The following is a 51,274-nucleotide window of genomic DNA, read 5'->3' on the forward strand; positions in this document are numbered from 1 at the left end:
GGGTCCCTCACGGGACCCTTCTGGCAAACTCTTAGGCTCCTCCAGCAACCCTGGATGTCCCCTGGCCCCCTCCCTTCTCCTCCCGAGGGCACCCCCCTACTCCCCCCCCCCCCCCCGCCGCCTTTGTCCCTCAGATATCCCCTTTCCTTGGCTGCCCTGGCAGGCCCTGCTGGAGGGGCAGTTGAGGGGAGAAGCGAATCAGCAGCTCCCACCCCTGCCCCCCTTCCTCTTGTCAAATGCCAGACAAGGTTTTTTCCCTTTCCTTCCTGGCTCTGAATGGGTTCATTCTATTTGGGAAACTCAGCCCCGCTGGAGCCTCCTCCAGGGGCGTGAGTTCTGACCCCCGCTCCTCCCCCATCCCCACTCCAGCCCCCACTCCCACTGGCTCCGCCTCCCTAAGCAGCCATCTAGGACTGAGCATTGTCTCCAGACCAAGTTGCCTGCTGGGATCTGGGATGCGGGAGAGGGTGGGCTTGTCTGGCCAAGGCAGGAGTAGGGGGTGGGGAGGCGGGATCTTTGTGGAGGGAGGGACCAGTAGTTGCCCGGATTTCTTGGAGGACCCCCCTCTGACTCCTGTGCAGGGACCCACAGGGAGGGTGGGTTCATGCACCCTTGATTCCGGGCTCTGGAGCCGAATGGATAAAGCCAAAGTCTCATGGCTCAGTTACCTCGGGATCCAAGGGGTTCCTCTTCTGCAAGATGGGGAAAGATAACACCCCGCCAGAGGACTCAGTGAGATGAGGAGTGTGGCTCTAGGACAGATGGTGGCACCGAGTAGGGGACTCAGGAAAGGATGCCATCACAGCAGCTTTCCCGACAGGACAAGCCCTCCCAACACAATGGCAGGGAGCATGGGGCCCAGGGGAGACAGGACATCTCTAACCCTGACTCTAAGACCCTGATGGTCTCTTGAAGCCTCAAGCTTGGGCGCCCAGTGCAAGTCCTTCAGTGTGCGACCAGCAAGTGACTCTTGGAGCCAGAGCGTGTCTCCTCTCCCTGAAGGGCTGAGAGGCTGTGTGTCTGAGCAGCACCTTGACTAGGTCCTGGGCTGGGTATTGGGGTGAGGGTGAGGGGCTGGCTTTGCTGGCTGTTCACCTTTTCCCTCATTAGCCCTGAGAATGTCTTGGGCAAATTGTTTAACGTGTTTGAGCCTCCGTTTCCTTGCCCCTCACCCTCATCCTAACTCTAACTCTAACCCTAGAGAAAATAGGGATATTGATGCCCATCCCAAAGGGCCACTGTGTCCCCATACACAGCACTATTTCTTGAACATTCATGACTATAATCCAAAGAATAAATCCATTGTACCTCATCACCCAGGACACACATGTCCTTACCCCACTTACCTGTAGTCAATCTTCTATTCCATTCTATTTCTCAAAAACTAACTAACTGGGACTTCCCTGGTGGCACAGTGGTTAAGAATCCGCCTGCCAATGCAGGGAACACGGGTTCGAGCCCTGGGCAGGGAAGATCCCACATACCGCGGAGCAACTAACCCATGTGCCATACTACTGAGAGCCACAACTACTGAAGCCCACGCGCCTAGAGCCCATGCACTGCAACAAAGAGTAGCCCCTGCTTGCCGCAACTAGAAAAAGCCCGCGTGCAGCAATGAAGACCCAACACAGCCAAAAATTAAAAAATAAAATAAAATAAAAAAATAAATTTATTTTTTTTAAAAACTAAATAAATAAATAAAATAGGGCTTCCCTGGTGGCGCAGTGGTTGAGAGTCCGCCTGCCGATGCAGGGGATACGGGCTCGTGCCCCGGTCCGGGAAGATCCCACATGCCGCGGAGCGGCTAGGCCCGTGAGCCATGGCCGCTGAGCCTGCGCGTCCAGAGCCTGTGCTCCGCAACGGGAGAGGCCACAACAGTGAGAGGCCCGCGTACCACAAAAAAAAAATAAAAATAAATAAATAAATAAATAAATAAATAAAATAAAAAAGAAAGAAAGAAAGACTTGTCCTGATCATTGAAATTGGTTTCACAACCAACCTTCTAATGGATACTGACCTGCAGTTTGATCATCACTGATTAGAGCCAGAGGTGGACTTACCATGGTGTTAAAGAGGGGTAAGCTTCAGGCCCCTCATTTGCATTTATGTGTCTAATTTTGTATTTATAACTTTGCTTTCCTTTTCTTAAAGAGAGTCCTCCAAATTTCATAAGCTTCAGGTCCCACAAAACCTGGATCTGTCCCAGTATAACTAAACCTGAGACCACTTTTCGAGCAATTACTATGTGCTAAGTACAGCTTCAGGAGTATTATCTCCTTTAACCCCTAGCACAGTGTGCCAGATGCTATTTTACAAGTGAGCCAACTGAGACCCAGAGAAGCTCAGTCGCTTGTGTAAGGTCACACAGCTAACCCGTGGTGGAATTGAGATTTGAACCGAGGTCATTCTGATCCCAGAGTGCCGTGTTCTCAAGTCCCCTACTGTGAAAGTGCCTTCCTAGAATCACGCTAAGAATAAGGAAGCAGTTTAAGAGATGCTAATGTCCTTCATTCTGCAGCTCCCAGTAGGTGCCTCTGATCCCCTCTTGACCAGCACAGGCATGCTCAAGTCTGAGCATTCCAACTAGAGTTGTCAGCTTTAGCAAATAAAAATAAGGATGCCCAGTTAAATTTGAATTTCAGATAAACAACAAATAATTTGTTAGGATAAGTGTATCTCGGGCAATATTTTGTTGGCATTTCCAACAAAAACACGCCTTCCTTCCATCCCCACCCCCATGAGACCCCCGACCGGGTCTTAGTAACTGGGTCAGGGGCTCCAGGTGGAATGCAGGGTGGGGAGGTGGAATTAAGCAGACTAATAAAAGGCAAGGGACAAAGGAGGAACCTTGGATGAATTGGGTGCTGAGTGCCCCGTAAAGAAACAAGGATGTTCTTTGAAGGATTGAGATGTAGGTTTCTCCAAATTGACTCTCTCCCCAAACTTGCAGACCCCCTTAAAAGCATGCTTTTCAGACTGGAAAAGATATCTAGAAGATTCGAGAAGGCATGCCAGGGAGTCCTGGAAGCCACAGGTTAAACGCAACACATCCCCCTCCTTGACTAACATTTTTACCTGAGGATGCGGTAGGAAAACCATTATTTGATATTAAAACAAATAGGCATGGGATGGAGCAGGATGCAAACGGCCAGGAATGTTTAAGATAAAACCTGCAACTTAAAAGAAAGTTAAGAATGGCAGGCTAAAGCGTTTGCCCCGGACTCCGGGGGAGGGGCGCCATCACCCTCCTCTGCTTTGGGGGGTTCTCCATGGAAACGGGTGAGAACTGCTGCGGGCAACCCTGGAGTCCGGGCGCTGGCAGCAACGTCACCCAGGCCCGCGCGGAGAGAGGGAGAAAGTGAAGCCGGGAGTTGCCACTCCCAGGGACTTGCTGGAATGCGGTTGGAGGGGGTGGGGGGTGGGGGGTGGACCTGCGAGCGCGCTGGCTCCCAATCACGGGAGGAGGAGGAGGTGGAGGAGGAGGGCTGCGTCGAGGAAGTACAGGAATGAAGTTGTGGAGCTGAGGTTCCCTCCATCGTGCGCACAGAGCCGAGAAGACCCCCCGAGGCCGCCGGCCGCCCCTGCGCTGGGTGCTGTTTCCGGCGCGAGCGCCCGGCCCCCTCCCCTCGCCCGCCCGGCGCCCTCGCCGCCTGGTCTAGCCGGAGCCATGGGGACGGAGCCGCAGTGAGCACCATGGAGCTGGCGGCCTGGTGCCGCTGGGGGCTCCTCCTCGCCCTCCTGCCCCCCGGAGCCGCGGGCACCCGAGGTGGGTCTGGGGTGGGGAGGGCAGGGAGCGGCGACGGGCCCGTGCAGCCTGGGACCCCCGTCTAAATCCCTGGTCAGACGGGAACAGAGGGGCCATCGGAGCTTCCCGACCCGAAGTTTCGGACAGTCCGGGGGCTCAGAGCCGCCGGCCCTCGGGCTCGGAGGGGCCAGAGAAGGTGGGGCAGGGGGGCGATTACACCGGAGCGGCTCTAGACGTCCCATTCGAGGGACTTGTGCTTTGCAGACCCTGCGACGGCTCCGGAACTTGTCAAACAAGGTCTCTGAAATTGTTCAGAAAGTTTCCCTCAAAGGGTGTATTGCAGGGTGTGTGTGTGTGTGTGTGTGTGTGTGTGTGTGTGTGTGTTTTCCCTTCTTGAGCCCCCTCAGGCTCCTCTCTCAAAGCCTTTCCAGTTGGCAGCCTCCGCCTCCAGACTGGACTGGGCTGGATTCCTGGGGGTCCCTTCTGCCCGGCCCCCTCCCCGCCCCCTTTCGGCCGACTGGGTTGAGTTACTCCAGCTTCTGGCACGATCGGGGTGTGGAGGGGGGAGGTGGGGAAAGCAACCTGTCCAGCCAGAGCCGGGGAGCAGAGGGTGGCCAGTCCGACTGCAGACTTGCCTCACGCCGGAGACGGGCGTGGGGGAAGGGGGAGACGTTTGTTTTGAACGTCTCGTTAGGGCCGACTTAGGGACTCTGTGCTTTGTGACTTGGAGAGCGTGGGTCACGGAGGGGTGGCGGTGGGCTTCCTGGTCTGGGGCATAAAGTGGGAGGGTTCTGAGGGAGGGATTCCTGGGCACTTGGAGGGAGGGGGAGGGTAAGGAACGGGGCCAGATGCGGGTATGTCGAGGGCCGGGTTGTCCTGCCTTTTCCTTTGTGCTGTGTATGGGGAAGGGTGCTGGGGTGGGGTGCAGTGTGTGTCTTGCCCCATCTGTCCGTCTGGGTGCGATAACGGTGAAGGCTCACGCGTACCGGAACTACACTGTGTGCCAGGTGCTGTGCGTGTTTTGTCTGGGTTCCCCTGCTTTCATCCTCAGAACCACCCTATAAGAGAAGTCCTAACTAGTGTGCCCATTTTCCAGGCTTGAAGACCCGGGCTTCAAGAGGTGAAGTAGCAGCAAATAATTGGTGGATCCCAGATTGGACCCCAGGCAGTGCAACCCCCAACCACAGCTTCAAAATCACTATATTCTTCTACCCTGAACACTGGGGGGACGCTGCTCCCTACATGGCCTGGTTGTGGAGAAGGCAGACTGAGAATGTTCTAGGAGTAGTGGGTGGTCTTCACGGATCAGGGAGTCTGCAGAAGGGGTGGGTGTCGGGCTGTCTGTGTGTTGCCCGAGGGCCCCTCTGTCAGAGCTCTGCTGTGTTATCTGAGGGATGTCTATACTAGGGTGTTCTTGAGTTGTGTGGTCTGTGTGTTTGTGTGTCTGGGCTTTGTGTGGCCAAACAGCAGTCTCCCTGCTGAACTCTGCCCTCTCAAGGAACTCCCTCAAGAGCTGCTGTAAATAGCGGAGGTGCCCCCGCGCAGCCTTCTCTCTGAAGGAAGGAGGCTTCTCTTTCCCAGGAACCTCCCCTTCCCCTCCCTGCTTCCCAGACAGGCGTCTTCACCCCTGACCTTCTGAGAAGCGTGAGGCAGGCAAGGCAAGGCTGGGCTGTCAGCCTGAGCCGCTGCACTCCTCACCTGGGCCTGGAGGTCGAGCAGGGGGAGGGTGGCTGGGTTGGTGCAGTGCTGGCATCTGAGCGGTCGGTTCTCCCGCCATTGACAGGGAGCTTCTCAGGTCTTCCTCACCCCTCGGCCTGCAGTGCTGGGTGCAGAGAGAGGTGTTGGGTGTGTTGTGCAGGGGGATGGCTGAAATGGCAGAGCCCCACTCAGCTGCCTCTAGCACGCCTGGTATATGCCAGGGCTGAGGGCTGGCGCAGGCATGTGGGGGAAAGGGAGATGGGGAGGGCCCGGAGGGTTGGGATTTTCTTTTCTTAGAGGCCAAGGTTTTGCAAAGTGCAGCAAACACATCTTGCAGAGCTCATAGTTTAATTCCTGAATGATTCTCCCAACAGCCTCTTTCTTCTTGCTATACTCAGGGCAAGTAACCTCATTTTAATATTCAAAAAAAAATAATTGAAAGATAGGATCAAATGCCGAAAGAGAAAATACATTGTATTACAAAGTCAGATACGGAGCACCGTTGATTTTCTCTTGGTTTGGAATTGCCCACACCTCTGCTATATGAACTTCTCTTGCCTTGCCTTTTAGAAAAGTACAGCGTGCTTCCTATTTGCCTGGTTCTCATCCATTACAGTTTCATTTCATCTCTGCAACAATCCTGTGAAGTAGGTGCACAGATGAGAAAACTGAAGTTCAAAGAAACGAAGTGACTTAGCCAAGGCTTCCCAGCCACCCAGTAATGTCCAGGGCATTTTTAGACTCCGATGAGGAGGCATTAAGCGTTGATCAAAGTCTTATTCCCTTCGACAGGAATGGGTTAAGCAAAGCCTCAGGGGCAGTCAGGTGGCCAGACTCGGGCAGAGGTGCTGTTTTGTTATTCAGGTGAAGGACCTCCCTTATCTGGGCTTTAGAAAATGAGGGTGAGCTGCTCCTTGCCCCCCACCAGGTTCCCTCTTGGCTTTGGAGTCCTCTCCTTCCCTGTACCAGCCCATGTCTGCCTTCCTCTTGGGCCCTCCGGGCATGGCAGGGGACTGAGGGCAGGAGCAGGCCAGAGGCCAGTGGGACCTACAGGGCTACGGGTGAGGGAGGGACCAGTGTCGGGCTGGGGCTGGGGAGCTGGTGTAGGGCCAGGCTGGTTGTGCCTGGCCCTGGGTGCTGGGATGACCTGGAAAAAGATCCCCCTCCCTGCCCTGTGGGAAGCCCCTCCGGGGTGACACCCCCATCTCTTAGTAGGCCACCTTTCCTCCCCACCCCTGGGAAGAGAGCTGAGACAGGGTGAGGGGTGCGTGCTCTCTTAAGGAGTGGGAGAATTATTATCGCCAATGTTGTGTTGCCCCAGCTCTGTTTACAAAGCCTTGTCACGTTTACAGACTGTTTCTTGATTCATTACCTCATTTAACTCTCATGTAATTTCTCTGCAGAGAGCAAGAGTTGTCATAATCCCCCCCTCACAGTCAAGGTCAGGTCAGTAAATATTCACTGAGTGCCTACTAAGTCACAGGCACTGCTGGACATCGAGGTGAATCTGATTTGGCCTCTGCCCTCGAGAGCCAGGGACTTGATCAAGGTCACACCGTGAGTGGCCCAGCTAGGGTTGTGGCCTAATGACCTGAGCCCCGGCCCCAGGCGTGGGTGGTGGGTGAGTCCTGGTGTCACTGGAATGGGCTCTGGCCCCACGGGGTCTGGGAGAGGTGAGCTTTGGGGGTGCAGGTATTGTTCATGGAAACCAAAGGAAGTGTTGGCTTTCATGCTGGTGAGCAAGAGAGGCAGCTGGGGCTGAAGGCTGGTGGGGAAGAAAGAACCCACTTGAGAACGTCCCAGAGCTGGGACCTGACCACTAACATCCAGCTAGAGGGACATGGGGGCCGTGACCAGCCTCTGAAGAGAGGGCTGGACACGGTGACCTCAACTGGTCCCTTTTGGTTTGGAGACTCTTGATTGAAGCTCATTCATTCATTCATCCCGCGAACACTTGTTCAGGGCTCACTGTGTCCCTGGCTCCGGGTCGCTCCTGCCTCACACTGACTGCCCCAGAGATCTGGAGGTCGAGGCTCCTGAGGGACAGGTGCTCTGGAGACAAAACGCTCCCCTGTGTGGAACAGGACCTCCTACCCCGGCCCCAGAAAATCAGCCGGGGGCAGAGTGGATATGGGGACCATGGCGAGGACTGGGGAGGGGGAGGGAGGTGTGGAGGTAGAGGAGGTGTCAGGTTGGAGGGTGTTAGCCCCCAAGCCTCCAGCTCCCTGGGAGTAGGTCTCAGGGTCCCAACTTTACCACCTGTTGCAAACATTTAGTCTGAATCAGACTCAAAAACGGACACAAACAAACTCGTGGGGCGGGGCTCCTGCTCTTTCTGGTCCTCCCACCCAGCTCAGCCACTCGGCCCTGCCCGAAGCCTATAATGTAATCGGTGGCATCAACAGAGCTGGTGTGTATTTACCTTTGAACAGGGTGTGGGGAGGGGTGTGTGTGCAGTTAGGTCTAGTGGAAGGAATGTGGGGTTTGAAGTCGGCGCAGACTCGAGTTCAAATCCTCCCTCTATTGCTCACAAACTTTCTGATCTTGGGAGAATAACCCCCGGCAACCTCAGTTTCCTTCTCTGCAAAACCGACGCCGTCATCCCAGCCTCTGGAGGATGAGGCTCCGCCCAGAGTGCCTGCCTAGTGTTCCCTGTAGTTTTCCTATTGCCTGGCTACTGCAGCTGGTGTCGCTTCGAGGCGGCAGAGGGCACAGGGGGTGGAGACGGGCCCCTGCCCCAGCTCTGCCAGTCCCTGTCCCGAGCTTGGGCCAGGGCCTTGGGGTCTAGGCCTGGAGACAGCTGTGCCTACAAAGCAGCTGAAGCTGCTGAGGCTGGAGGAGGTCCTGGCAGCGGGCGTTATTTTTGGGCCTGGCCTGCCATCCCCGGCTCCTGTTTCTCTTGGGAGTCTGGGGGGAGGGACCCTTGAGTTCTATTTCTGGGTCCTCCCATTCCTCCCTCTTTGCTTCCTTCCCTATCTGGCCAGAGGGGTGGGAACAGAGACCACTCTAGGTGCTCCTGGGAGGCTGCCAGCTAGTGGCCATTGGCCCAGACCAGAACCCTGGGGGCTTGTCCCACCAGCCTTTCCCCTGATTTCTGGAGGCAGGGGGTATCTCTTATTACCCCCCAGGATTTGACCTTAGGCTCCAAGCTGCTGGGAGAGCAGGAGCCCTGGGGTCAGACCTCAAAGTCAGCCACTGTGCTGTCCCCCTGAATCTGCACGTAGTCCGTGGGAGGTGGAGTGGGGACCAACAGGAATTCAGGGCCGCTCAGGCACCTGTGGATATGTGGATCTGGGGGTGCACCCCACCCACCTCCCCCTGGCACACCCTCCTGGGCAAGATGTGCCAGGTGATTCATCTTCTCACCAGAGCAGAAAAACGGGTTTAACTGGGCACTTTAATCTCCCCCACTGCTGGCAGGCATGGTGCCAGCTGTTGCCCAGAGCGCCCCCTTACCCGGGGTAGTTTACCCTTTCTAGTATCCCTGGGCTTAGTGAGTACTTCTGGTCTCAGGGACACTGGGCTGGGGTCCGGGTGGACTGGGCGGCAGTTCATCCTGATGCCCCTTGGCTGGTGGTTGGCACCAGTCAGGTACACAGGGCTGACGTAATGCCCTTGTGGCAGGAGTTTCGTGGCATAGATTCTGCCAGCTGGTTCTGGAGTCTTGCCCTGAGGAGGTGGCAAGGGTGAGGTACCAGTGTAGGAGCCTTTGGAGTAGGCAGCACTCTGGCTCAGCATCTGCAGCTCGGGTCCGGATGCCCATAGTTGGGATCTGATGTTCCTTTTCTCTGCCTGGGGGAATTCCAGAAGTCCCTGCAGTGACCAGGACCCTGGTGGTCCCCATGCCCCAGCTATGACTCCAGCTGACTTTCCTTCCCCACTTTCTGGGTGGCATTGCAGGGGTGGGTATCCCTTGCCAGGAGGTTGGCATGTGGGTGGCGTTGTTTGCTCGGGAGAGGGTCAAGGGGTATCCAGAGGATTCATGATTCATCATCGCCTCTCTTGGGGGATTTTTACCCGTTGGCCCTGAGTTGTGCCTTTGGGACAAAGGGAGGCTTTCTTTGCCAGCCAACACCCTGGATCGAACAGGCAAGCTCCCTAAGGCTGGCACAGTGAGGCCCCCTCTGGATGCTCAGGATGGGCCAAGTCAGGGGAGCTTCTCCCCTGATGTGCCTCCTCTTCCCAAGTTTGCGAACTTTCTTTTACTGTTGCACGTTCTGTGGGTACAAGGGACACGGGAGGAGGGATCCTTCTGTTGTGCTTTCTCGCTGTCTGCGGTGGCATGACTCTGGGGAGTAGGTTGGCAGAGGTGGCCAGGTTGGCAAAGCTCACTGGGCAGTGCCCTCTGACCCATCTCCTCTCTCCTGCCAGTGTGCACCGGCACAGACATGAAGCTGCGGCTGCCGACCAGTCCCGAGACCCACCTGGACATGCTCCGCCACCTCTACCAGGGCTGTCAGGTGGTGCAGGGTAACCTGGAGCTCACCTACCTGCCCGCTAATGCCAGCCTCTCCTTCCTGCAGGTGAGGCCCATGGGCAGAACCCAGCCAGGCCCTGTTTCCTGCTGGGCTGAGCCCTCTGCTTGCAGATGGGTGGTAGAAGAGCTTTCCCCACCCTGTATTTCCTCTTTTGTGGTGGCTCCTCAACTGGGAAGTCCTTTCTGTTGTCTAACCCCCGTCCATCCTACTGCAAGACCAGTTGACTCCTTCTCTACAATGTGGCTGGCTGTGGACATCTCTGGGTGGTCTTGCCAGCATGATCACCTTCCGTTGTCCAAATGCCCCAGCCACTGTCCCCCTCCTACCCGGAGTAATGAAAGGGCTGGCGGGTTCCCGGTCCAGTTCTGCCACTGACAAGCCATGTGAATGTGGTCTAGGCCCTTGGCTTCCCTGGATCTCAGTTTCCCTATCTGTATATTGGGAGCAACAGACATGCTTGAACTCCCTGGGGGGCCCATTTTGAAGATCACATGGAAAATGGATGTGAAAGGGTCAGGAGCAGGAGAGAGAATGGAAACCAGCCTCTGGGTTGCGTCCATGGTGCCCTGGAGCGGGGCCTCAGGTGCGATGCTTAGTCTGTCAAATCACAAACATCATCTCGTCCGGGCCTTTCCTTTACAGATGAAGAAACTGAGATGCAGAGAGGGTGGGGCGCTTGCTTACAGAGTGTTCCCCTGCCATTTTCTTTCTTTTTTTCTTTTTTTTTTTTTTGAAGATGTTGGGGGTAGGAGTTTATTAATTTATTTTATTTATTTTTGCTGTGTTGGGTCTTCGTTTCCTTGCAAGGGCTTTCTCTAGTTGTGGCAAGCGGGGTCCACTTTTCATCGCGGTGCGCGGGCCTCTCACTGTCACGGCCTCTCTTGTTGCGGAGCACAGGCTCCAGACGTGCAGGCTCAGTAGTTGTGGCTCATGGGCCTAGTTGCTCCGCGGCATGTGGTATCCTCCAAGACCAGGGCTCGAACCCGTGTCCCCTGCGTTAGCAGCCATATTCTCAACCACTGCGCCACCAGGGAAGCCCCAACCATTTTCTTTCTTGATCATACTAGAATCTGGTTCGGGGAGGTGGGGAGTGGCCTTGATCTGCATTTTATGCCTGAGGGAGCAGGACTGCTCAGTGGCTGGGGGCCTTGCCCAAGATCCCCAAGCACAGGGTAACCTTGAGGAGGCCTTGGGGTGGGGGGTGGTAAGGTCCAGGGCCTGGACCTGCCTCAGCCCTACCCTACCCTGTCTCCTCCCAGGAGATCCAGGAGGTGCAGGGCTACGTGCTCATTGCTCACACCCGAGTGAGTCAGGTCCCCCTGCAGAGGCTGAGGATCGTGCGAGGCACCCAGCTGTTTGAGGACAACTATGCCCTGGCCGTGCTGGACAACGGAGACCTTCTGGAAAGCGCCACCCCTGCTGCACGCGCTGCTCCGGGAGGGCTGCGGGAGCTGCAGCTGCGAAGCCTCACAGGTGGTCATCTTTATGATTGAAACTTTCTGCTGGTTATGGAGAGCTGCCCGGGGCCCCTGTTAGCCATGGGGACGCTTCGTGTGACTAAGAACTGGGCTCCCTTCCGGATGGATGCAGGTGGAGCTAGGGGAGGCGCCCTTGTGCGGATTCGAAAAAGATTTCCCTTCTTCCCAGGAAGTCACAGCTTGTGCCAGCCCACATAGCTTGATAGTCAGGATGCAGGCTGGGTTTTTGCCCACTTCTTGGCTGAATGCACATGTACGGTGAACAACCTATGTAACTGTACGCGGCAGCCTTGGAGCTGACAGTGTCCCAGACTCTGAGCGCCAGGTGCTTTACCTGCATAACCCCATTTCAGTCGTGCTTTAATCTTGCAAGGGAAGCATCAGTGTTATGCTCGTTTTACAGATGGGAAAACTGAGGTTTACAGAGGATACGTGACTTGCTTGAGGTCCCACAGCTAGTTAGTGGCGGTGAGGCTGGATTTCACTCTCTTAACTGCTAAGCAACGTGCCCAGCGTAGAGGTGGAGGAGAGGAGACTGTGACACGGACAACTCACTCCGCCCCGGATCTCCGTTTGTTCACGTGTGGGGTGGTGTTGGTAGGGCTTAAAGATGCTGAAGGAGTCTTCTCTGCTCCCCGAGGAACCTGGGGCGTGTGTAAGAGCCCCACTCCCCTTTTAGAAGGCAGGCAGGCCCCAAGGGAGGTCAGAAGATGACAGATGGGGGAAGAAGCACCTGATTATTGCCCGCCCCACAGAGATCCTGAAGGGAGGGGTCTTGATCCAGCGGAACCCCCAGCTCTGCCACCAGGACACTATTTTGTGGAAGGACATCTTCCACAAGAACAACCAGCTGGCCCTCATGCTGATAGACACCAACCGCTCACGGGCCTGTAAGCCACGCTCCTCCCCGCCTGCAGCCGCCTGTCTTTCTCACGCAGCCCACCGACCCCAAACTCCTGGCTTACTCCATGCCCCCGCTGCCGCCGCCGCACTAACACCACCCAGTTCCTTTTCCTCTGGGTCTCCTCCTCTCTGTGGTTCTCTGTCCTGTCTCCCTCTGCTTCCAGATCGCGCCTCCGGTTTTGGAGTTCTCCTCCTGCCTGCGTCTCTCCGTCACTGTGCATTCTGTCTCCTGGTCTCTGTCTCTCTCACTGCCGTTCTGTTTCTCTCCCCAGGCCCACCCTGTTCTCCAGCTTGTAAAGCTCCCCACTGCTGGGGAGAAAGTTCCAAGGACTGTCAGAGCTGTGAGTTAGAGGGAGGCCCGGAATCTGGGCGCAGGGGCTGGGTGGGAATAAAGGTGACATGGCGGGTGGGTGCTGGGCCTCGGCATCTTCCCTGAGGCAGGAAGTCTCCCCAGAAGGTGATGCTGGTGAGGGGCCCGGTGCCTAGGCTGCCGCCCAGCCCTCATCCTGCCCTTTGCCCAACAGTGACGCGAACCGTCTGTGCCAGCGGCTGTGCCCGCTGTAAGGGCCCGCAGCCCACTGACTGCTGCCATGAGCAGTGCGCTGCCGGCTGCACGGGCCCCAAGCACTCTGACTGTCTGGTATGTGCCCCCGGCGCCCCAGCCCTCGGGGTGCAAGGGGAGGGGCATCCCGCCTGGTGCTGCCCTAACCCTCTGGCACACCAGGGCAAAACAACCCAGTGCCCACCAGCTGCCTGTCCCCCAGGCCTGCCTCCACTTCAACCACAGTGGCATCTGTGAGCTGCACTGCCCAGCTCTGGTCACCTACAACACGGACACCTTCGAGTCCATGCCCAACCCTGAGGGCCGTTATACCTTCGGCGCCAGCTGCGTGACCGCCTGTCCTTGTGAGTGCCGGGGAGAGACGTACTTTTAGTAGTTTTGCTGGGGGCTTTGGTTTATGGAAATGGAAGCATGTTCTGAGTACTGTCCGCCCCTGGCTTTGGAGAGCTGGTCACGGCAGTTCGTATTGAGCTGCCTTGTTCTTTCAACAGCAGTGGAGCAGGTGGCAGCAAAGAATAGCAGCTAAGAGCCCATGCACAGAAGCCAGACTGCCTGGGCCTGAGCCCCTTATTAGTCATGTGACCTTCTTGCTGTGTCTCGGTTTCCTTATGTGTGAAGCGGGGGCCAAAATAGTCCCATCCTCACCAGGTGGTTATGAAGTTTGAATGAGTTAATATTTGCAAAGCTCTTAGAACTGTGCCCAGCCAATACTGAGCCCCCCTAGATGTTGATTTTTACTCTAGGGTCTAGATAGATCAGAGTTTTATTTACTAGCTCCCCTACTTACTGACGGGCATTTAGGGACTGGCCTCAGACCTGGGGACCTCTTTCCTCCTGTCACAGGAGACAGCAGTGGGCTCTTGGGTCCTGGTCGTACCCTCCCCATGGCGGGTGAGAGTACGGAGTGTAGAGCTAGATCATTTGGGTTCACTTCCCGGCTCCTCCACTTACTAGCACAGGGACCTTGAGGAACTTACAGAAAACTCTGCGCTTTGGTTTCCCTTTTGGCAAAATGGGATCTAACAGTGCCTATTGCACAGGGTTGTCGTGAGGAGTGGACGAGTGTCCAGGGCTCAGATATGGTGTAAGGACATTTCGGTATCGGTTGATATCATTCTTACTGTACTACCTGGGCAGGGTCACACAGCTCATGGTGGTGGGGGGCGGTGCTGAAAGGCCAGGGCACGTGGACAGACGATCTTGATCTCCTCAGACAACTACCTGTCTACGGACGTGGGATCCTGCACCCTGGTTTGTCCCCTGAACAACCAAGAGGTGACCGCTGAGGATGGAACCCAGCGGTGTGAGAAATGCAGCAAGCCCTGTGCCCGAGGTACCCAGTGGCCGCCCCCTGCACACCCAGCCTGGCCTAGTCCGCTGTGCCACCCTCCCTCAGACCCTCCTGGGACCCAGTCCTAGTCTCCCACTGACTCTGCCCCTGGCCCTCCCCTGAGCACTCCCACAAGCTCCCCCATGTCTCTGCCAATGTGGGGAGGGGGCACGTGGCCCCAGGAGGGGACTGTGGACAGGACCCAGGAGGTTGAATTCCTGGTGCTCCATGTGGAGGCTGAGGTGCCCCCCTGCCCCCCTCCCCACAGTGTGCTATGGTCTGGGCATGGAACACCTGCGGGAGGTGAGGGCGGTCACCAGTGCCAACATCCAGGAGTTTGCTGGCTGCAAGAAGATCTTTGGGAGCCTGGCGTTTCTGCCGGAAAGCTTTGAGGGGTAAGGAGACTCAGAGTTAAGGGTGGGCACATGGTCTGAGGCAGCGTCAGGGCAGTCACTGAATCCTGAGGCCCCAGAAGTGGAAGCGTTTCTTGGGGATGGTGGGAGACAGAGATGGGAGGCCAGGGGTGCAAAGGAAGCAGGTGGAAGACCAGCAGGGACTTTGCAGGGGGGAGTTTTTCTTTTTGTTTGTTTGTTTGTCTTTGGCCGCGCCGCACGACTTGCTGGGTCTTAGTTCACCAACCAGGGATTGAACCCAGGCCCTTGACAATGAGAGCGAGGAGTCCTAACTACTGGACTGCCAAGGAATTCCTGGGATTTTTCTCATAAATGACATGTTATCTATGAATATGCACTTGTATGGAGGTCACACCATCCAGATAAAGTAAAATTCTCTTTGAGTTCATAGTAGCTTTATTCATAATGGCCCCAAACTGGAAATAATGCAAATGTATATCAATAGCTGAAGGAATCAATAAAGCTGACCCTTGGACATCATGGGTTTGAACTGAAGTGGGTCCACTTAAATGTGAACTTTTTTCAATAAATCCGTACTGCAGTACTACACAGTCTGGGGTTGCTTGAATCTGGAACCATGGATGCAGAGGGCTGACTGTAAAGTTGTACTTGGATTTTCGACTTTGTGGGGGGTTGGTGCTGTAACCTAGGCGTTGTTCAAGGGTCAACTGTAAAAGGTGGTATATCCATACAGTGAAATTCTCAGCAGTAAAAGAAATGGCCTACTGATACATAAAACAACATGAATGTGTCTCAAAAACATTATGTTAAGCGAAATAAGTCAGACAAGAGAGAGTCCACACTGTATGATTCCCTTTGCTCTAGAATAGGCAAAACCACTGTGTGGTGAGAGAAATCAGAACAGTGATTGCGCCAGGGTGAGGGCCTGGAAAGGGCACAAAGGAAATTTCTGGGGTGATGGAAATGTTCTGTATACCAGTTGGGGTGGTGGATAGGTGTGTGAATGCATTTGACAAAACTCATTAAACTGCACACTAAACATCTGCAATTTATTGTATGTGAATTATACTTCAATAAAAATATGTATTAAAAAAGGAGAAGGGCTTCCCTGGTGGCGCAGTGGTTGAGAGTCCGCCTGCCGATGCAGGGGACGCGGGTTCATGCCCTGGTCCGGGAAGATCCCACATGCCACGGAGCGGCTGGGCCCGTGAGCCATGGCCGCTGAGCCTGCGCGTCCGGAGCCTGTGCTCCGCAGCGGGAGAGGCCACAACAGTGAGAGGCCTGCGTACCGCAAAAAAAAAAAAAAAAGGAGAAAAGTCCCTTCAACACGTTCTCCACCTTTACTCCCCTTTCTAGAGGAGACCACTGTTAACAGTTTGTGTGTGTTCTTCTAGACCATTCACACATATATGGATACACACGCACAGAGAAACGTAGTTTTAGTAATTTGGGGGAAAGGGTTAATTTAAAATGGGAGCCTGTTGTGAATATTGTCTGCCCCTGGCTTTGGAGAGCTGGTTACGACAGTTAGTTCATGTCCAGCTGCCTTGTTCTTTGCACAGCTGTGGAAGAGGTGGCAGCAAAGAGTAGCAGCTAAGAGCCCAGGCTGCCTGGGTTTGAGACCTGGCTTCTATCACTTACTAATCATGTGACCTTCTTGCTGGGTCTCAGTTTCCTCATCTGTTAAATGGGGGCAAAAATAGTCCCGCCCTCATAAGGTGTTATAAAGTTTAAATGAGTTAATATTTGTAAAGCTCCTAAAACCGTGCCCAGCAGATACTACATGCTCCTGAATGTGAGTTTTTCGTGTGTAGTCTGGATAGATCAGGATTATATTTAATAGCTCCCCAGTTACTGATGGGTGTTTAGGTATTTAATTTAAAATTTTTTAAGTTTAAATTTAAAAAATTTTTAAATGTTTAATTTCCTTAGGTTTTTTATTTTCCCTCTAACAAACAGTTCTCCCTTGCACATGCCTTTGGGAACAGGGGCCAGTGTCTCTCTAGGCCACATTCCTAGAAGTAGAATTTCTAGATCAAAGGATATAAACATTGTTTTGATATTTGCCAAACCAGGGCCTGGGCTTTGAAGTTCAGGATGGGAACAGCCGGGCTCGATGGGCAACGGGTTTAAGTGGAGGGGAGGTTGGGGAGGATGGCAGGGCCAGCTCGTGGAGGGAGGTCTTACCCACCCCCTTCTTGGCCCTCTCCTAATCCTCCTTCTAGGGACCAAGCCTCTAACACTGCCCCCCTACAGCCTGAGCAGCTCAGAGTATTTGAGTCTCTGGAGGAGATCACAGGTGAGCTGTTTCTCTGAATCCTGCTCCGATGGGGCTGGGAGGTCTTCGTCCTGTCCCCGCGCTCCTAGCCTCACCCTGTGCCTGCAGGTTACCTGTACATCTCAGCGTGGCCAGACAGCCTGCCGGACCTCCATGTCTTCCAGAATCTGCGAGTAATCCGGGGACGAATTCTGCATGAGTGAGCACCAGGGGAGGGAGGCCTGACGGGGGAGGAGCTGCCCCGGGAGGCCCGGGAGAAGCTCTGAGTGTGTAGGGGGGGAATGGGGGTTCTTATTCCCTGGGGACTCCAGCAGCAGCACTCCCGTGGAAGTTTGCAGAGTGTGCTGGGGACAGGAGGAAGGCGAGGGCAGCCCTTGCTGACGGGGAGGGGTCAGTGGTGCGTTGCCCCCCTGCATTTGAGCACTCCCTCTCCCACAGTGGTGCCTACTCACTGACCCTGCAAGGGCTGGGCATCCGCTGGCTGGGGCTGCGCTCGCTGCGGGAACTGGGCAGTGGGCTGGTCCTCATCCACCGCAACGCCCGCCTCTGCTTTGTACACACGGTGCCCTGGGACCAGCTCTTCCGGAACCCCCACCAGGCCCTGCTCCACAGTGCCAACCGGCCAGAGGTCGAGTGCGGTAAGACAGGGAGCCCAGCACTGCTGCGCGGGCGTGCCCACGGGCCTCTGGCAGCAGTAGTCTGGGACTTACTTGTGCGTGTGCACTGCCTGTCCCTGGTGCACCATCCTTGACATAGCTCTGGTTGGCCTGGCCTCTTGGCATGGCTTCTAGCAGGGTCCTGCCACACTGCCTTGGCATCCCTCCCTTCCCTTTCCTCTCTGTTCCTGGAACCTCAGACCTCTTTCTCTCCCTGCTTTGCGTGGCACCTATCCCCACCTCTCCAGCTCAGAGCCATGCCCACAGACTCTTCCCCCAGCTCCCTTGGACCTGGAGTCTCCGCTGAGAGTCCCCTCTGACCCCTTCCTCCTCACTGCAGTGGGCGAGGGCCTGGCCTGCTACCCGCTGTGTGCCCACGGGCACTGTTGGGGTCCAGGGCCCACCCAGTGCGTCAACTGCAGCCAGTTCCTTCGGGGCCAGCAGTGCGTGGAAGAATGCCGAGTACTGCAGGGGTATGCGGGGCAGAGGAGGGGGCGGCCGGGCTGGGGGGTGCACAGGGGCTCCTTCCAGACCCCTGCACTGGCCGTCCTCTCCTCAGGCTCCCCCGGGAGTACGTGAAGGACAGGTACTGTCTGCCATGCCACCCCGAGTGTCAGCCCCAGAATGGCTCAGTGACCTGCTTTGGCTCGGTGAGGTGCTGGTGCGCTCAGAGCTGGGGGGAGGGGAGCAGGGCAGGGTTGGGGGTGCTGCCAGGGACCTGGCCACGTCCAGTAAAATACCCCTGGGGAGGGCTCCTAGCCCAGACCTGAACAGTAGGAGGGTGGTAGGAGGCTGGAAGGTGGCTGGGATGCTGGGGACAGCCCAGGGAAGCCTGTGCCCTTGGCCGTGGCTGTGCTAAGGTGGTTAGACCTGGGGGCTTAGACATCAGGTGACCTGGATTCAAATCCAGGCCCCACTTGCACTGGATCATTGGTAAAATGAACGTTATACTAGTACCCACCCCATTGGGATGCAGTGAGAATGAACTCAAAATAGGGTTTGGCACAGTGCCCGAGCACAGGAAAAGGTCTTCACAAGTTAGTTACCATTATTACTTGCTGTTATACCTTAGGTAATACACTGCCCCCACCCCAGCAGGCCTGGGGATCAAGCTTTGAAGGTGGGGAGCTGGGTGCAGGACAGGGGCAGCAGACACAGCAGGTTTGGGGCTGTCCCAGGAGCAAGGTGAACAGTGCTGCTGAGCGACCGAGGGAAGCACAAAGGGGACCCAAGGGCCTGGTCCTGCTGCCCTGGGGGCGTCGGTGCCAGCCCCCCGCAAACCCTTCCTCCCCTCCCAGGAGGCTGACCAGTGTGTGGCTTGCGCCCACTACAAGGATCCTCCCTTCTGCGTGGCTCGCTGCCCCAGTGGTGTGAAGCCTGACCTCTCCTTCATGCCCATCTGGAAGTTCCCAGATGAGGAGGGCATGTGCCAGCCATGCCCCATCAACTGCACCCACTCGTGAGTCTGAGGGCCTTTTCCACGGAAAGAAAGGCTTCGTTCCAGGACCCTCTCTGGGGCTCTTATTCTAAAAGTGGGACAACTCTGCCTTTGCTTACCCCGAGACCCTTAATTTTTCATATCTTTTTTTTCTGATCACAAAAGTAACACATTGTTAAAAAATTTTTAACTAAAGCATGAAAGTGAATAGTATTAGCAATTCTATCCCACTGTTAATAACTTGCAATATTTTTCCTCTAGTTTTTTTAATCTATGCACACACTAACATACGTATTATAACATATAAAGTATATGTTTATATATTATTATTATTATTCTCCAGTTTTTATCTGTGTACATTCTAGTATATACTTCTTTTTCCCAAAGTGGGATCACAGACCATAGGTATTGTTTGGAAATTACTTTTTCTCACTCAGCATTGCAATTTTTCTTGCAGTGTTTTCCATGTCCTAACAGTGATCTGCCCTGTTCTTTTTCTGTTTTTCACTTAATTGTTTTTAATTACACATGGAATACATGCATACATTCTTGTGATACACATTTTCAGCAGTATCAAAGTATAAACACTGTAAAGCAGAAGTGCCCTTTCGTCCACTCCCCCACCCACCCAGTCCCCCACCCTCCCCTCCCTGGGGAGAACCACCAGGTCACTCTGGTGTGCTCCACACATTTACAAAAATGCATTTTACGTTTATGTTAGGTTGAAGATTGCTGTTTTGGGAAGTCAAAAATGATCAAGAAACAGCAATTTCATCTAGCTCATCTATTTCTCAGCAATTTCATCTGACTCACATATCATCAGTCTTGGTTTTTGTGTGTGTGCATTTTTTTTTTTTTTTTTTTTGCAGTACGCGGGCCTCTCACTGTTGTGGCCTCTCCCGTTGCGGAGCACAGGCTCCGGACACGCAGGCTCAGCGGCCATGGCTCACGGGCCCAGCCGCTCCACGGCATGTGGGATCTTCCCGGACCGGGGCACGAACCCGCGTCCCCTACATCGGCAGGCGGACTCTCAACCACTGCGCCACTAGGGAAGCCCAGTGTGTGCATTTTTTAAATGTAAATAGGATAGTACTCTACATATAGTTCTGCACTTTGCTTCCCGTCCGTCCCGGCACTTTATGTATCTTAGAGGTTCTTTCTTGTGAGTACACATGAACCTACCTCCTTTTTTTTTTTTTTTAACTACTCAATCTGCAGTATGGATGTAGTATTATTTAACCATGTCCCTGTTTGAGGGATATTCATTGAACTTGTCTCCTTTTTTTTGGGGGGGTGCAGTTTATTGCACTTGAGCTCCATGTACAAGTGAGCATCTTGTACATGCCCCCTAGTGTACAGGTGTTGGCATTTTTAGGGTCTACCCTGAGAGGTGGAACTGCTGGGTCACAGTATTGTCAAACTGTCCTTGGTGGAGGTTGTGCCCAACTACTTCCTGGCGTCCTCTACAGAGGGGATAGCCAAGCTTTTGGACTTGATGCTCCTCTGGGTGCCCCCCACTTCCTACCCAAGACAGGGAGGTGCAGGGGATGCAGGTTTGCAGACTGGAGAAGGCCTCCCCTGTGGGGTGGTAGAAAGAGCCATGGTGACCTTGAGCCCAGTTTCTGCCTTTGTCAAATAGGGATCATAACCCAGCTACACCCGCCTCTGGGGATATTGTGAGGCTGAGTGAGTGCAAGAGGCGGTTCCCAGCCTTGTTGACAGGACTCTCTCTCTTCTGCAGCTGTGTGGACCTGGATGACAAGGGCTGCCCCGCCGAGCAGAGAGCCAGGTCAGCCTGGTCCCCAGGACGCATCCCATGTTGCCCCTCAGTCCCCCTCCGGCCCCTGAGTGGTCACTGCTATAGGGAGGGGGTCTCCTGACATGACACATGTCCCTCCCCAGCCCACTCTTCCACTAAGGATCCTCCTGTCAATTAGCTTCAACCAGTGGACGGAGGACCTGCTCGGGATGCTTGGGGGGCAGGGAACAGGAAAAGATGGCGAAGACACCCAGCACCTCCCCACCCTCGAGTAGGTAGGGGTCTCCTAAGGGACACAGGCAGCCTGCAGCTCCCTGGGACTCAAAGCACGTTGAGAAGAGAGCACAACTACAGCACTGAGGACGGGACAATGACTTCTTACCTGGGGGCAGTGGGAGGCTTCAAGGAGGAGGTGGCATGGGAGCCAGGTCTTGAAAGAGGGGCAGGTATGTCACTTGCATTAGGAGGAAAGCAACCAGGCAGCATGGTGAGAGGGGTCAGGACAATCTAGGACGTGTTTGCTGAAGGTTCTGCTGTCGTGGGCCACTGAGTAAGCTCAGAGGAGGGAGTAAGGGGTGAAGTCTGAATCAGGTTCGGGCAGGATCTTGGAGGGCATACGCTCTCCCTCACCATGAGGCCACAAGCCCTGTGATGTCCATCATCACTGGACTTGATTTCTAGGCAGTGGGGTGTTTGGGGAAGGGCTTTGGGGAGAAAAACAGATTGGAGTATGTCTTAGGTAAGCATTTGTCCATGACACAAGCGTTCATTAGAGGTCTGTGATGTGCCAGCCCTTGGCTAAGCAAGGGAAGGGGGCAAGGATGACAATGATGTAGGGTCAGCACCCAGGAGATCCTTCTATCCCAGGATGAGCTGAGTCTTGAAAGATGACCTCATGCAGAAATGATGGTCCAGGTAGAATTAACAAAGGCTGGGAGCTGTGGAAATCATGACCTATGGGTGGAAAATTTGGCTAGAATATCAGAATCACTGGGTGCACATTCCCCACCTCATACCACAATCAGAATGTCTGGGGGGTATATAGGGCTCCAGAGTCTTGCGTATTGACAAGCTCCCTGGTGATTTTTGTCAGGAAGTTTGAGAATCCTGGGCTAGAGCCCTGGGCAAGAGCATAAACAATTTGGAGATGTGGGTGGAGAGGGTTTTGAATGCCCAGCAAGGAGTCTGGACTCCTTCTGGAGGCAGTAAGGGAGGTTTTTGAGTAGGTGAAACAGGATGGGAACCTGCACGTCACCCTTCCAACTTCCCTTTCCAAATGCCAGTGACCTTTATGCCCCTCCATGGGACCCCTTCCTCCCTCCTGTCCCAGACTGGTCCCCAATCCCTGACCCTAGCTCCTGCCCCCAGCCCTGTGACATCCATCATTGCTGCTGTGGTGGGCATTCTGCTGGTCGTTGTCGTGGGGCTGGTCTTCGGCATCCTCATCAAGCGAAGGCGGCAGAAGATCCGCAAGTACACGATGCGGAGGCTGCTGCAGGAGACAGAGGTGAGGCGGTCCGAGGGCCTCTCCGGTGGCCTGGGGTCTGCAGCCCAGCCCGCGGCACTGACGCACCACCCCCTCACCCCAGCTGGTGGAGCCCCTGACACCGAGCGGAGCGATGCCAAATCAGGCTCAGATGCGGATCCTGAAAGAGACGGAGCTGAGGAAGGTGAAGGTGCTTGGATCCGGAGCTTTTGGCACCGTCTACAAGGTCAGGGGTGGGGCCTAAGTCCTGGGTGGGCGGTCCCAGAGGGTGCGGTCAGGGCGCAGACGAGGGTTCTGTGAGGAAGACAGCCAGGGGCTGGGGGCGGTTCTGTTGGGTAGGGCAGTTACGTATAAGGGGATAGGGAGTGGGCTGAAATGGTGAGGTTGTTGCTAAGTAATGGGGTTGGCCCAAGGGTGGGGAAGGGGATTGGGAGCACAAGTAGGGACCCCTTGGACGACTGCAGGTTGGATCTGGCCCACCCTCTTCCTGCTCACATCCTCCTCTCTCTGCCCAGGGCATCTGGATCCCCGATGGGGAAAATGTGAAAATCCCAGTGGCCATCAAAGTGTTGAGGGAAAACACATCCCCCAAAGCCAACAAAGAAATCTTGGACGTAAGCCCTTCCACCCTCTCCAGCTGGGAGTACAGCGCGGACTCCCTGGCTGCAGGTCTGGGCTGTGGGCTCTGTCTTCACTGGGGTTTTAGGAGACACTTTGTGGTCCCCCAGATCTCTCCTCTTAACCTCCTGAGTCTGTGGGCCATGGTTCTGGTTTGTGACGAATGGGGTTGGATTGACTGAGGGTCCCCAGTCACGGCTCAGCCCTCGGGAGGGGTGTGTGGTGGTTTGGGGGCCAGTGGTTTCCCACACCCTCTCAGTGTGTACCCTTGCTCCCAGGAAGCATATGTGATGGCTGGTGTAGGGTCCCCATACGTGTCCCGACTTCTGGGCATCTGCCTGACATCCACGGTGCAGCTGGTGACACAGCTTATGCCCTATGGCTGCCTCCTAGACCACGTCCGGGAGCACCGCGGGCGCCTGGGCTCCCAGGACCTGCTGAACTGGTGTGTGCAGATTGCCAAGGTATGCACTTTGGGGGCCGGGGCTCTGCGGGTGCCCTTGGGAGCAAGCCTCTGTCTCCACTCAGAGCTAGGATGAGGAGGTTTCCTGGGAGAGTTCTGGCAGAGCGTCCAGAAGTCCACACAGATGCCTCTGACCCCAGGGGATGAGCTACTTGGAGGATGTGCGACTCGTGCACAGGGACCTGGCTGCCCGGAATGTGCTGGTCAAGAGTCCCAACCATGTCAAGATTACAGACTTCGGGCTGGCTCGGCTGCTGGACATTGACGAGACAGAGTACCATGCGGACGGGGGCAAGGTCAGAGGAGGGAGCAGAGTGAAGCAAGGGGGAGTGGGGTCTGGCCCCCGGGAGACCTCAGAACGGCCACCTCCCCACCACACCTGGTTGGAGCACTTCCTTCTCTGCTCTCCCAGGTGCCCATCAAGTGGATGGCGTTGGAGTCCATTCTCCGCCGGCGGTTCACCCACCAGAGTGATGTGTGGAGCTATGGTGTGTGATGGGGTGGGTTGGAAGGGTGGATACCGAGCCGTGGCCCCGGGGGGCATGCGGGTGGAAGGATGAGAGCTGGGATGGAGCGAATTAATGGACACTTTAGCATGAAGGAAGGAAGGGGCTGCCAGTGCCTCAGTCTGCCAGGGGCTGCGGAAAGACTGGGCATCTCCTGCCCTTGACACTGCATCCCTCCCCTCCTTCCCCCATGGTGCCAGGCTCTTGGATAGAGCCTCTGGGGCTCAGTACACTAAAGCTCCCTCTGTTCCCCCCCACCTCTTGACCCCATCTCTGCCCCAGGTGTGACTGTGTGGGAGCTGATGACTTTTGGGGCCAAACCTTACGATGGGATCCCAGCCCGGGAGATCCCTGACCTCCTGGAGAAGGGGGAACGGCTGCCCCAGCCCCCCATCTGCACCATTGATGTCTACATGATCATGGTCAAATGTGCGTGGTTGAGCTGGGTCGGCTGCTTGGAGGAGGAGTGGGAGGGCCCGGGTGGAGGGGCCTACAAGGGGCATGGGAGGGGGCCAAGAGCAGGATGATATGTTTAATGCAGCCTCAAAAGGGTCTCACTTCCCTTTACAGTACCAGTCCAGAGGAGCTATCAAGGACCAGCTAGAAAGAGACTTAATGCAAAATAAAAAGGGGAAACTAGTAGAGATTCTCAAAGGTTCTCTCTCAGGATCCGAGTCTGGTACCTCTTCTCTACCACCTGAGGGCTTTGGACTCTAGTAACTGGGGTTGTCTAGGCCGGGGGTGGGGGTGAGGGGCTCTGCACACAGGCTGCAGCCAGAACTGAGACGCTGGACTCTGCCCGCCCCCAGGTTGGATGATTGACTCGGAATGTCGGCCGAGGTTCCGGGAGTTGGTGGCCGAATTCTCCCGCATGGCCAGGGACCCCCAGCGCTTTGTGGTCATCCAGGTACTGGGCCTTTCCACGCCATCCCTGCCTATGGCTAAGATCACTCTCCCTTAGAGGGAGGAAAGGGAGATGACTCCTGGGTCCCAGGCTTCCAAGCCCAGCCCCTGCCTGACTCGTCAGACCTCTGGTACTCCCTGAGCCTCCCTCGGGAGGCTGGGCTGGGGAGAGGCTGCCACGTTCTGTCTCCCGCCTCCCCAGAATGAAGACCTGGGCCCTACCAGCCCCTTGGACAGCACCTTCTACCGCTCGCTGCTGGAGGATGATGACATGGGGGACCTGGTGGATGCTGAGGAGTACCTGGTACCCCAGCAAGGCTTCTTCTGCCCAGACCCTGCCCCGGGCTCTGGGGGCACAGCCCACCGCAGGCACCGCAGCACGTCCACCAGGGTCAGTGCCCCCTGTCACAGTGTGGTGGGTGTGTCTGGTTACTTCCCCCGACCCCAGTGGACTAGAGTCCCCTTCTCCAGTGTCCCCCAACCATCACCTCTCACGGAGGAGACCCCATTATCCCCAAGAAGGATTCCTGCTGCTTTCCAGCTGGGACCCCATTCTTGCCACAGTGACTGTGTCAAACCCCGAAGGCGACTTCCTTTTATCTCCTGTGACCCTGTCACCTCCCGTGAAGTCTCCATCATGAATGACCCCCGTCATGACCTTCTCTCTCGTCCTCAGAGCGGCGGTGGTGAGCTGACGCTGGGTCTGGAGCCCTCGGAGGAGGAGCCCCCCAGGTCTCCACTGGCACCTTCCGAAGGGGCTGGCTCTGATGTGTTTGACGGTGACTTGGGAATGGGGGCAGCCAAGGGGCTGCAGAACCTCCCCCAGCATGACTCCAGCCCCCTGCAGCGGTACAGCGAGGACCCCACAGTACCGCTTCCTCCCGAGACCGATGGCTACGTTGCCCCCCTGGCCTGTAGCCCCCAGCCCGGTATGGAGTCCAGGCCCGAGCTGAGAGGTTGGGAGGTGGGGATTGGGGGTGCTCAGCCCAGGGCCCACTCTGGGGGCAGGGGCAGCAGCCAGAACACATGGGCTCCTCCCCCTAACAAGCCTCCTTCTCTTGTCCTTTCAGAATACGTGAACCAGCCAGAGGTTCGGCCACAGCCCCCCTCACCCCTAGAGGGTCCACGGCCTCCTCCTCGACCTGCCGGTTCCACTCTGGAAAGGCCCAAGACTCTCTCCCCTGGGAAGAATGGGGTTGTCAAAGACGTTTTTGCCTTTGGGGCTGCCGTGGAGAACCCCGAGTACTTGGCACCCCGGGGCAGGGCTGCCCCTCAGTCCCACCCTTCTCCTGCCTTCAGCCCAGCCTTTGACAACCTCTATTACTGGGACCAGGACCCATCAGAGCGGGGCTCTCCACCCAGCACCTTTGAAGGGACCCCTACAGCAGAGAACCCCGAGTACCTGGGTCTGGACATACCAGTATGAGCCAAAAGGCCCGGGCCGCTGAGGCCCTGCTGGCCCCTCAGGGAGTGTGGAAGGCCTGACTTCGGGCCTGCATCAGGACGAGGCGGGGAGAGGGCCCTTGGATCACATCCAGGGCAGCCTGCCATGCCAGCAATCTTCCTTCCTCTTCCAACTCGTAGGTGGCTGAGAGCCGCCCATCCTGGCTGGAAGAGGGGACGGCACCGGGGAGTCTTGACTGATGCTGGAGCCCTGGCCCAGCCACTAGGGTCCACTGGATGCCACAGCCAGTCTCCTTACCTGAGGGAGCTGCCCAGCCCGACTTCTTCCAGAACCTGACACTGAAGGACAGGGAAGCTGAGCCTAGGAAGGGAAGAGGCCCCAAGAGGGTGTCTAGGAACCAGAGCAGAGACTCCCTGAGACCTAGCTCTGCCCCTAAGAAGGGGACAGCAGCAGCGCCCAGATCCGGTCCCTGTACAGAGTGCTCTTTTGGTTTTGTTTTTACTTATGTTTTTTTGGTTGTTTTATTTTATTATTTTTTTTAAGATGAAATAAGGACTCGGTGGAGAGTGGGTATTGTGGAAGCGGGGTGGGGGGGCAGTCTCGGGGGTTGCGGGAGGAATGTCCCTTCTCCACACCCACTTTCTCCATTTGCAAATATATTTTGGAAAACAGCTGGACACCGGCCTGTGTCTGGGGTGGCTCTGAGCCATCCCTTTACTGCTCACCTCTTAACCTACATTCAGTTCCTCTTTCCTGGAGGGACTGGCTAGGAATCTTTGGAAAGCTTGAACGAGGAGCCTACTGCCAGTTTCCTGGCTCTTGGATTGGGGGGAAACTGGTTGGGATTCTGACCTGAGAGCCCTTTGATGACCAGATCATTCTTGCTTAGAAAAAAAGAAACTCCTAAGGCCACCCACCAGAATGGGGTAATTTCCTCCCTGTAGGCAGGGGTAGTTGGGGAAGGATGGGGGAAAGAAGAGGCAGTGTCTACTGTGTGACTCATTTTCCTTGCCTTGGCAAGGAAATCGTTGAGTTAGAAGTAGCTATCCAGAAAAAACCCACCCAGACAGCACGATCACATTGGTGGTATAAAGGCTGGGCTGGCCTCTGTCTCCCTCTCCTCCCTTCCCATAGTCCCAAACTGGACATAAAAACACACACTAAAAAGCGCACACACACACACACACTAGTGGGCACTGGTGTTTGCAGTACCACTTTATTGCCAACAGCTGACATTGCCTGGGTTTAGTGGAAAATAAATTAGAACTATGGTAGCATCTCACAGGCATGGCTAAGCTGGAGAGGGGAGAAGGTTTTTGTGGGCACTGATCCTGGGAAAGGGGTATAAGGTGGCTGTAGAAATGTCCACAGAGAGGGTCTTCTCTTTCACCCCTAAGACCGCAGAACCCTCCTGGTACCCAAAGGGGCACAGTGGAGGCCAGGGTCTCTTAGCTACGGGGAGCTAAGTGCGGTGAAGGAGGCTGTAGGGAGCCCTCCGCAGAACCAAAGGGGCGACCGAGGCTGGGATCCCAGAAGAGAGCAGGAACCCAGAATCACGTGTCGTCACAGGATGACGCAGGGAGGGCGGCTATTGGTGATCTTTTCTAGGGGTTCTCCGTTACTGGCTCTTCGGATGGCCTCAATGAGCTAGAGGGCAGAGATGGGGAATGGGATGATGCGTTCATTGTAGGGGCAGGGTGACCCAGGGGTCTTCCCAGCATGGCAAGTACTCACATCTTTCTCATAAGGAAAACCTCCATTCTCCAGCTTGGAGAACACCAGCTGTCCATTGATTTCGATCTCAAAGGCCCCTGGTATTAAATAAACGGATGAATGAACTGTATGCTGAGAACAGGCAAAAGTCAGGGGAGGCCCTCCACACTCCTTAGATGAACACAGGCTCCTCCTTCGTGTCCTTCGCGGGCCCCATCCGCTTCCTTTGAACTTGGCTTCCTAACTCAATAGAGGGTTCCCTCCCCTCAACCCTACACTTCAGTCCCACCCATTTTTCCCAACAGGCTTCATCTGTAACCGCCCCCCTCACTCAAGTTGCATGGACATTTTACTATGTGCCGGACACTGCTGGACACTCTATAAAACAGCCAGTGCCAGAGCTAGAAAGTGGTAGAGCTGGGATTTAGAACACTGACTCGGCAGGTGTTCTGCGGCCTCACCTGTGCCCCCTAGGCGCGACTCGATCTCGATGCCAGGATACTGCTCCTTCACGGCACTCGCCAGCTCCAGGTAGGTCGCCTCGAAGCCGCAGGGTTCACTAGGGAGAAGATACCTGAGGTCCGCTTGGGTTTCGGGGACGGTACCTCCGGTGGACCCACCCTCCTCCGGCCCGGATTCCCCCACTGGCCGGAGCCCCTCACCAGTACTCAACCACGATGCGGACCCCACTGCCCGGTTCGACCTCCCCGGGAGGGGGCGCTACGGACGCCGGCCCTGTCTCCCCGCTCATTGCTGCCGGCTCCCCACAGCAGCTGCTTCCGGGTGTGACGCGACGCCGCAGGCACGTGACGGGGCGGGGCCGCGCGTTACATCCGGGCGCCCCCTTCAGGCGGCTGCTGCTTTGTTTTGGTACTGTCAGCAGCTGGAGAGCTGGGCTGTGAGCATGGGACCCTTTCCTGGCCTGCATTCTCAGCGCCCGACTTGCGCCGCACCTAGTGTCCGCTGGACTTCACGGTCTTATTTAATCTAATGACGTGTCTTAGACTGCAAAGCGCTTTCCAGTTTACAAAAGGAAGAGAAAGTGGGGCAAGTGGACCCAGGGCCTGGGGTTGGCTGATGGTATGGAGTAGTTGCCATTTCTCACTAGCAGATGGCATTTTATTTTATTTTATTTTTAATTAATTAATTATTTTGGCTGCGTCGGGTCTTCGTTGCTGCCCGCGGGCTTTCTCAAGTTGCAGCGAGCGAGCGCTACTCTTCGTTGCAGTGCGTGGGCTTCTCATTGCAGTGGCTTCTCTTGTGGCGGAGCACAGGCTCTAGGCACGTGGGCTTCAGTAGTTGTGGCACGTGGGCTCAGTAGTTGTGGCCCAAGGACTCTAGAGCGCAGGCTCAGTAGTTGTGGCGCACGGGCTTAGCTGCTCCTCGGCAGGTGGGATCTTCCCAGACCAGGGCTCGAACCTGTGTCCCCTGCATTGGCGGGCGGACTTTTAACCATTACATCGCCAGGGAAGTCCCACTGATGGTATTTTAAACCACTCCATAGTTACACACTCAGGTACTTCTCTTAAGCTCTAAACTGCAGGCACAGTCTGGGCAGTCGCCGCCAGTCTTCTGCCTTCTGGAAACAGGCTTTGATGCTTCGATTTCGCAGGCTCTATGCTGCCATCGCGTGCATCCAGTTCCTGCACCTCCCTGTCTCATCCTAGCCCCGCTACACAGCTGGCTTCTTTATTCCCGTTTTGTAACTCTAGAAATGGAGGCTGTCTCCCTGCCTCTATTCTCCTTGGAGTCTCACCATAATATCCTCACATTCATTTTTAAACAATTCAATGACTTACAGAGTTGTGCAGCCATCACCACACATTTCCACCAACATGGAAAAGTCCCGTGTACTTGCAGTCAATCCAGCGCCCAGCTCCAGCCCTAAGCCACCACTGATCTGCTTACTGTCTATAAATTTGCCTCTTCTGGATAGTCTTATAAATGAAATAATATGCAGTCTTTTGCTTCTGACTTCTTCCACTCCGTTTAAAGTTTTTGAGGTTCATCCATGCTGTAGCATGTACCAGTAGTCTGTTCCTTTTAGTTGCTGAGAAATATCCCAATGTATGGATGTACTGTTTTATTTATCTGTTCAATACCAGTTGATGGACATTTTGAGTTTCCAGTTTTGGGCTGTTTTGAGTAATGCTGCGATGAATGTTCATGTAAGTGTCTTTGTATGTGCATGTGATTTACTTGGGTAGATTCCTACGAGTAGACTTGCTAGGTTGTATGGAAAGTTTATGTTTATCTTAAGAAACGGCCAAACTGTTTTTCAAAGTGGCTGCACCATTTTACCTTCCTACCAGCAATATATGACAATTTGTTTCCTCATATCCCTGTCAAGACTTGTTGTCTATCTCTTTCATTATAGCCATCCTGATGGGAGTGAGGTGGTTTTAATTTGCATCGCTCTAATAACTAATGATCTTGAGCACCTTTTCATGTGCTTATGAGCCACCCATATATCTTATTTGGAAAAACACTTATTCAAATCTTTTTTTTTTTTTTTTTGCGGTACGCGAGCCTTTCACTGTTGTGGCCTCTCCCGTTGCGGAGCACAGGCTCCGGACGCCCAGGCTCAGCGGCCATGGCTCACGGGCCCAGCCCCTCCACGGCATGTGGGATCTTCCCAGACCGGGGCACGAACCCGTGTCCCCTGCATCGGCAGGCGGACTCTCAACCACTGCGCCACCAGGGAAGCCCCTTATTCAAATCTTTTGCTCACTTTTTTTTTTTAACATCTTTATTGGAGTATAATTGCTTTACAATGGTGTGTTAGTTTCTTCTGTATAACAAATGAATCAGCTATACATATCCGTATATCCCCATATCCCCTCTCTCTTGCATCTCCCTCCCCCCCACCCTCCCTATCCCACCCCACTAGGTGGTCACAAAGCACCAGCTGATCTCCCTGTGCTATGCAGCTGCTGTTTTACATTTGATGGTGTATATGTGTCAATGCTACTCTCTTACTTCGTCCCAGCTTACCCTTCCCCCTCCCCGTGTCAAGTCCATTCTCTATGTCTGCATCTTTATTCCTGTCCTGCCCCTAGGTTCATCAGAACCTTTTTTTTTTTTTAAGATTCCATATATATGTGTTAGCATACGGTATTTGTTTTTCTCTTTCTCTTTCTGACTTACTTCACTCTGTATGACAGACTCTAGATTCATCCACCTCACTACAAATAGTTCAATTTCGTTTCTTTTTATGGCTGAGCAATATTCCATTGTATGTATGTGCCACATCTTCTTTATCCATTCATCTGTCAGTGCACACTTAGGTTGCTTCCATGTCCTGGCTATTGTAAATAGAGCTGCAGTGAACACTGTGGTACATGTCTCTCTCTCTCTCTCTCTTTTTTTAAATTTATTTATTTATTTTTGGCTGCTTTGGGTCTTCGTTGCTACGTTGCGGGCTTTCTGTAGTTGTGGTGAGCAGGGGCTACTCTTTGTTGCGGTGCGTGGGCTTCTCATTGTGGTGGCTTCTCCTATTGTGCAGCACGGGCTCTAGGTGCACGGGCTTCAGTAGTTGTGGTGTGCAGGCTCAGTAGTTGTGGTACACCGGCTTGTTGCTCCGTGGCATGTTCGATCTTCCCTGACCAGGGCTCGGCAGGCGGATTCTTAACCACTGCGCCACCAGGGAAGGTCACATGTCTCTTTTTGAAGTATGGTTTTCTCAGGGTATATGCCCAGTAGTGGGATTGCTGGGTCGTATGGTAGTTCTATTTGTAGTTTTTTAAGGAACCTCCATCTCCATAGTGGCTGTACCAATTCACTTTCCCACCAGCAGTGCAAGAGGGTTCCCTTTTCTCCACACCCTCTCCAGCATTTGTTGTTTGTAGATTTTTTGGTGATGGCCATTCTGACAGGTGTGAGGCGATACCTCATTGTGGTTTTGATTTGCATTTCTCTAATGATTAGTGATGTTGAGCATCCTTTCATGTGTTTGTTGGAAATCTGTATATCTTCTTTGGAGAAATGTCTATTTAGGTCTTCCGCCCATTTTTTAATTGGGTTGTTTGTTTGTTTGTAATTAATTAATTTTATTTTTGGCTGCGTTGGGTCTTCGTTGCTACACATGGGCTTTCTCTAGTTGTGGTGAGTGGGGGCTACTCTCCATTGTGGTGGGCGGGCTTCTCATTGTGGTGGCTTCTCTTGTTTTGGAGCACGGGCTCTAGGCACACGGGCTTCGGGAGTTGTGGCTCCCAGGCTCTAGAGTGCAGGCTCAGTAGTTGTGGCGCACGGGCTTAGTTGCTCCGCGGCATGTGGGATCTTCCCGGACCAGGGCTCGAACCCATGTCCCCTGCATTGGCAGGCAGATTCTTAACCACTGCGCCACCAGGGAAGCCCCTGTTTTTTTTTGATATTGAGCTGCATGAGCTCCTTCTATATTTTGGAGATTAATCCTTTGTCAGTTGCTTCGTTTGCAAATATTTCCATTTAGAGGGTTGTCTTTTTGTCTTGTTTATGGTTTCCTTTGCTATGCAAAAGGTTTTAAGTTTCATTAGGTCCCATTTGTTTATTTTTGTTTTTATTTCCGTTTCTCTAGGAGGTGGGTCAAAAAGGATCTTGCTGTGATTTATGTCACAGCGTGTTCTGCCTGTGTTTTCCTCTAAGAGTTTTATAGTGTTTGGCCTTACATTTAGGTCTTAATCCATTTTGAGTTTATTTTTGTGTACGGTGTTAGGAAGTGTTCTAATTTCGTTCTTTTAACTCTTCATTGCCATGCGGGGGCTTCTCAATGCGGTGACTTCTCTTTTTGCGGAGCATGAGCTCTAGGCGCGCAGGCTTCAGTAGTTGTGGCTCGTGGGGTCTAGAACGCAGGCTCAGTAGTTGTGGCACACGGGCTTAGTTGCTCTGCAGCATGTGGGATCTTCCAGACCAGGGCTCAAACCCATGTCCCCTGCATTGGCAGGCGGATTCTTAACCACTGCACCACCAAGGAAGTCCCCTTTTGTTCATTTTTAATAGGGTTGTTTGTCTCTTTAGTGTTGATTTTTAAGAGTTCTTTATATACAGTTGGTCCTTGAACAACACAGGTTTGAACTGCATGGGTCCACTTATATGTGGATTTTTAAAAGTACATAGTACAGTACTACATGATCCAAGATTGATTGAATCTGTAGTTGGAAACTGGATAGGGAGGGCTGGCTGTAAAATTATACTCAGATTTTCAACTGCTCAGGGGTCGTCGGTGCCCCTACCCCTGTATTGTTCAGGGGTCAACCCTATTCTGGATACAAAGTCCCTAATCAAACATACGACTTGCAATTATTTTCCTCCAGTCTTCCACAGGTTTTTTTTTTCTTTTTTTTTCTTTTTTAAAAAATTTTCTTAATGGTGTCTTTTGAAGTGCACAATTTTAAAATTTTGGTAAAGTATAATTTATCAATTTTTTCTTTTGTCATTTGTGCTTTTGCTGTTGCATCTGAGATCTCTGCCTAACCCAAGGTAGGAAGATTTTCCTGAATAATTTCTTCTAGAAGTTTTATAGTTTTAGCTCTTACATTTAGGTCTATGGCCTATTTGAGTTAATATTTGTACATCGTATAAAGGAAGGGTCTAAATATGTCTTTTGGCATATGGATATTCAATTGTCCCAGAACCATTTATCAAAAAAGACTATCCTTTTCCCCATTGAATTGTCTTGGCACCTTTGTCAAAAATCAATTGACCAGGGACTTCCCTGGTGGTCCCGTGGTTAAGAATCCGCCTTCCAAACCAGGGGACTTGGGTTCGATCCCTGGTCGAGGAACTAAGATCCCACATGCTGCAGGGCAACTGAGCCTGCACGCCACACCTAGAGAGAAGCCCATGCTCTGCAAGGAGGAGCATGCGTGCCGCAACTAAGACCCAACACAGCCAAAAATAAATAAATAAATAAATAAATAGTTGATATTGAGGAAAAAAAAAATCAATTGACCAGAAATGTCAGAGGTTTTATTTGGACTCTTGATTCTGTTCTACTGATCTATAAATCTATTCTTGTTTCTTTTTTTATTTAAGACATTCAGATATAATTTATACACAGTAATACACATCCTCTTGAGTGTACCGTTCTGTGAGTCCTGTTGTCCATCCACCCGAGATACACGCATCTCCATTACCTCCCCATAAGCTCCTCTGCTGTCAACCCCTCCTCCTCCTCCCCGACTCCAGATCTGCTTCCTGTCCTTAGCATTTTGTCCCCTCCAGAAAGTCATATAAATGGAATCCTATAGCCCTTAGCCCTCCGGGTCTGAGTTGGCTTCCCTCTCCAGCCTATCCTTCAACATCCAGAGTGATTTTTCCAAAATATAAATCTGCCTGCTCCTCTGTGCCTCTACCTCAGCCCAGATGGACCCTGCAGGGTCTGGCCTCTGTCCATAGTTCCTGCTGGTCTGGACAGACAGGATGGATGGCTCTTAAACCAGGTTTACAGAACAACCACCCGAGGGCTTGTCAGTACCACACATTCCTGGGTCTTGGCCCCAGAAACCGAGATTCAGTAGTTGGGGAGGGGCCCAGGGATCTGTTTTTTTGTACAAGCTGAGGGAGATTTGGAGGCCGTGGTCACAGGCCAGTTTTGAGAAACAGAGCTGAGTACCAAGCCTTTCCCCACACCTTCCACACCTGCTCAGCGTCACCTGTGTGGCCTCCTCTCCTTCCTTCTCCGCCCACTCTGCCTACGCATGCTCTGTCCCATTTAGTCAAGGGCTTTGGCACTTGTTCCATCATCATGAAAGGTGCCCCCCCCCTCCACTTCCCATCCACCAATCCAAATCTCTCTGCCCCAGACAACTTCCCCTCTGCTCAGTTGTCACTTCTACAGAGAAGTCTTCCCTAACTCCCCGGGTAAGCCATTCTCCCCGCATAGTTGTCTCCTGTCATTTCTTTCTTTCTTTTTTTTAAGTTAATTAATTAATTTATTTTTGGCTGCGTTGGGTCTTCGTTGCTGTGCACGGGCTTTCTCTAGTTGTGGCAAGCAGGGGCTACTCTTTGTTGCTGTGCGTGGGGTTCTCATTGCAGTGGTTTCTCTTGTTGCAGAGCACAGACTCTACATGCACAGGCTTCAGTAGTTGTGGCTTGTGGGCTCTAGAGCACAGGCTCAGTAGTTGTGGCTTGTGGACTCTAGAGCGTGGGCTCAGTAGTTGTGGCACGCAGGCTCAGTAGTTGTGGCTTGCGGGCTTAGTTGCTCTGCGGCATGTGGGATCCTCCCGGCCCAGGGCTCGAACCCGTGTCTCCTGCATTGGAAGGCGGATTCTTAACGACTGCGCCACCAGGGAAGCCCTCTCCTGTCATTTCTTATTATTTGTGTGATTCTTTGATTGACACCAGTCTCCCTGATTGGGCTGCATGAAGATAAGGGTGGGGTCTGTTTTGTTGCTCACTGTATCCCCAGTGCCAAGCATGGGGTTGGCTTATACTAGGTACTTAACAAGTATTAGTTGAGTGGATGAAGGAATGATTGAATGAGTTGTCTGCTGTGTTTTGCACAAGCTGTCCAGTGGCCCAGGTGACTGTGCCCCCTCTCCCACATCTTTGCTTAGTCCGCTCGTACTGGTTTTTCCAAGGAAAACACAGTTTGGAGAAAGTTGAGCCTGGAGCCACTCCTTCTTGGTCCCCCAGGGAAGACCTCTTATCACCCCTATGAATTGTTGGTTAACCCACTGTCACCCACTTGGGCTGGGAGGCGGCTGCTGCCTTTGATCTCAGCCTTCCAGGCCCTCTCTCCACCCTTGTGTTTGCCTAGTGCTGAAGGAGAGCGCTAAGGGGAGTCCCCTGGCACCTGGCCAGAGCTTTCCCCAAATCACTCCTCCCGCTATGAGACCTTGCCTAACCCCTTCGATTTTAGAAGAGGAAGCTGAGACCCTGGACTTTGCTTAGAAGGGAAGATATATGCTGGGTGCCTCTGAAGGGCCAGGGTGCAGCCTGGGTGGCCAGACTGTGGCTGGAGGTCAAGGGGCAGGCCATGTTGCTTGACTCCCTCTGGCTGGCTTCCCTCTTTCTCAGAGTGCCCTTTGCTCCAGGGGGTACTGAGGCACTGTCTGAGCAGCAGACAGGCCCCCTAAATTGGCCAATGAACAGACCAGGTTTGGGGAGGGGCATGGGGAAGAGTGGGCGGGGCCATTTCCCCTGATTTTCCAGGCCCCAGCCCCTCCCTCCCTGGTCTTGAGGATCCTAGATCTTCGCTCTCGAGGCTATCCGGTTCGACTGTCTCTCCCCTGGCACCTGCTAAGAAGGACAAAAACAATCCCAGCCAGCGTAGAGTGTCAGGGAGTCCCCGCCCCTCCTCCTGTGCTTCCTCCTCCCCTGCCCCTCCTCCAGGCCCCGCCCCCACCTGCCCAAGATAATTTGTTTCCTTGGGCCAGGAGCCTGGACAACAGAGCTCAGCCTGCCCCCATTTCTGCGTCCAAAGTCAGGACACCCTCCTACCACCTGTAGAGAAGAAGGAGCAGATTTGAAATCAAGTCCAGGTATCTGATGTTCCTAGACAGAGCCGGACTTCGAACGCTGTGTCCTGCTACTCCTGCTGGGGCTCCTCCAGGTAAGGGGACCGAGATCGGTCCCGGACGACAACCTGCTCCTACCCCCAGCCACACCAGGGCCCCAGGCTGTGCCAGTCTCAGGGCCAGGAGCTGGCTGGCCGGATGCCCAGGTGGACAGGACGGGCGGCCGCCTGGCTCCCCTCCCCCTCCCCCCTCAGTGATGTCAGGCCAAGGGCGGGGACAGGAGGGGGACAGGTAATTAAGGGCTTGGAGTCTCCCTCCCTAAACCGGCGGCCCCAGCCAGGTGTACCAACACCCAGGGTCCAGGTAAGGACCAGAGCGGGCACTTCATCTCGGAGGCGGGGAGCATCGGCAGATGCGGATCAATAAGGAAAAAGATCCGACCTCCTGCCGTGTTGCTCTAGCGGCCTCGCTTTCTCTTTTTCTCCAGTCTCCCATCCCGCCCCCTCCTCACCATCCACCCCCAGTCTCTCCCTCTGCTCACTTCCCGTTCTGCCTGTTCCTTCGTCCTTCTCCGCATCTCCCTCTCCCTAACCTCCCCTACCCCGGACACACTCAGGAACCAGCTGATGGGGTCGGGGAAGCAAGATACCAGATTCTCTCCCCCTGGAGACGCGGCTTTCCCGCTGAAACGAGCCCTCCCCACATTCCCAGAAAGAGAGCTAGGAGAGGAGTCCGAATGCCGAGGGAGCTGCCCCAAGTCTCTCCCTTGTTCAGTCTGACTTGACCCCAGTTTGAGTTCCCCCAAGTCTTTATTAAAGACAGACGCCTCCGCGGGGGCAGCGGGGTACCCTCCAATTGGGAGGGCAGTAAAGGAGAGGGATTCTTTTCATTGCTAGAGCTCCGTCTCTCTGGATTGTATCCTGACCCAGGAACACAGGGTCCTGCCCTCGGGTGGGAAGGTGGGGCTGGGGCAGGCCCGGGGGGCGGGGGGTGGTCTCTTCTGGCTTCAGAAAGAAGTGGTCTCGGCAGGCTGGAGGGCTAGATGCTGGGGGATCTGCAGCCCGGGGGGTTTCTGGGGAGAGTGTGTGTGCTTGCGGGGCGGGGAGGGCTGCGTCGTCTCTCTGAATAGGCTGAGGAAAGACCCGGTCCGAGTCTGGGCCTCCCTGGCACGTTGGGAATGGAGAATGCACCTGCCCGCCATTGTCGGGCCTTGCAACCCCACTGCCCCTCAAGAATGCCCCCTCTTGGTCTGCCTGTCCTGGACTCTGCTCTCCCCTCTCCCCCTGATATCCTGCTGGGGAGGCCCCCCGTGAAGGCTAGCAGCCTGTAATGATTAACTCCACAGACACTCCAGCATTCTTCCCAAATTAAACTTTAAAAGAGCTGCCCCTCGGATTCCCATTGGGCGTTTTTTCCTTAGTTAGGGAGTGGGCGGGGCCTCAGGGTCCGGGGCCCTCCCCCCCAGCTCCGGGTCATCTAGGGGTTTCCCGCCTCCTCACCTGGGCCTTCACCCTAAGGGCTCCCCCACGGGTAAAGCCTTTCCCTCCCTCCCCGACTGAAACCCGATGGGGGCGGGGCGTGGGGTGCTGGGCCAGGCCGGGGCCTTCCCGCCACCTCTTGGCGCTTCCAGCCCCTCCCCCCACCCTGGGAGGTACCGAAGGTGGCCTTGTTTTCTACGGGCCTCTTATACTGGGCCCTGCCACCCGCCCTCGGGGCCAGCCAGGTGGGGCAAGATTCAGGAAGTAAACAAGGAGGCTGAAGGCCTGGAGGACGGGAAGGAGGGTGGGGCCGGAGCCGCCAGGGCAGGAGAGGCAACTGGGGAAGACGCCGCTGGGATTCGCAGTAATGAGGGGACGGATTGATTTGGGGGGTCGATTTCTTCAATATAACCTTCCCAGGGCCCCAGTTTGAAAGCTTCCGCTCTCTTGGCGATGGGGGTGGAGGCTGCCCAAGCGGGACAGCTAGGACCCCGTTCCTGCTCCCTTTGCTCTGTGGTCCCCACTGCCCCACTCCTGCCTTGCCTTAGAAGGGTCTAGAGAGCAGGGTGGAGGGATCTGAAGGCTAAACCCATCCCGAGGCAGCCTTCCTGCCCACAGAGGCCAGACTCTAGTCTGACTTAATCTACGCTCTTCCCTGATTCCTCTTCCCTCTGGGATGGGGGAAGGCCCAGTCCTCTGGGCCCCAGACCACCGCACTGTTGGTCTCTGGCTTCCTGGTGGAGGTAGCTCCTGCAGCTCCTCGGAACGAAGTCCCCAGGGCCGTCTGCCAGAGGTTAGACACGGGTGCGAGTGGAGTGTTGACGTGCCGGTGTCTCTTGATGTTGGATGGTGGGTGTGTCTTCCCCTTCCTGGCAGGACCCCCTGGCTTTCTCTCCTGGCCTTCCCCTGTCTGCCTGTCTGTGTCTGTCCTCTTGTGTGTCTTGACTTTCTACTCCTGTTCCCGAGTACACTTCTGGCCAGGACACCCTGGAGAGTGTATTAATTCGAAGGACCCGCATCCCCCAGGGGTGATGAGGATGAGCCCCATGGGCCAGCTCAGTCCTGGGTGCTAAGGGTGGGCAGCAGCAGCAGAATGAAAGTCTGGTGGGCCCCAGACAGGAGAGGGAGCGCTGCATGTTTCCCTGGGTTCCTTTGGGTGCACTAGGGGCACCCCTGAGAGGTCAGCTCCACTCCAGATGGGCTTCTGAATCCAGGCCAGGCCTTTCTTCTCTGCCTCCTGGGTGAGGGGGCTCCTGGGCTGGGTGGTGGCTACTGGGGCCCATTGCAGGTGCCACCTGTGCTGGAGGAGTTGGAGTTAGGCCAAGGGTGGGGAGGAGGAGAAGATGTCAGAGGAGCCTCAGCGCCCCCCACCACCTCCTCCTCCTCCCCCATCCTGTTCCCGGCCCCTCCCCCTTTCCTCCCAGGCCAGTAGGTTGGGGGCCGGAGTGGAGGGGGTGGATAGGGGCAGGGTTGTTTGTGTTGCTCCTAAGCCAGGAAGTTGTGCAGATGAGTCAAAGTTGAATGGAGAGCCCCAGGCAGTGCTGTCCCACCCCACCCTGACTCACCTGTCCCCCAGATCTCCTCATGCCCTCACTTAAGGGTTGGGGACCGGCCTCATCCTGGCGGGGGGGTGTCAATCCCAGGTACCTTGGGCACCGAACAGCACTGGCCCAGTGTCTGGAGAGCAAGCAGGGGGCTGAACTGTGCGTCCTCCCAGGTCCTCCCAGGTCTCAGCCCAGCCAAAAGGGTCTTGGTTCCTGTGGAGGAGGGGCCTGCAATGCCTCTACCCGCTAGTGGGCACCTTTGCCCCATCTCTTCTCTCCTTACTCGTCCTGGATGCCTGTGGGTGATAAGACATGGGTGAGACCCTGGCCTTGCCTGGGGTGGCCGGGCATCTTCAGACCAGTGGGTGGATAAGACAGGTGCGCGGTAATTGGCGCAGAGGCCCCAGCACAGTGCGGAGAGGGAGCCCTTCAGTCTGAATGTGGAAAATCCAGGAAGGCTTCTCAGAGGAAGTGGCTCGGCATTGAGGCCTTAAGGAATTTAGGCAGGAGGAGGGGCCTGGGGAAGGCACACAAGGTTTGGGGGCTGCTAGGGCGAGGGCCCCCAGGCTAGCTTTCTCCCTCCCACAGCAGCTGAGCCCACCTCCTGCCCTCCTGGTTCCTGTCCTTCCGCACCTCCTCCTCCCCTTCTGTGCATCACTCGGCACGTTGCCACAACAGGCTCTGACAACAAAGCGCTGGAACAACCTGGGGCAGAGCCCAGAGGAGTGAATGCCCCACGTTCAGACAGGGTGACACCGAGACCCTGAGCCCCAGGCCGTCTGTGCGTCATGGAGTCTGTGGCTGCTGCCTGGCTTGTGGTGGGGGACCCTCTCAGCTCTTCCCCTGGGCAACCTGGGCCTAAGGAAGAGCACTGGACTTGGAGCCCAAACCCCGGGTTCCACTCCCTGGCTCACCTGTGATGGGGCAACAATGCTTCCTTCTCGGGAACTCAGTGTCCCCTGTGTTAAGATGGGCACAATCTACCCTTCCTCAAAGGCTCCAGGGAATGCCAGTTAGCGGGGAGCAAGGAGGTGCTGTGTAAACTCTGGGGGGCACCTTGACAGCAGGGTGAAGTCAGGAGGTCTGGGTCCTCTTGGCCCCTCTCCCCAGGACCAGGGCACAAGAGCAGCTGTGTCAGCCCCCTCTTCTCCCTCAGATGTCATGGAGCTGGGTCTGTCTCCACCTCATCTCGGCAGCTCCTCAGAAGACCTGTACCCGGCCCCTGGGACCCCTCCTGGGACTCCCCCGCCTCCCGATGTCCCTCTGTCTGGGGAGGTGAAGAGGTCCCAGCCTCTGCCCATTCCGACCAGCAGGTAAAACGGGGTGATGGCTGAGAGGGGCAGGGGGAGTGGTCGGTGCCGGGGTAACGCACAGAGGCTTGCAGTCAACTCCTCACTCCCCCCTCCTTCCCCCCACACCGCCCAGGAAACTTCTTCGACAGGAGGAGCTGCGGTCAACCTCTCTACCCTCCATCCCCAACCCCTTCCCCGAGCTCTGCAGTCCTTCTTCACAGAGCCCCATTCTTGGGGGGCCCTCCAGTGCAAGGGGGCTGTTCCCTCGAGACACCAGCTGCCCCCATGTGAGTTGTCCTGGGAAAGAAAGAGAAGGCAGGGAGCGTGGGGCGCTATGGGACAGGGGTGGACACAGTGCCGCCTCGGAGGAGGTGGGGGGATTTGGTCAGGGATCCCTGAGGGTAGAGCAGACGGGGGACGGGAAAGGACCATCCGTTGCCCTTCCCCGAGTCTTCTGCCGTTCCTGGGGCACAGGTCATAAAGGTGTACAGCGAAGATGGGGCCTGCCGCTCAGTGGAGGTGGCAGCGGGCGCCACGGCTCGCTACGTGTGTGAGATGCTGGTGCAGCGATCTCATGCCCTGAGTGACGAGAACTGGGGGCTGGTGGAGGGCCACCCCCACCTAGCACTGGGTGAGTTGGGGTGCAGGGGGCTGCCTGGCCCGGGAGTCAATGCTTCACACCTTGGGCTAGGCCAGTGGCCCATCCGGGAGGCCTCGTTGGTCTCCACTGACCCCTGCTCTTTGCCCTTGACCCTAGAGCGGGTCTTGGAGGACCACGAGTCGGTGGCGGAAGTGCAGGCTGCCTGGCCCATCGGCGGAGACAGCCGCTTTCTCTTCCGGAAAAACTTTGCCAAGTACGAGCTGTTCAAGAGCACCCCAGTGAGTGTGTGTGAGGGGGGTCTGGGCACCGGACACCCTGATCCCCACCCTGGACCCTCCGTCCCTGACTCCTGGCTCTTTTCTCCCCCAGCACTCCCTGTTCCCAGAAAAGATGGTCTCCAGCTGTCTGGACGCACACACGGGCATATCCCACGAAGACCTCATCCAGGTGAGGGGACACCCCCATTTTACGGCATATCCATGACTCTGCAGGAATGCCCAGGGCTTCTTGGCCCTTAAGCCTGTGCCTTCCGTCTTTGGGGTGGAAAGCCCAGCGCAGCCCTAAGTGACTGTGGACAAGTCACTTTCTCTGCCTAAGCATCAGTTTCTTTGTTAAATGAAGACAATAAATGTATGTGGAGCACCTCCTGCCATAAAGGCAGGTCCTGGGAAGCCCTCTCTGTGTGTGTGTGTGTGTGTGTGTGTGTGTGTGTGTGTGTGTGTGGCCACCTCTAGGCCTCTCACCCTGCTCTCCTCTGGCCTCAGAACTTCCTGAATGCAGGCAGCTTCCCAGAGATCCAGGGCTTCCTGCAGCTACGGGGGTCAGGACGCAAGCTTTGGAAACGCTTCTTCTGCTTCCTACGCCGGTCTGGCCTCTATTACTCCACCAAGGGCACCTCCAAGGTGAGGTCTTGAGGGCGACAGCCCCAGCCCCTCAGATGCCCCATCCCTGGTCCTTCTAGGAGCTGCCCCTTCTCTGTTGGAACTCCTGGACCTTTCACCCTCTAGGCTCGGAGACCCACAGCTGCTCTTCTTTTCCTCCCAGCTTACCTGCCTCAGGAGTTAGCAGTGGGAGAGGCAGGTGAACTGAGTTCAAGTCCTGGCTCTGCTTCTATGTGCTGTGTGACGTGGGGCACTTCTGTGCTCCTCTCTGGGCCTGAATTCTCCCCAGCTGGCTTAGGGGGGCAGTGATGGGGGATAGGGTCTGCCTTTACCAAGTCTTGCTCACTTGTGCCGTGCAGGATCCGAGGCACCTGCAGTATGTAGCAGATGTGAATGAGTCCAACGTGTACGTGGTGACCCAGGGCCGCAAGCTCTACGGGATGCCCACGGACTTTGGCTTCTGTATCAAGGTGAAGAGGCTGGCCTGGTCTGGGAGAGAGCAGGAGCTGCTCAGGCACCAGGATCCTACATGGGGCTTTTAAGCTCCCTCTGGGACCCCCAGACTCCTCTCCCTGCACCCTGCCCTGCCCCACGGAGACGGGAGACGGGAGACGATCTCTGGTCCTAAAGGCAGATATAGGAGCAGCCAGTTTCCTCTCCCTGCAGCCAAACAAGCTTCGGAATGGCCACAAGGGGCTTCGCATCTTCTGCAGTGAGGATGAGCAGAGCCGCACCTGCTGGTTAGCAGCCTTCCGCCTCTTCAAGGTGAGGTCCTGGCACTGGCTTGGGGGCTGGCCCAGCCCTGGGGATCCCTGGCGTGAGGGAGGAGTTATAGCTCTGCCCTCAGGAAGGCTCCAGAGTGAGGGGGCATCACAGCCTTGCTCTCTCAGCATCCTTGGTCCAAGGCTGGAGTCTCAGCTCTGGCTTCAGGAAAGCCCCTTATCCAGGGGCAGAGATGTAGCCCTGCTCTCGGGGAGCTCTGGTCTGGGTAGGGGGGGTGCCGCCGCCCAGCTCCCAGCACCGGCTTGACCTCCGGCCTTCTTTCTCTCTCCACCTCCCAGTATGGGGTGCAGCTGTATAAGAATTATCAGCAGGCACTGTGCCGCCACCTGCGCCCACCCTGTGTGGGTTGCCCGCCCTTGGTGAGTGTGCCCAGGGGTGTTAGTGTGGGGAGACGGGGGAGGCACCCAGGCCCCGTGCCGGGGATACTTGGGTCCTGCTTTGACCCGTCCCCCCATCCTGTCCAATCTGCAGAGGAGTGTCTCAGACAACACCCTGGTGGCCATGGACTTCTCTGGCCACGCCGGGCGTGTCATCGAGAACCCCCGGGAAGCTCTGAGTGCCGCCCTGGAGGAGGCCCAGGCCTGGAGGGTTTGTACTGGGGACCTACTCTCCACATGGGTACCCATGGAGTGGGAAGAGGAAAGCGAGGGGAGAGGGGAGGTCCCCGGCTGCGGAAAGAGGCTCTGTATTCTCCAGGGGCTGGTAATGCCCCAGCCACGCCCTGAGCCCCCGTGTCCCCCACTTGCTCTGCAGAAGAAGACGAACCACCGTCTCAGCCTGCCCACCCCGAGCTCGGGCACGAGCCTCAGTGCAGGTGGGTGAGGGCCCGCCGTCCCCAGGGGTGGGGGCTGCCGTGGCTTCTCTGCGCATTCCTCACGGGGGGGGGGTTAGAATGAGGGTCCCCGCCCCGGAGTGACCGCCCCTCTGCCTCCCCTCACCCCAGCCATCCACCGCACCCAACCCTGGTTCCACGGACGCATTTCCCGCGAGGAGAGCCAGCGGCTCATCGGGCAGCAGGGCCTGGTAGACGGGTAAGGGGCAGGGCTGGGCAGGGCAGCAGCGCCGGGCACAAGAGACACCTGGGTCGAGGGGGCAGCCGTGTGTCCTCGGCTGCTATTGCCCTGTCTCCCGGCAGCGTGTTCCTCGTGCGAGAGAGTCAGCGGAACCCGCAGGGCTTTGTCCTCTCGCTGTGCCACGTGCAGAAAGTCAAACATTACCTCATCCTGCCGGTGAGTAGTCCCAGGTTCCTGCTGCAGTGGAGATGCAGGACTCCCAGCAAGCCGTCCTCCCCGCCAGGCCCCCTCCCCGCCCTGGCCCCCAGTGGGCCTGGGGTCTCCCGCTCTTTCCTTCCTCCTGCTCAAGCTGTGGGGACCTCAGCCTGGCCCAGGAGGGAGCTCATTCGGCCCCGGGCCCCTCCCTGACCTCCCACCCCCTATGGCCACACCCCAGAGCGAGGAGGAGGGGCGCCTGTACTTCAGCATGGACGAGGGCCAGACCCGCTTCACCGACCTGCTGCAGCTTGTGGAGTTCCACCAGCTGAACCGCGGCATCCTGCCCTGCTCGCTGCGCCACTGCTGCTCCCGCGTGGCCCTCTGACCACCACGCAGGCACTCAGCCCACTCTGCGCTGCCCACCCACCTCCGCTCCTGGGGTGCACTCGGAGGGGGCAGAAAGTGGGGCCAGGGTCATCGTGAATGGCTGGGGGCTCCCCCACTCCGGTTTCCTCCTCGGCTCCTGGCCTCCCTCAGGCCGAAAGTGCTCCCCGCCCGGTCCACCCTTAACTTCTCCTTAAGGGAAGGCACTTGGGTGGGCATCTCCCCTTCCTGGCGCTGCTCTGGGGCAAGGCATTATGGGAGAAATGGGGGCAGCCCAGGTGGTCTTTACACTCCACACTTTGTACAGACTGAGAGGCCAGTTGACCTCTGTTTTATACTAGTGACAATAAAGATTATTTTTTGGTACTCGCAGGGGTGAGTTCTGTCTGGCAAGGCACGGTCAGGTGGAGAAGAGAGGAGAGGTGGGCACCAGTCAAGGCCTTGAGAATGTGTCGGATGGATGGAGGCCACATGCTGGCCAATCCTGGATGTGTCTTGAGGTCCTCTTTTGGTCATCGGAGAGTTTCCGGTGCCCAGCATGGAGCCTGGCCCATAGTGGGTGCCCAAGGATTGCTTGTTAAATGAATGAATGGACAGGGAACTGTCATCCAGGTGAGGTTTCCTGACAGGACCTAAAGCTATGGAGGTCATTCTAACAGGGCCTGGTAGCTGGAGATGAGTCAGACAGCATCCGTGTCCTTGGCAAGTCCTGGGGCTACCTGACGAGATAAGGGGTCCTGAGAAACGCACGATCTACCACCACCAAGTCACACGATGGCTCTGTTACCTTAGCTCCAACAGGTCCCTGTGACGCACCCCCCACCCCCCGCCCCGTCAACCCTCTCCCTCCTCCCCAACCCCAGGTCTGCTGCCTGTTCTTACAGTTGGTTCTACGCCCTGCAGAAAGTCCTATAAATGGAATCCCACAGCACTCAGCCCTCTGCGTCTGGCTTCCCTCTCCAGTCTGTCCGTCAACATCCAGAGTGATCTTTCCAGTATATCACTCTTCCTGCTCCCCCATGCCTCCACTTCAGCCCAGATAGACCCTGCAGGGTCTGGCCTCTGCCCACTGCCCATACCAGCCCGTGTTTTTGTCTATGAGTTTTATAGTTTCGGCTCTTACATGATGGGGGAGCTTTATAAGAAAGGTATCAGACTGGTAACACCTGAACTGCTGCTCAACCTTCAGATCACAAAGAGATAGACCCTCCCTCCACACGTGTGAATCAACGGGGCATTATTGTTGCCAAGAAATCAAGCTCCCTGAATCCAATGACTAGTTTATCGGAAATAAAAGGAAAAGAGGAACACATGAAATGACACATGGGGATACAATTACCAAAATCCAGATTGGGAAACTACAGAACAGATAACCCAGTTTCTTCTTCAACAACAAAAAATTACAAGAAGAGAAAAGATGGGGACTCTCTAGGTTTCAAGAAATTTAGACATCTATCAAGCAGATGTAATGTGTTGACCTATTTGATTCAAATCCAAACTAGAGAACTGTAAGAAGCATTTATGAGCAATTGGGGGAAATTTGAACTCTGATGAGATATTTGATAATATTAAGGAATTATGGTTAACTTTTTAAGGGGTGATAGTGGTATTGTGGGTTTTTTTTTTTTAAGTCTATACGTTTAAGAGATTCATTCTGAAGTATTTATGGTTGAAATGATGTCTCAGCTTTGTTTTTAAAATAACCCAGAGGTTAGGGGAGAGAGTATGAGTATAGTCATAGGTTGACCATGAGTTGACATTGAAGCTGGGTAATGGGTACATGCGATTCATTAAATTATTCTTTAATTTTTGTATAAGCTTGAAAATCTAGAATAATTTTAAAAAATTTAATGTAGGATCTCTCCCCAAATCTTTGAGATTCGTTGGCCCCGAGGTGGTGGGGTCCCATTTTGTAGGTGAGGAAACTGACTCCTCCTCAAGGAGAACTGCCCCAAATCAGTTAGTGGGAGAGCCAGGCCTGGGCTGTTCCCCTGCCCCTGCCTGGCTGACTCCCAGGTGGAATTCCCAAGTGGCCTGTAGGGGGTCCTCCCCTGGAGAGCCCCCTCCCTCATCTGCAGCCCTCTGGCTGATGGGAGGTGTTGTCCTGAGGTGACCTTGAGAAGGACCAACCTCTACAGCCAGCCCTTGGGCCAGGCTTGGCAGCTCCAGCAGCCACTCGTGACCGAAGCATCTCCAACCCTGGCTAATCCCAGGCTGGGGAGCCAGGCCTGTCAGACAGAGGTGGGCAGAAAGGCCTCATCCATCCTCAGCCTGGAACCTTCCGGGGTTTACCCTGAAGAACTTACTGCAGCCCAGGTGTGAGAGGGGTGCAGATTTTGTTTCTTTTTAGCAGGATTTAAGGAAGCAGGGACCAGTGCAACTTGCTGCCTGCCACCTGCCACAGTTCCCAGAACCATCTTATCAGTGGCTGCCCCTCGGGCTCGAGCTGGCTGGTACTGGCTGTGTGCTGGCCATGGATGCCCAGGGCCACTTCCGAAGCATGGGTGCAAGGGGTCCAGGCTGGGGTGAGAGTAAAGGGGTTAAAATGAGTCACCTCTTAAGCATGTCCAGGTGTTTAGGCTGCATAAAAACAGGACACAGGACTTCCCTGGTGGCGCAGTGGTTAAAAATCCGCCTGCCAATGCAGGGGACACAGATTCGATCCCTGGTCTGGGAAGATCCTACATGCCACGAAGCAACTAAGTCCATGTGCCACAACTACTGAGCCTGCGCTCTAGAGCCCACGAGCCACAACTACTGAAGCCCGCGCGCCTAGAGTCCGTGCTCCGCAACAAGAGAAGCCACCACAATGAGAAGCCCGCGCACCTCAACGAAGAGTAGCCCCCATTCACCGCAACTAGACAAAGCCCGGTGCATCAATGAAGACCCAGCACAGCCAAAAAATAACTAAATAAATGTTAAAAAAAAAAAAGCTCTATTTAAAAAACAAACAAACAAAAAACAGGACAGTGTCCCCTCACAGCCTAAGACACAGGGCAGGAGACAAAGCCCTTCTGTGTCAATCAGCTAATTGGAGTATGTGAGACAGAGATCATTCCCATTTTATAAATGGGAAACTGAGGTTCAAAGAGAGTCCCCCCGAGGTCATAGATACAGTTAGGGATAGAGGTCAGACTCAGCCCATGTTGCGAGTGGTGAACACAGTCCTCCCTTGCCCTGTCCCTTTTTCTCTGCCCCCTTCTGTCTCAGTGCCACTGTGAGGGACCTGGACTGCTGGGGGCCTTTAGAGGTAGCAGCTGGCTCAGCCCTGAGCTGGATACTGGAAATCGGCAGCTGGACATCCTTAGTGAGTGGCTGAGATTGCTGGCTTCCTGGAGGAGAGGCGGCAGTTGAGAGTGTGGGAGACAAGGGCCCCTCAGCTCACAGAGAGACCAGGGCAAGATTCCCCAGCTCTGGGGATGCAGCATGACCCACAGAGGCCAGACAGCAGAAGGGACTGCCAAGGAGAGCTGCAGTGCTGGATAGCGGAGGCCTGTGGTGATGAGGAAATCTGGGCTGGCGGGAGGAGGCGGGGCAGGTAGAGGAAGTAGAGGCTAGTGCATCAGATAATGTCTTTTCAACATTAAGTTATTGGGTTTGATTATCTTAAAAAATGTGCTTGTTAAAGAACATTTCAGAAACCGGAAAAAGACATTGGGAAAGAAAAGGAAATTCCCCATATCTCCCCCTGCTGAGGAGGACGCAAGCATTGAGAGAGGGTGATGCAGGGCCACATGCAGGGAGCTGGCCCTAAAAGGCCTGTAGTACGTCATAGACACCGGCTCCTGGGGCTAGTGTGGCTGCTGTGAGCCTGGCGCCAAGGTGCAGAGCTGTCCTTGGCAGCAACTGGGCCTGTAGGAGGGTGTGGCCACAGGGTTGGCCTCCCTGCCTGCTCAGGTATGGAGGGCAGGGAGGGCTGGTGCCAACTTTCTGGACTCTGGGAAAAGGTGGGCATGATTCTAGGGGAGCCCATCTCTCTCCTAGGGTGTCCTGGGAGGGTCATCCAGACAGACAAAACTCTGGCCAGTTCATTCTCTCCCTGCTCCCCAGACATCCTGGTCAATGAAATCTATGCAGCCTCCAAGTTCATGAGTGCAGGACCTCCTGGTGCAGGCCTGAGGGTTCCACTGCAGGTCAGTGACCCTGCCTGGCTCCTTCCTCTTGCTCCAGTGCCAGGCACACCGAGGAGGGAGGGAGGGAGGAAAGGAGAGAGGCAGGGGAGCCCAAGGACGCTCAGAAAGATCCTTTCTTCTGAACTGTCTACATGAGCACTTTTCAAGTGTTCCAGCAGGGGTTTGGGGGCAGGTTGCGGAGCTTTGCACTGCCTTTATATCTGAGAGTTCGGCTTCATGGTGTATTTGGAAAAAAAAAAAAAAAAAGGCTTCCACTACTGAACCACCTATCTGGTCCAGCAGGCAGAAAAGAGGAGCCAGAGAGGTCAGGAGTTGGTCCAACTTGCACAGAGGTCGGGGAGTGGTGGGGTTCTGTAGCAGAACCTCAGCTTTGGGGCTTGGGCATGAGGTGTGCGGTAGTCTCTTCAGACAGAGTTTCAGCTGGGGTAGGGAGTTGGGAGAGGAGGCAAAAGAGAGACTCGGATCTTGGGGAAGTTTGATGTTGCAGACTGGCATCAAGAACCACAGGGGAGGGGCTTCCCTGGTGGCGCAGTGGTTGGGAGTCCGCCTGCCGATGCAGGGGACACGGGTTCGTGCCCCGCTCCCGGAAGACCCCACATGCCGCGGAGTGGCTGGGCCCGTGAGCCATGGCCGCTGAGCCTGCGTGTCCGGAGCCTGTGCTCCACAACGGGAGAGCCCACAACAGTGAGAGGCCCGCGTACCGCAAAAAAAAAAAAAAAAAGAACCACAGGGGAGTGGGTGATCCTGGGGGCTGAGGCTGGTGCTCAGGGGTCCCTCATGATCTCCATACAGGAAGGGGTGCTGGGAAGTGGTACCATTTGGGCTGAGAAGGGTTGTGCTGGACCAGGTCCTAACGAGGCCTGAAATTCAACCTCATGTGGGTTGAGCCACGATGGCTTCTAGCATCCTCTTGCAGGGCCGCGTCTACCCCAAGGAAGCGGCAGGTTTTTCTTTTCCGGGCACCTGGAGGGCTGTTTAGCCGGAGCTGTGTTTTCATGGTAAGCAGTTTGTTTTTACTCGGATTGGGTTTATCTTGATGTGGTTCTGGGGAGGCTGAGGGAGAGTGGGAAGCCAATGCCACTATGTGAGGGCCACCACGTGGATCCCTCTAAGTTCTCTGTAGTGGCGCTGGGCCCTGTGACCTTGGAGTGTGAGGGGTAGCTCTACGCGGGGACAGAACGGGCCACCTGTACCCCCACAGACCCGCAGCCGATGGACGTGTCCCTCTGCATCTACCTGCCCAACGCGCGCCCTGAGTTAGATCCAAGACAGGGTAGAAGTGCACATTCCTACCAGACGTTCCAGGGTATCTCCTTTCTCCCCTCTCCTCTTACATCCATCAGTCCGATACAGGTTCCCACCTTTTGGTTCCCTTCTCCCAAGCTGAGCCATCCGTCCCAGACATCTAAGGGATGAGCTGGGGGTGGGAAGGGGCGGCTGGGTGAGTAGGAGTGAGGATGCAGCCGGGGACCCATCGCACAGTCGCTCTGGCTCCGCAACACGTGCGCAAGCTGATCTGCACCCTCCGCAAGCCCCTCCTTCCTCCTCTCCCCCCGGAACAAACCGGCCTGCACGCGGTCGCCGGCGCCGACGGGCTCGAGCGGTCGCGGAGGTGCGGGCACCTGTCTGGACAGAGCCCCCTCCGCCTCTGAGGCTGAAAGGCCGGTCGGCTTCGCCAGGGGGGTGCGCTTGCTGGGGGGCGGTGCCTGACTTTCAGCTGACCCGGCCCCGCCGAAGCCGCCGAAGATGCGCCGTCGATCCCCGGGCCAGCGGGAGTAGGCTCGCGCGGCGCCACAGCAACGAGCCCATCCGTCGCGGGGCAAGGGGATTAGTTTGCTCTTCATTGCGAGTCGGTGGGCTGGGTGAAGGCCTCTAGAGACCAGGCGGGTGGGGAGAGGTCTGAGCGCTGCATCCAAGCACCGCGGGGCCTCCGGGGGCGAAGGCCAGGGAGGACCTCGCGGGCGCGGCGGTCCGGCTCCCTGGGACCCTCTCCCCCGCCTCCCGACCGCCCCGAGCCGGCTCAGCCGCGCGGCTGCAGTGACACCCAGTGGCGGCGGCGGGAAGTGCAAGCGCCTCTCCCTCGGCTCCCGTTGTTAAGGTCCGCACCTCTCGAGGTTCCCACTCGTGGTTACGAGCGGGCACCCCCAGGGGAGAAGGCCTCGCTGTGCAGACTGCCCGGCGGGGCACTTCCCCTTCCCCTCCCCCAGTTTCCTCCCCTGCAGTCGCCCGAGCGCTGGGAGATCCTGCAAGGCTTCAGTGCCCGGAAGGGCGGAGCGGGGCGCAGCGGCGGCGCTGGGCTGTGACCCTGAGCAGTTTCACTTCTGGATCCTGCTCGGGGTGTGAAGGGAGAGTACCTGGGCTGGGGGAGGAGGGGGGGACACACGGCTCGCCGAGGTCCAGCGCTCAGGACCCCGAGTAAAGGATGGGTTTTTACTCCTGGGGTGTCACGCGACCCACGCCTTCCTCCATTTTCCATCCCCCGTCCCGGCCCCATGGGTTCCACTCCGCAGTCCCCGGAGCTACCTCTCCTCCCCAGCAGCAGCCGCCTCCGCGGGGGCTGCCGACCCCCGGAGAGGCCCCGAGCGGCGTGGGCGGCAGGAGGAGCGAGCTGTGAAGCCGCAGGCAGGGGGTTAGGCTGCGGGCGGCTGAGACGCCGAGCTGTTTCTCAGAAGTGCCGCTGCCCCTCCCCTCACACCCCCCTCAACTCCCACCTCGCACCGCACTCCTTCCCCCCTC

At 55.7% G+C, this 51,274-nt stretch overlaps 3 protein-coding genes across 3 annotated transcripts; 2 read left to right on the plus strand and 1 right to left on the minus strand.

The window, feature by feature from the left end:
- Positions 1 to 3,454: 3,454 nt before the first annotated feature.
- On the plus strand, positions 3,455 to 27,177 carry ERBB2 (erb-b2 receptor tyrosine kinase 2). Its single transcript, XM_082602974.1, has 27 exons — positions 3,455 to 3,766; positions 9,815 to 9,966; positions 11,181 to 11,394; positions 12,155 to 12,289; positions 12,575 to 12,643; positions 12,827 to 12,942; positions 13,067 to 13,208; positions 14,078 to 14,197; positions 14,463 to 14,589; positions 16,794 to 16,867; positions 16,955 to 17,045; positions 17,285 to 17,484; positions 17,843 to 17,975; positions 18,062 to 18,152; positions 18,801 to 18,961; positions 20,682 to 20,729; positions 22,068 to 22,206; positions 22,289 to 22,411; positions 22,701 to 22,799; positions 23,082 to 23,267; positions 23,407 to 23,562; positions 23,679 to 23,754; positions 24,055 to 24,201; positions 24,582 to 24,679; positions 24,878 to 25,066; positions 25,352 to 25,604; positions 25,746 to 27,177. Exons 1-27 carry the CDS (start codon positions 3,694 to 3,696, stop codon positions 26,099 to 26,101), a joined length of 3,768 nt encoding a protein of 1,255 aa, XP_082459100.1. The 5' UTR covers positions 3,455 to 3,693; the 3' UTR covers positions 26,102 to 27,177.
- A 79-nt stretch (positions 27,178 to 27,256) lies between these two features.
- On the minus strand, positions 27,257 to 28,578 carry MIEN1 (migration and invasion enhancer 1). Its single transcript, XM_082602975.1, has 4 exons — positions 28,456 to 28,578; positions 28,255 to 28,352; positions 27,815 to 27,891; positions 27,257 to 27,727 (listed from the first exon to the last, which is right to left on the minus strand). The coding sequence occupies exons 1-4, from the start codon at positions 28,542 to 28,544 to the stop codon at positions 27,644 to 27,646; spliced, it is 348 nt and encodes a 115-aa protein (XP_082459101.1). The 5' UTR covers positions 28,545 to 28,578; the 3' UTR covers positions 27,257 to 27,643.
- A 7,501-nt stretch (positions 28,579 to 36,079) lies between these two features.
- Positions 36,080 to 44,777, plus strand: GRB7 (growth factor receptor bound protein 7). The gene is made up of 15 exons (XM_082602867.1): positions 36,080 to 36,326; positions 40,410 to 40,566; positions 40,679 to 40,832; positions 41,020 to 41,176; positions 41,303 to 41,424; positions 41,516 to 41,593; positions 41,911 to 42,048; positions 42,387 to 42,497; positions 42,694 to 42,792; positions 43,089 to 43,169; positions 43,282 to 43,398; positions 43,564 to 43,624; positions 43,754 to 43,841; positions 43,946 to 44,039; positions 44,260 to 44,777. Exons 1-15 carry the CDS (start codon positions 36,263 to 36,265, stop codon positions 44,404 to 44,406), a joined length of 1,668 nt encoding a protein of 555 aa, XP_082458993.1. The 5' UTR covers positions 36,080 to 36,262; the 3' UTR covers positions 44,407 to 44,777.
- The last annotated feature ends 6,497 nt before the right edge of the window (positions 44,778 to 51,274 follow it).

This window comes from Mesoplodon mirus (genome assembly GCF_964341445.2).
Source record: "Mesoplodon mirus genome assembly, chromosome: 18".
NCBI classification, from domain to species: domain Eukaryota; kingdom Metazoa; phylum Chordata; class Mammalia; order Artiodactyla; family Ziphiidae; genus Mesoplodon; species Mesoplodon mirus.

What these genes read in the sequence shown, in the direction of transcription:
- ERBB2 (XM_082602974.1), top strand. Translation starts at nt 3,694, where the DNA reads ATGGAGCTGGCGGCCTGGTGCCGCTGGGGGCTCCTCCTCGCCCTCCTG. An exon ending in GGCTGCTGCAGGAGACAGAG is followed by an intron (nt 22,207 to 22,288) that starts GTGAGGCGGTCC and finishes CCCTCACCCCAG; the next exon opens with CTGGTGGAGCCCCTGACACC. An exon ending in CTACATGATCATGGTCAAAT is followed by an intron (nt 24,202 to 24,581) that starts GTGCGTGGTTGA and finishes GCCCGCCCCCAG; the next exon opens with GTTGGATGATTGACTCGGAA.
- MIEN1 (XM_082602975.1), bottom strand. Translation starts at nt 28,544, where the DNA reads ATGAGCGGGGAGACAGGGCCGGCGTCCGTAGCGCCCCCTCCCGGGGAG. An exon ending in CGCATCGTGGTTGAGTACTG is followed by an intron (nt 28,353 to 28,455) that starts GTGAGGGGCTCC and finishes TCTTCTCCCTAG; the next exon opens with TGAACCCTGCGGCTTCGAGG. An exon ending in GTCGCGCCTAGGGGGCACAG is followed by an intron (nt 27,892 to 28,254) that starts GTGAGGCCGCAG and finishes ATTTAATACCAG; the next exon opens with GGGCCTTTGAGATCGAAATC.
- GRB7 (XM_082602867.1), top strand. Translation starts at nt 36,263, where the DNA reads ATGTTCCTAGACAGAGCCGGACTTCGAACGCTGTGTCCTGCTACTCCT. An exon ending in TCCTGCTGGGGCTCCTCCAG is followed by an intron (nt 36,327 to 40,409) that starts GTAAGGGGACCG and finishes CTTCTCCCTCAG; the next exon opens with ATGTCATGGAGCTGGGTCTG. An exon ending in AACATTACCTCATCCTGCCG is followed by an intron (nt 44,040 to 44,259) that starts GTGAGTAGTCCC and finishes GCCACACCCCAG; the next exon opens with AGCGAGGAGGAGGGGCGCCT.